Source organism: Mustela nigripes, chromosome 5, assembly GCF_022355385.1.
Source record: "Mustela nigripes isolate SB6536 chromosome 5, MUSNIG.SB6536, whole genome shotgun sequence".
NCBI classification, from domain to species: domain Eukaryota; kingdom Metazoa; phylum Chordata; class Mammalia; order Carnivora; family Mustelidae; genus Mustela; species Mustela nigripes.
The window spans coordinates 56,191,903-56,263,991 of NC_081561.1; the positions used below are offsets into that span (position 1 = coordinate 56,191,903).

At 38.4% G+C, this 72,089-nt stretch overlaps 1 protein-coding gene and 1 non-coding gene across 2 annotated transcripts; one reads left to right on the top strand and one right to left on the bottom strand.

Moving 5' to 3' along the window:
- Positions 1-10,157: 10,157 nt before the first annotated feature.
- OPN5 (opsin 5) lies at positions 10,158-36,620 on the bottom strand. The gene is made up of 6 exons (XM_059399061.1): positions 36,491-36,620; positions 32,478-32,597; positions 28,653-28,823; positions 24,737-25,071; positions 13,435-13,676; positions 10,158-10,221 (listed from the first exon to the last, which is right to left on the bottom strand). The coding sequence occupies exons 1-6, from the start codon at positions 36,618-36,620 to the stop codon at positions 10,158-10,160; spliced, it is 1,062 nt and encodes a 353-aa protein (XP_059255044.1).
- LOC132018825 (U6 spliceosomal RNA) lies at positions 14,787-14,893 on the top strand. Its single transcript, XR_009404607.1, has one exon. It is a non-coding gene; the product is annotated as a U6 spliceosomal RNA (small nuclear RNA).
- Positions 36,621-72,089: the final 35,469 nt, after the last annotated feature.

The following is a 72,089-nucleotide window of genomic DNA, read 5'->3' on the forward strand; positions in this document are numbered from 1 at the left end:
GCAGAAGGAGGTGCAAATTTAGGTGGGAGAAAAATATTCTCTGTCTCATTTTAATTACTTAAGTCAGAATTTTTTAATCAGGAAGGACATTTCCTTTGCCTTTGCCACCTATTATCCACATCCAATTTATTAGCAACACTTGCTATTTTTCAATTTCAAAATACTTCTAAAATCCATCTGTTTCTTTGCAACCCAGGTACAACTACTCAGACCCTCTTCAGCCCTCAACTAGATTAATTTTCCCCCTACTCCCCTTAAAACCACCCTTCAATACTTCTCAAACTGTGGAGTGTATAACATTCACCAGGGGGTGAATTTATTTAAATTTGCATTTAAATAAACACCACTCCATCTAAACATCGCACAGTTTTAAATAGGTACCATCCCATAGAGATTCTGGTGTGGGAGGTATGGAGTAGGGCCAGGTGATTTACATTTTAAACAAGCATCCAAGGCAACTCTGATATAGGTACTCCAACTGCTGGGTTTTGATGAGAACAAAGACCACATTGACCTCAAAGTACATGGTCCAAAATGGAACTCTGAAAACAACCTTCATGTACCAAAAACACAAGTTTCCCACAGTCAACTGGAAAAAAAAAGAAGCTATTGTCCTTGATGTCATGACTTTACAACCCCTTCCCTATCTCTACCCAATTTCTTAGAGCCTCTGCAATATATCACACCTTTACATAGAGTGTATTTTTCCTCACAAAGTTCTGTGAAGTTTTGGCAGAATCCAGCAATTTCTTCTGACCAACTCCTGTCAGAATTTTCCCCTTCCAGTACAGGTCTCATCCCTTCCCACACTAATCTGAATTAGGAGAGCCCTCCTATGCTCATACAGCTCACTCTGCTGCCTCTCTCACTGTACTCCCTACAAGGCAATCATCCTTTACTCATCTGTTTTTCCCACAGACCATGACCTCTTTTCATAAAAGAGCATGCATTCTTTTTTGCATAGCTTCCTAGGTAGTAAATGCTCATCAAATAATGTTTCCTTGAGCTTATCCTCACCTGTTATCACCTTAACGCACCCACATACCACTGATTTCCTTATAATATAAACACAGTCATGACTTGCACTTGTTCTGGGACATCCTGACTCTATAAAAAGGAATGGAATGGAAAAGGAATGAGAATTGGTTGAGGGAATGGAATGGAAATTGTTTTTTAATTCTCCATTACTTTTGTAAATTGAGCAAGGAAGTAAAATTATTATAAAAAAACCTAGAGTAGGATTTTAAAGCAAGCAAGACGGAAAGAAAAATTTTAAATACAGAACAAATCTCTGTCAGCCCCTATAGTAGTAAAAGAAACAATTCTGGAGGCAGCCTGAGAGAGCTGGAATCCCATCTCTTCCACTGACTATGTGATTTTGAGCAGGTTGCTAAAATTCTCTATACATCAGTTTCCTCATAGGGAACAAAGAACATTCCCTGGAGTTTTTAAGACATGTAGAAGAGTAAAGCAGATTTAGGTAGATTTTTTTTTGTGAAGTAGATTTTTTCATATCATAGGCTCTTCAAGACGATCTCTCAACACCCCAAAATGGGAAGCAACTATAAACAATATGTAAACAAATGAGTGGTTGTGTTCCAATAAAACTTTATTTACAAAAATAGGCAGTGGGCCAGATTTGACATGAGGGCTGTAGTTTGCTGACCTTTGCACTAGAGCAATGCTTGTGACATGTTAAACTTAATGATATTTTGGCTGTTATTATTTCCTTTGGAGAAATTTGCTTCCCGGTAAATAACTTGAATTTTAACATTTTATATGACCCTTAATTGTGTAGCTCCCACTATAATGAATACACATTTCATCTATTTGTATTAATTGGAATCAACACAAAATGTATGCCACCTGAGACTCACAAGCCTCGATGATTTCCCACCACTGCTCATTTGCATTGGTCAACAAGAAAAAAAAGAACCAGAAGAGTATTTTCTGGGAGAATATAGCTGCCCCTGCAATTTCAACCATCCTGAAACACAGAACTTAATTTGAAAAAAACTCATAAGACACTATAACAGGAAACATGCAGCAATAGTAGCAGCCTGACAGATTTGAATGATTTTGCTCATTTGGAAGTCACTTATATTGAGTGATAAACTATTTTAATTAATAGTTGCACTAAATTAAATCAAGACAACATTGAATATGGAAAATATAACTCCCTTTCTGCACTCCAGTATCACATTTATACTTATAGTGCCAAAAATATACATGTCCCTAAGCTTCAGATTTATTCAATTATTTCCAAATAGCAAGCCATGGCATTGATGCCACTACCTAGAGAATGTAGAGTACCCAAGGGGTGAGGCCAACAGGAGATGTTCTAGTTGGAGGCTTGTGTAACTAAATTGTGAATACAGTGATTAATCAGTGATTTAACACATCTGATATTTTCTTTAGGAGCTAAAAAGAAAAAAAGAAAAAATAATAATGAATTTATAGGGGCGCCTGGGTGGCTCAGTGGGTTAAAGCCTCTGCCTTCAGCTCAGGTCATGATCTCAGGGTCCTGGAATTAAGCCCTGCATTGGGCTCTCTGCTGGGTAGGGAGCATGCTTCCCCCCGCCACCTCTCTGCCTACCTCTCTGCCTACTTGTGATCTCTCTCTGTCAAATAAATAAAATAAAATAAAATAAATAAAATATTTTTTTAAAAAATGAATTTATGAATTTAAAGAAGCCACATCTGCCTCTTTTCTATATCAACTTTTGTGAGAAAATGTTTTACAGAGTTTGCCTAGAAGCTGTTGCTCTGTGCCCACATAGTCATCAGCTAATTAGATCTTCTAAGAGGTTGTGTCCACCTACAACCTACAAGTCCTGAGATAGGAAATTCCCCTTCTGATCCACTCTCTCAGTGTACCTCCACTCTCTCCCTCTCATTTCTGCCTTTCCCACTCAACCCATCACACTTCAGGGGCTTTGAGTCTTGCCACAAACAACTTTGAGCCAGTTACTTCTTACTGAGGTGCCTACCAAGTCTTCTGGCTCCCAGGCTAACCTGACTACTGACTTCCAGAACTGTCATGCTACCAGCCCACCCACTTCCACTGCAGGCTCTTCATTGATGCATGCCCAGCTACCTCAGCTAAAAATAGCAATAAAAGGCTCAAAGAGGTGGCTGGTGTCTTTTCTCTTACACTGAACCATCTTCTCCTTCCGAGAGGTATCATCTTTGGAGAATGCCTGGTTTCATCCCCATCCTGAGTCAAGGAATTCACATATGCCCCCACATTCAGACTCAACTGCAAAATTGGATTATCTTTTGGATGGTTGCCCTGCAAGTTCCCCTCTGGCAGAAAGTTCCTGCAAAACACTAGTTTGGATGCACTTGTATAATCTCCAGGCCTGGTCCTATATTTAGAGAAGGGTGCCAGTTTCTCCACTCGCTGGGAGTATTTAGAGTGACTTGCTGCTTTAATACTATTATTCCTCACTTTCAATGCTTTAAAGCTTTTTGTCAGTCTGGGCTCATGCATGGCTTTGCTTCTACATGGATGGAGTGTCAAAATTTGTAGATTCAAATATAATTCTAGGCAGTTTGGATAAATCCCACATGCTTGCTGCCAAACTTGGCTCATTTTTCAAGTGGATCAGATGCTTTTCTTTTCCTCTAACAAAATTAGATTTTGTTCATTTGGGTGTGTGTGTATGTGGGAAGGGTGGGTGTTACAAGTGGATGACTCTTTTAAAATAGATAATACCAAAGTATAACTCCTGGTATTAAGAAAAAAATACCCTTCTCTGTGAACAAGTTAGCTCTGGGTAGCTAATCCCTACTAATACTGCTGTATGTGAGGAATATGCTGACTCACACAACAGCCTCTTATTCTTCTCCCCTAGTTTCTTGGGGAGAAGAATGGGAGCCTTGTACTCAGCATTTCACAGAGGGCTGTTGTCTTAGATTTCTTCCTCCAAGACACCTGGTGCTATAGTATATCCTTATTCTGAGAATAGAACACAGATTAGAGCATGTCCTTCTCACAGAAGATTCCTAACCCCAGTGTCCAGTGATACTTTCAAGATCCCAGTTCCCTGCTCTCACACCAGCAGCCCATTGGCCTTCAAGTTCTGATTGTTACCATGTACAGTGGGGAAATACTCATAACCACATTGTTAGTCTTAACCTTAACACTGACTTCAACTTTAATGGACATGCAAATCACCTTGTTAAATTGCAGATTCTAACTCCATAGATTAGAGTTTAGGCCTAAGTTTTGTGTATCTAACCAGCCCCCCCAAAATACTCAGGCTCTGGTCTGCAAACTACACTCTGGGCAACAAGGATTTAGACCACACTATAAACAAATCATACATAGATATTAGTAGGTTAAAAATCCCAAGTAAGCTTTCAAATACACTCTCTAGCTAGAAACCAAGGGTCTGGTAACTATTTGAGAATTTCTATAACTAGCTCAAACCCCAGAATTTCTGACCCTGACTCTTTCCCACAAAGAAACACAGTGGAAAATTATAGTGTTCTCACCTCAGTGAAGTATCTACAAAAGGCTAGTCATCTTGTCCATCAGAGGTACTCTGGCTCCCTTATTCCAAGATGACTCCCATTGGAATAGAGCAAACCTCTACTCTCTTGGTCTAAACCACTACCTGCTGCCCCCAACCATGGCTCAGATAGGCCAGCATCTTTCCAAGATGACAATTCTTAACATTAGCAGCTCCCCGTACCAGAGATACCAGGGGCCCCTCCCACAGAATCTTGGTGTCATGTTTTTCACTTTCTCAAATAGCCTGAACATCTTCCACATCTACAGTGATCAGACATGTCGAAGAACACATTTGTATTACCTTTAGAAAAGAGTTTACGGCTATCACTACAGAACTCGCTAGGAATTCTTATATGGTTCTTCTATTGGTGCTGATAATAATAGTTTCCATCAATGGGTCAAAACTATCCTAAGAATCTTACAGACTTTATTCAAATTACTCACAACAAATCCTAATTAGGGTAAGACTATCCTTATTTTACAGCTTGGGCGATTGAAGACACTGAGAGATCAAGGGATTTGCCCATGTCCACACAGCAGGTAAATGACAGACCCTGAGTTTGAGATCAGGCCTAGCTAACTCTGTGACTGTATTGTACTTCTACATAATGTGCTCTCTCTGATGTTCTAGTCTTTGAGAGCAAATGTACAATTCTCTGTGTACCAAATCACCCGGCCAGCCCAATTTTGTTGTATTCTGGAAAGAAAATAGATGTGTGAACTTTCCCTTTGCTCAAACCAATCATTCAAACTCCTAGAGATTACAGGAGATCCTTGACCCAGCAATGAATGAATTTGTCTCTGGAGGACTTGGCAGAAACTCCATATTTCTCTCCTCAACTGGGGCACAGAGGCATATATACAAATCAGTTCCCAGGATTTGTCCTGACATTTTATAGTTTCTCAAAGTATCCCATCAAAATAAAGCCTATTGGTGTCTATGGATTCCCATCTATATTTATTCCTCCACAAATGTAGTACAGTTGTTGGTCTAAATTGTGTTGCAGAAGACAACCCAAACTAGCTTAAGCAAAAACTGAAATTTAGTTGCTTTAGTAAGTGAGATTTTCATGGCAAAGCTGGATCTGGGATTAAAATGATACAGTGAAAAAATAAATAAAAATAAAAATTATTACTGTTAAAATCATTTGCGATATAAAGAGAAGTCAAGACTTTGTCAAACCTCCAAATTCTTAAAGAACACATCCTCCCCTTCTTTTGTATCTCAAAACATTCAAGACTGTGTCTATTGCAGACATTTAATAAAAGCTTCCAGAATTCAAAGCTGAATAAGTAAATACAGTATTTAGGGCAAAAGCAATAATAATGCAAATATATAATTTAGAATAATTTTTGCTCTCAAATATGTTTCATGTAATGTATATAATGTGTGTTTGCCTTTTCTAGAGCCTTTTGTACATGTGAGAGTATATGTACATGTGTGTGCACATGTGCATATATATATATAGATAGATAGATAGATAGTCAGTCTATGACCAAATTGGAAAGGGCCCTATATACAATGACTATAGTGTCTCCACTCTCTGGCATGGTTAAGAAAACCAGGTTCAAAGCAATCAAGAAAAGTACTTTAAAAGCCAATGCTTATTCTGATTTAAATCTCTTGGATAAAATTATTTCAAGTATATCTTCCTGAGAGTTCCACAACCTAATGAATATCGAAAGTTGTAAAATCTTTGAAAAATCATTCAAGGTCACAGTGGTGACTGGTGGCTTTGCTGTGTGGGCTTATGGCTTGACACTGGGCCTCCTGCCAATGTTTTCTTACCAAATCCCTTACAGCCCATATATTTCTTGCCATTTGCTCCTTTTCACAAATGGAGTGCAGAAAAGTCAATCCTTTGGCCTTCTGGGCAACAGGCCTGCTTCGCTTTCTACAAAATTAGTTATTATCAAAAGCTCATGCTACCTTCACTAACCTTTTTTCGATAATGGCATATATCCTCACCCTGGATAAATCATCCTCTGACATTTCAGCAGAATTTAAGACATTTTATTCTGCAAGCATCAGCAATCTCTTCAATATCCCACCCACTCTCCACCTCTTCCTCTCTCCCTCCCCCTGCTTGTTCCTCCCTCATTTGCACTAACTTAAATGGAGAAGCACTCCCATTGGCCGATTTGGGGATCATATTACTAAAAATCATTGAAGATGATACTGTGTTTTTCCAGGATAGCATAAATGAGACAAAAATTCTAGTTACCATTTCAGTTCTAAAGAAGGATAAGGCTTGATTATTGAAACAACTGCATTTCTTGAGAGTTAAATAATTGGGTTTGATGTATAATATATTCCTATCCCCTCACTCTACTTGGAAAAAGAATCAAAATATTTTTGGATTAAGTTATGATTCTTGAAATCCAACCTTTGAAGGTAATAGGGCATTTCTATTCTTAATCCTCATTTCACAATCATTTATTCATTTATTAATGAGTCATTAATAATTCCAATTCTAAGCTAAAAAAGCAAGTGAATTTAAAATAAAGCATAAATTAAGGATCTAGAATTTTACACTCTAGATAAGGTACTCTATTCCATACTCCCACATCTCTCCCGATTCAAACCTGAGAGCTACTCTTTTGACTTGATTTCCACCATTCAGTTTCCCAGGGCTCTTCCCATGACAGGCACAGACCTAAAGGAGACAAGGCATTGTGTCTGCTCCAGGTTTCAGAGTTTCTTACATACAGCCTCGCCAGCACAAAATGTAATATGTCTTTTTTCTAAGCTAAAGTAAGCTTAAATTGAATTTGTAGAAGTGTTTGGGGACTACATAGAGCTTTCTCAAATCATTGGAATCCCCAGGGGAAGGGGCAATTATCCACCAACAGCCTGGTGTATTCAAGCCAACCCTCAAGAGCTCATTCTTTTTCTTCTCCATTCTACCCTGAGGACTACCTTTCTCCTTCCCTATCAATACTGGTAACAACTCTGGTGTCTCCCAGCTCCCCAAGTGTCATTCAAAAGATGAAGAACCAGTGCGTGTAGAATCACTTTTTAAATCATATTTTTCAAATGGAAGCAGAAGTCAATTTTCAGATCTTCCCCCCAAGCTCCTAGTGTTTACACTCTTCCCTCTGCCCCCCATGACTATACTAATCCTTTCTTGTCCGTCCTTTCCCCAGCTGTGTAAAAGACCACACCCTAGTTAAACAGTCAATGAATGACAAGAGGTGTTCTACTTTCAGGAACCTCTGTACAATGTCAGTGTCAAATTCTACTTCCTAGCTACTAATCCAAATGTTCTGTTCTACCTCCATCCATCATTCACTTCCATAATTATTCCTTCAAAAACAGAACAAAAAAATCTTCATTTTCTTGAGGTTTTAGAAAGCAGCAATTTATCCCTTAATGTTCATTCTTCTCCTACCTGCTTAACTTGCAAATTCTAATCCCCACACATCAGGTACAATTTTAGATTATGTTTACCTATTATTTTGAATTTCTTCATCTGTCTTGTGGACAAATAATACAAATAGGATTTGTCATCTGCCCCCATCCCTCTCCCCTCCCGCACACTGCCCCTTTGCAGACACCACTAACCTCACTGTTTCCTAAGCAGATGTCTCCCTGTCATCCTTGGTTCTTCCACCTCCCATCCAATCAACTGTCAAGATCTCCCACTTAAAATATTTTAAACCTGTATTCTCATCTCCATGTCTGTTACCAGTCCTTACTTAATTCAGGCCCTCATAAACTGCCATTTCTTTATAAAAGCTGCCTGATTGGTCTCCCAACCTCTACTCTTGAACCTTGTCCCCTTGTAAAACGATCCACCTTCCACACTTCCCTCAAACTAGTCACTTCTTTTTCCTGCCTAAAATCCCACAGGGTTCCTATCCCCTTTGAGCTGAGATTCACATTAGTGTCAACATAAGGTCCCGGCCTGACCATAAATTTGTGCCTCAATTCTGACCACCACCATGCATGTTCATAATAATTATAGGAATTGCTCTTAGGTAAGGCTACTTCCTCCATTGCAGTCATGGTGCTAACTGATTTACATGCATATTTTCTCATCTAAGCCTCACAGGGACCCTCTGAGCAACATGTTGTTACTATCCCTGTTTTACAGGTTTGCTGAAGGGTGGTGAGCTGCAGACACAGGCAGTCTGACTGTGCTCTGAACCTGCGACTCCCTCTACCTGAGATAGCACACTTTTTCTCTGTATTTTACTCATTTACCTATAAGTCCCTTGCTGTCCCTATTCTAATGGTAACCCTACCTCTTTTGTCCCCACTTGAGTAACCAGTTCCAAGCCCCAGGCAGAGTCATCACTTCTTTTGCTTTAATCAGAAACTGTTTTATACACACATCTATTGAGCCCTTATCATACACCAGGGATGCACATCAACTCCCTCTTCACTCCAACTCTGGAGAAAACTAACAGGCAAAAACCCAAGACCATATACCAAGGGCTGAGCCTTGGAGGAGATTCTGATCTCCATACAAGCTCAGAAGGAAGGAGTGGAGAAATTATCAAGGGCATGGGAGGGACCTCTCCCTTCCTTTTCCCTCTTCTCTCACCAGCTGTTATTAGAAAGATAGGATCAGGATTTAGGGTCATAGCAGAAGGAGGAGATGAATGGAGCAGGGAGCATGGGGGACATCTGCCTAGAACTGGAATGAAAAGAACTGCAAGGGAGATGGCCGTATTCCTTGTATTAAGAAAGATCAGATAGACCTGTCTTGAAGGCCAATTTGGACCTAATATTTACATGCCTGCCCCTTTTATTAGTTCTTAAGGGGCAGACATCTGCCTTTTGAAATCATTCTATCCCATCCTTATCTGCATTTCTTCACCTGTACACCTCACACGGTGTTTGTTGAAAACAACCGATGAACAAAAGCAAGAACAATGGTAACAAAGAATAAACAAATAAAAAAATACTTATATATAACTATTTTCACTACATTTGTTTCTTGAGTAGTTATAGCTAGTAATGCCCTATTACATCCACTATGTTAGTAGGTATAACTTAAAGGGAAAAATTCATGTAGGTAAAATTATCATTAGTGGGAATTGTTTTTGCTCTCAAATTCTGAGATAACAAGTTTTCCATTAGGGATTTAAGGAAAAATTGATTTCCCTAGAGGACTGCTTTTTGGAATTACTACCAGTAGAGTGTGACCCTCTGTTAGCACGAGAGAGGAATGGCTGCAAGAATCAGAAGATCCACCAGTCAAAGAACCACCCAAAAATCACCCATCCATTTGAATGGACCCCAAAACTGCCATCCTGGCCCTACATTAAAAAATAATAATTATGATATAATGAAATTAAGTAACATCTTAATAAATAAAATTTTGAAATATTTTTCTTAGTATCTTGGACTTAATACTTTGGGTCATGACAATTAGGTCTTAAAATATAATAAAAGAAAAATTCCAAGAAGACTTATCATAGTAATATTTCTTAAATAGTATCCTATAATATAATTTCCATTTGGCCACTGGAATTTCCCAGCAAATCCTGGCTGAAGGGAAAAGAGGGAAATTGTACAAAATATAAAAATATAATATAAAGAGAAAAGTGTAGTCACAATCAAACATCAACAGCAGTGAAGAGGCAAACAAGTGAATAATTGTGTCCATGAGTGATGCTGTGTCCATCTTCATACCTCTTGATGGATTTCCAACACAGCAGAAGACTTCCTGACTGTGGTTACAGTGTGCAGCCTAGACACAGGAGAAGGAAAATGTAATAACATATATATACACACACACACACGCACACATACACATACTGTGTATGTATATCATAGCAGGCACATCTACCAAGAAGATTATATACACAAGACTTGAATTAGGAAAGAAAATAATAATAATTCACTTTAAAATATTCAAAATCAAGAAATCCCTTGAGTGGAGCTTTCCAAAAACAAGTCACTTGTTCATGGCACATTTCCTATGCCCCAGTGAGTTTCCCATCCTTAGAACAAAATTCATTGCCTCCCTATTGACCTGCCAGTCAGTTGGCCCTGTAAGTTACCTACAAAGATTGTTCTTTGTAAAGATAGCATTCAAACTAAGGTAGTTAAGAGAGGTTTATTAGAATGGCAACGCCAGAATTTAGGGCTTTGTTTTCTGTTCCATATCGTTACTAAAATACCAGGAGAGTAAAATGTCTTGGTCCTTCCCTATGTACCCCCATAGGGTACACGTATATTGCATCTAAGATTGGTCCAGCACCTGAAGTCTGGTTCCCTTGTCACTCAGTGGTCTCTGTGTAGGTTGGGGGAGAGGCCTCTGACTAGAGCAGCCCTCCCAATGTTTTTCTTTCCCAGGTTCTGGTTCACTGGTTTTCAACAATGGCTAGGTATCAGAACCACCTGGGAGAATTAACCAGTGAAACAAACAAATGAAACTTGGGCCAGTCCAGACCAGCTGAAGCAAAATCCCTGCAAGTGGGGTCAAGGCAGCAGTTTTTCAAGGTTCCCTACTTGATTCTAACCCATAGTCAGGGTGGAGAAGCACTGTTTATGAAAATACTGGAGACTATATCTGGATACCCAAATGGGATGAATAATAGCATTTCAAGATGGGCTCTTGGCCATATTTTTTGCTGCAGCTCATCAGCTTTTACTAAAATCTCAGGGGACCCAATTTAGGGGGGGGAAATATGAGTTAACTTTTAATGAACTATAAAAATTACTCAAAATATATTTCCACAATCTCATATTCAACACATTAGCTTTTTTTATCTGAATTCAGAATACTTCCCAAGGGGGTCTCCCATTATAAGCAAATTCATTTCAGAGCTCAGAAGAGGAAAAAACAAGGATATCAATTAAAATAGGTTAATTTGATTGAATTGTTCTGATAGTGCCTTAACAACTCTGGACTGGCTTCAGACCACATTGCTTCATTCTATCCGCTCAATACTACCCACTTTTTTAGCTCCTTAATAACTGCAAAGATAAACAACACCAACAAAAAAAAAAAAAAAAAAAAAAAAAAAAATTTTTTTTTTTTTTTTTTTTTTTTGCTTCTTCGGAAAGTTCTTCCCTGAAAAAGATCCTTCTAAAAATCAGCAACTCATCACACCTCTTCAATATTCCAGATTTGAAAATCCAAGGGCTCCTTCCTGTTTAAGTCCTACCAACTGCCTGCTTTCTACACTGAAAGCTTCAAGACTCTGGAGTAAGGAAACAGCACTTGTCTTCCTCCAGCAAAGTAATTGTTGTAGTTCACAGAAATGGCTAAGGGGAGCAGGTGAATTGAACCGATTCTTGCCTGGCTGGCTTCTCCAAAGGTCCGCGGCCCCAAGTCACCGACTTCCTCATAAATTTCTCCTTTTCATTATTGAGCGTTGAATATTTATGTGCTGCTCACACTTGAGAGTTAATGTACAGAACACAGAATCAGTCCACGGCAAAATTATGAGGTAGGGAGAATTTGCCGTCAGCCATTCCAGTCAAATTCCCATCACCTCTTTCAGAGGAAGGGATACCCATTATCTTCTCCCACAACTGCTCTATGAAAAATACTCTCTCGAACCTGTGTTCATAATAAAGTATTAATAGTTGATAAGGGCAAAGTGTTATTACTGCCAAAATAGATGCATTTTAGAATTTGAACTTATTCAATTCAACAGAAAAGGCATTAACCACCAACAATGTTTAAGAAAAAAAAACAAACCAGTAACATTTGTTAGCTAGCCCTTTCTAAACACGCAGGTGGTGTAATTCTTACAGTTTCAAAAGATGGGTGTTGCAATCAGTTCTTCTCGATTCTAGGCTCTTAGTAGTTCATTTTCCCAAAGATATGGAAAAATAAACCAAACACTGGTCTTGTACCTCTAAATTGTATATTTCTTCCCCTGTACCACAACAACAATGATATTTTTCTTTATGCCTTTTTATTTTTTTTTCATTTGATCCTGTACCCTAGATGGTGAGGAACCTAAAGGTCAAAATATTTGTCAATATTTGTCAAAATATTTTCCCTACGCTCAAGCATAGGGAAAAAATATCTTCCTCAGCTAGTTCTACCTTTTGTTCTCTTCTGTTTCCTGCTTAATGAAGAAAAATAGTATGGAAAAATAACTACATATCTATTGAGTAAGAATTAATAGAAATCAGAGAATCCGGACCTTTTCCACACCCCTCACCTCAGACCACGCACCCAGGTGTCTGATCCACACTCCACCACTAAGACTGGCTCTGCATGGACACAAAGCCCACACATCATTCTCAACACTTTACTCACCCTCGCCTATAGGAAAAATTGTGGCTCTCCAAACTCTCTTTTTCATTTTATAGCAGAAAGAGTGTAGATTGTTTCAAAACCCAATAGACCTGTTTAAATCTCTGTCCTGCTACTTCCTGGTCGTGTAAGCACAAACAGCTCACTTAACCTCACTTGCACCTCCATTTCCTTATCTGACAAAGAGAAGGTACAATAGGGGTCCCTGTGAAAATAACATAAAGAACCTGACAGAGAGTAAAAATGTCACCTCCTTTCTCTCCTTCCTTTGCCTGCCCAAATCCTATACTCATAGCTAATTGTAGAAACATCCCAAACAGGAGAATCTTTTCTGTTGTGAGAACTTAATTTTGAATCAATGCCATGTGGAACCATGCTCTTGGAGTAAAATGGATTTGGTCCCAGATAAGAAAGAGTGAGAAATAGTGACCTCTCAAATGGACATAGCTTCCTATCTTAGTTACTCCACAGTTAAAAATGGAATTAATTTTCTCATTATCTACCCATGACTCCCAACCCAACATATCTGATGACTTGATTTCAGGAATTTTGATGAACAGAAAATTCTCTTTAGGCTACTCCTAAGTGATGAGCTCTAACCCTAAAAAGATAGTATATCAGAATGGCTTGAACCCCACAGGATTCTGAAACAATATTATTCATTTCTGGCTTCTGAAATTTTACCTGAAGTCTTCCAAAGATTTCTTCTTAGTTGCTTTGAGACCACCAGTTTGGCAACAGGCAAATTTGTAATCAATGACCTGGTAAATGATTGGGTTGTACATTGCTGCTGATTTTGCAAGGAGGGTTGGCACCACAGAGAGTTGTATGGGGATGGAGTCTGGCCTTCCAAAAGCTGACCACACAGAGACCACGGCGTAAGGAATCCAGGCTATCAGGAAGCCAGCGCAAATCAGCATTGCTACCTGGTGAGGGAAATCAATAGAACAGAGTCAAGATGCCTGGTGGAAATGATGGGTGGGAGGAGGAGCAGTAGCCCATTTACAACCAAGAAAGTCTATTATTTGTCCATTTATCTTGCCAGTAGGAGACATTTTCTATGTGGACTTCAGAGATGTTTAGCCAGAAGAAGTTATTACAATGACTTATCTGATTTACCACATCCTATCCATTCTTCACTCCAGAAGTTGAATGTACCAAAAGACCCAAAGTTTAACCCTAAAAAAACTGTCAGATTTTACATTGGGTAGGAAAAGACGCTAAGGAGACATCTGTGCTCCTGAAATTTCTAGACTTCCCCACCCATGTTGTTGGAAAATATATTCCATTGTATTTGGTACTAGATAGAAAACATGTTCACCATGAAGAAATTTTAAAACACTCATTTGCCTCAGAAAACAGAAGCTCTGCCCTTGTTGGAAATTTTAATATGAATTTTCTTCAGAGATTTCTATTAAGTGTACTTCTTCTGGCTCATTTTCTCAAGTGTGAGGCTTGGATAGTGGAAAGTTATTAGATATAAAGTAAAATAGAATCACCAAGATTTAACTATAGTGACACAGTGGCATAAAGCAAGACTTTTTCCAGAAAACGCTTTTCTCTCTCACAAAATTATAATTACCTTAGGACCCTCTTAACTTTCAAATCAAAGAATAATTAGAAAGAGGATTTTTAAACACCCTCACTGGTTTCTCACCATCTGCAAACCAGTCCCTCTACTAATGTTGCCCTAATTAGTGCCCTGTAACTACATACCTGCCCTATAGATTATCTCATTTGAATTCAACAATCCCTTTTTACCAAGTGCTTGGTGCCAGACACAATGCCAAGTACTGTTGGGGACACCAAGACACCTTGAGGCTGTAGCCTCCCGGAATACAAACAACTACAGTAAAAGGAAGAATTTAAGTAACAGCAGAGGAGGACCAAATTCCCTGGTACAGGGCAAATTCAGAACAGTTTCATGAGGGACATGGCATACAATCTGCATGTTACAAGTTGAAATAATGGAATAGTAGCAAGATCAGCATGAGCAAAGGCACAGGTATGTGTGAGGTTGGTATAGAAACTAGCAAGTGCTTGCTCCAGTAGCACATATGCGATAATTGGAACAATACAGAGAAGATTAGCATGGCCCCCGTGCAAGGATGCCATGCTAATTTGTGAAGTGCTCCATATTTTTGAGAAAAAGAAAAGAAATTAGCAAGCAATTTACTTTGGCACACGTGATAAGGCTAGAAAGAAAGATCATATCCATGTATTATGGGTTTTGTATAACTTGTGATCGGACTTGTACTTAATTTCTTATGTTTTGAGGCACTAATAGGTTTGCGAGCAGGAGACTTAATGAGAGCTGTGTTTAGGAAGATTTACCTGTAAATTGGAGGTAGAAAAATCACTATTCATTCATTCAATCAACAAGCATTACAAAGCATCTCCTATGCGTTTTGTGTCAAGGATGAAGCAATGAACAAAGCAGACACAGGTTGTTTAGGTTTGTTGAGGCAGCAGGCTAAACAAGAAATGAAAGGGTTCTTTCTTTGACTACTGACACTGGCAAATGAAGTCTAAGCTTTGGTGTTTATTTTAAACATGAGCTCTTTCAGATCTTTGTTAAGAAAGAGTGTACTAACTTTGAAGTATCTTTATACCATTATCTATTATTTTTCTGTAAGATAATGAAATGACATTCAGATTAGCACTCCATGTAGTGGACATCTGCTCTTGCAAATCCACCGTATGTCTTTCATTTCCTCGTAAACTTTAGCATCCACAGCAACCCTTCTACTCCGAGCTGCTGTGTGGAGCCAGCATCACGTGACCCAAGCCTGACCAGAGGACAGCATGCCTCGAGCTACAAGAACAAGAACAGGGATGGGCATTTGACTAGAAAGAGCATCAGACTCATCTTTGTGATTTTATAAGGGATTTGTAGGAAAGGGGGAGTTTCCTTCTATCTCTGAGTTCCCCAAAATCCAGGAAAGATGAAAAGATGAAGCTATCTGAGACAGGCACCACTTCTTCTTCCCTTATCCTCTTATTTAAGAAAGAAAAGAACAGTCTTCCCAACGTAAGGGTCATGACTCACTGGTGTAGAGGATCAAGGATAAGGAATGTTTTATTAGTAATAAAACATTATTTATTACTTTAAAACATTATTTATTATTTTATTAGTAATAAAACATTATTACATTATTACTCAGCCACTTAGAAATCCAAGTGGCTGAGTTCTCTTATAACAAAGTCGTTTCTGTGCACGTGCATTCCAATTTGCTTCCATGAAAGCAGAGCTATTGCACGCAGGGAATGGTCCATAGCCCTATTTGACCTGCAGAACAGCCTATCAGGAGGGTGTTTACCCTGAGAACCCCACATGTGTGGCCTGTGTCAAGAAAGAAGCTTGGAAAATCCACCATGTGTCTTGGGTTATGAAATTCCACCGAAGAAGTTCAAGGCTCATCTCTAAAAATTAACTGCAGCTGAGACACACCTCAATTATACCCATTTCACTCCATTTTCCAAATAGAGTCTAAACCTCAAACAGATGAATGAAGTGAGCCCAGATCTCCTTCTAGTCTTGATGCCCTGTGTCAGGCTCCTGCAGCCCTGCTTTACAGTCCTGAGCCAAAAGTCTTACCTGTGCGTAGTAGCTATCAACCAGACCCAGACCACATGCATTACTCCCATTCGCTTGCTTGCTTTTCCGCCTCTCTGCAGAGGGTTATGCAGGAGAAACTGTATTTCATTTAGTCTGTGTGACTTTTGTTTGTAAATGGAATGGATGCCTCAAGGCTCAAAATGAGGGTCTTTTTTCTAAGTCCCCAAATAAACAATAACTGTATAAATAAAAGTCGCTTTAACAGATGTCTGGGATCTTAACATAGCACCATCCTTTCTCTTTGGTGACTCATGTGATGATTTCATGTATCTCAAAAGCTGTTTTCTGTGTTGCTGTCAAAGTCATTGACAAAAAATAGATTAGAACTTAGTCCATAATATTTTCTAACATTCTACATATTTTCTACTTTTATGAGAGTGTGCAATGGGGAGAGGAAGGCCTTCCATTTGTGTTACATTATCCTTTTTAAAAGGACATCAGAGGAATGCCTGGGTAGCTCAGTGGGTTAAGCCTCTGCCTTCAGCTCAGCTCATGATCCCAGGGTCCTGGGATCGAGCCCACATTGGGCTCCCTGCTCAGCGGGGAGCCTGCTTCTCCCTCTGCCTGCTGTTCCCTCTGCTTGTGCTTTCTCTCTGATAATAAATAAAATCTTTAAAATATTTTTTAAATAAAAGGACATCAGAGAATTAACCATGCTATGGTTTTTAAACACATGGCAAATGAATAATCGTGGTTTTTCTGAGTAGGATAAAACTAAATGCCTTAAACTGAATGATTAGAAATCAAGTTTAGCGCAGAGAGATAAAAGCTTAGATCTAAAAGCACTGCAGAATATTACTTATGTATTTGAAGTGAATACAAAGTTAACATGAGATTCATTTATTTTTTACAATCTTCTCCTATTAAAATATACTCCCCAAAACACTAGAATATTAAATATTAAAGGCATTTTAAAATAAACTCCATAGAAGTTACAAAACTTACATGTTACACTCATTTTCCCAGTGCTTTCTAGTCAAAGTAGAGCGTGTTTAATCTTTCAGCAGTCTGTTCTTTCTTCATTTCTGAGTGTGTCCTCATTTTCATTTTCCAAAATTTCTATTCCAGATATCTTTAAACCAGTTCTAGCACAGACACCTGTACCTGTCAACTTTTTTTAAGTTGTTTATTTTTTAATCGCTTCACTTGTACCACTGCCTTTTGGTTTACTGGAAAAGCAGGAAAACTTCAATTCTTAAATTAGGCAATTTTTGTGGGAGGAAATTCACAGAATGTGTGCTTTGCTTCTACAAAAGAATCACACATCTGCAACCCAGTTAACTTTAAATATATCTTGCAGCAGAGCACTAAGGGATATCTGTAAGTTCCAGCTACAGTTCAAGCTGGCACTAATTTAAGCGTCGCATAGGCAATATTGCTCATAACTGATCAATTCTAGTGAATTAATCATTTAAAGCCATAATAGAACAATGGGACTGAAAGTAAATTCTCCAAATTACGTAAGGCTCTGTCTTTGGTCCCAATTCATCTGAACCATTCCAGCAGATACGGTTTCCGAGAAACAAAGTCCTTCCCTCTCTCTGTGCTGAGATAACATGGATAACATCATGAGTAGAGTTACTTGGGTTTGGATCCCAACTATGGTTCAACTCCACCGACCAGTGTGAGTGAGACAGAACCCCTGGTTCTCTAAGAGCTGGACTTTCAGTTCCTTGCATCAGGCTCCTTTGCTCAGATATGAGTAGGTCTTCAGCCGGTGTTCGGAGCTGTGCACTACCTTGGATAATGAAGTGGATGAGAAAAGGACATGGAATTGATGTAGAAGCGAAGCTTACAAGGAGAGCCAACAAGATGGATTAAATTCCCCACCAGTAACAAGAGTCACCAAATCAGTAGCTAGACCACTGAAAACAAGGGTATTGCAGTGGCTGGGATGAGACAAAGTCACAGGAAGCAAAATCACTCCATGTGTGCATGGAGAAAATGGCAAGGGACCCACAATGGACCAGAACATAGGGATAAGGAGAACTGGTTTTCCTATCTTGAGTCTAGCTAGCAAGCATACAGATTTGCTCCCAATGAATAAAATTAAAAAAAAAAAAAAGAAGGAAAGAAAAAGATATGAAAAGATGATAATGCAAGAGTAAAGGCCAGTCATGAGGCCACTACCCCCACATGCGGGCAGCCTGCCGCTGACTGACATTACCAATGGCGAGGAGGAAGGGGGTGACTTAGCAACAGTGACCTACCTTCGTTGGCCCTCAGTTCCTGATATGTATAAAAATAAGAGTGATATTTAGCCTTCACACCACCTTTGAAGAAATAAAGTAATGTGACAACTCAAAGCAAGTCTAATTTGAGTTTCTTCCTTCCTTCTGTTTTATCAATAGAATGACCACTAAGGCCAACTGTCCCAGACCCCTCATCATGCACTTAGAAAGAAAACAATTCTGAGAGCTTTGTTGTGTCTATACTATCGTGTGAGCCCTGGGGGTGATCCAAGTAGAAAATATTAATTTGTATTTGGAAAAAAAGAGAGACCTGGAAGAAGGAGGGTTCTGCACTTCCCCGCTGAAATTTTCTCGAATCTTAAAATACCACTCTTCTATAAACAAGCAAAAGCTGTGATTGAAAGGAGAAGATGTGAATTAGGTCGTGTCACTCTGTACATCTGTGTTGCAGGGTTTGGGTCTAAAACGGAACACAGCATTCCCCAGTGAGGCAGTGGCTGGCTTAAAGAACAGGAGATACAAATCTGTAAGTATCTGGCTCAAAAAATGAGGGAGACTTGGTTCATTATAACTGAACCAAGCCCTTAAAGTGAGGAAATTGCCACTCAGTGGGGAAATGTAGTCAGGTAGAGAGACCAGGAGGTTTTAGCAGTAAGAGCTATTGCCACCAACCCTCAAACGATCCAACCAATCTAGCCATTTTTATACAACCTGAGAGTTTTAGAAGATAACTTAGACAGCATTTAGTTCCCTTCCCGCACCTCCTCTCACAGGTGAGAAAACCAAGACCCAGCAAGATAAAGTGGTTCACCCAAGGTGAATATTCGGAGTTGCAAGCAACAGAAACTGACTTCAGCCAAGTAAGACAGAAAAGGAATAGGTTGGTTAGGACAGAGAATCCTTGGGAACATTGGACTCAGGATTGAGACCAAGCAGACAGAAATGATGCCCAATGTGATGTCCCAAAGCAGCTCTGATGCAGAAACCACTGTGCTGCAGCCATGCCCCGGGGAGACATCTCCCTGCCCCTTTGCTGAGATCACTATCTTTGAGACCCACAGGCTGGAGCCTGGGGTCACAGCCATATGCCACCTACATGGGAATCTTGGAAAGTCAATGACTGGTCCTTCTGTATCTTTTAAATTAGGAGTCAGCCTTTGCTCAGACATATTGCCCCTCCGCTCCACTTCCCCAAACTCAAAATGTTGGAAATTCCTCAACACAGAAATTCCAAATGGAAAGGGGTTCAGCCACTGGCAGCCAAAATAAATAACAAATGTCAGCTAGGTGAGACTTTCAGTGGGTTCATGGCAAAAGTGGTATTTACCCCAATTTGAAATTCTTTTCTTCAACAAATATAGATGTAATATATATATTTATTTTATAGACTTTTTATATTTAATTTATGTTAACATAATTAATTATATAGTATATGATTTATTTAATATTATAATGTTTAATGTATCATTTTTTAAACTGTGCTATGTCCTAGGGACACAAAATGATTGAAATGATATGGTTGTCACTCCACAGGCCTTACTAACCAACGCTAAAGCCAGACACTGGGCAAATAATCACAAAAGTAAGTGTGTAATTATAAATTAATTATAAATTATGGCCAGTTCTAAGAAGAAATTATAAAGACAGCATTGCCCCATGATGATAGGAAGCTCTGAATTCAATTTGGGGAATGCTTTTCTGGGAAGTGGCATTTAAGCTAAGAACACTTATGAAGAACCAGAAGAAATGAATTAATTGGTTTAAAAAATAAAAAAGCAATGCAGCTCAGCTTTCTCACAAACTGCCCTTAGAGTCCTCCCAGGGGGTTCTCTGAAGATGAACCTCCAAGGATAAATTGACTGGATGGCAGTCAAAGAGAGGAATCACAGGAGGAAAGCAGAGATTTACATTTATAGTTTTTAAAAAGGCTTCACCACCAATGTGAAAGAACAAAGCAAAACAAAATGCCTGCCAGTTATAAAAGGGACAGAGGAACTCAAGCCAGGGGTCAAGGGACCACTTAACACTCATCAAGGTAATTAGATTAAATTAATCTACCCAATTATATATTCATTATAGCAATCTTGATTAAGCTTCTAGTAGGCACCAAGCAGTGAGGCTCAGAAGCAAACAGGACGTGTAACACTTGAGTTCACCTACCTACTACTTGCAAAGAAGGACAAGGGCGTGGCTCAATACAGTGAACCTGTCAAGTGCTCTGATGGCCTGTTGCAGAGGGACTTAAACTAGCCAGAGGCAATCATGAAGGCTTTTTGGTGGAAATACAGGAAATTAAGAGAAATCCAGATGCCCAAAGGATCTAGACACTGCTTGTAGACATGGAACCCATAGATAATCTATTTGTGCTAAATGAGTAAGTATTGGGTACTAGTCCATACAACATCATAATATTTGGAAAAATTAGTCTACGCGTCTGGTATTTTCTTCCTGTGACTCCACTGCCCTCCTCATCAAAGCAGAAGGAATTGTGTTCACTGCATTGTGTGAAGATTTTTTCAAGGGGAAATACCCCAAAATATAAAACATTTATTTCTCAGCCTTGTGAGTTTTAAAATAGAAATCTGAAACTTACAGGATGGAGAATATTTGAGAGAAAGGTGTTTTGAGTATACAAAAAATGACATTGAGTACCCACAGCCAGAAACATGAAGTGGACCGTTTAATTAATCTTACTCAATGGGAACAATTTTAGAGGGATGCACACGATTACAGGTTTCCCACCCTAGATAGGTAAAAGGGTCTACAGCTCAAAGGTGAGGGAGGACCTCAGAGGAGCTGGTAACTGACCTTAAGAAACTGTCTTGTTGCTACTCCATGGAGCAGAACACAGGGAGCCAGGGATGATGCTGAGGGAGCAAAAGACCCAAATGCATTTGGGGATCTCAGAGCAAAAACTTATGCCTTGCTTCACAGGGTCCCAGCCAAGCTCCCAACATACTGATGATGAGTTGCAGTCAAAGGACAGGGAAGTAGCTGGAATTGCTGATGAACCTGAAGAGGGTTTCTGGTTGGAACAAAAAGGATGCAAAGTGACCCATAATAACTGGTGACTGAGACTGGGAAGAAATTTAAATATCTCAGGAATATCAGGGGCAAGACATGACAGCAATCAAACCAGGAACCCCCATCCACTGGCATCCTGGGATTATAAAAGCCCCCCTAGAATTTATACATAGCCCTGGGAGGACAAGGAAGACCCCAATTCAACCGAATTTATCCTGATTGTGTAATATTAAGTTTGTTTTACAAAGTTAAATGCAGGAAATGAAAATGAGATGATACTGAGTCATAGAAACATAAAGAGAATTTTTCTTTGCGTGTTGGTCTTTATTTCTTGGGCTTTTTTTTTTTTTTTTTTTTTTTTGCATACCTCTGTTGGCAATCTGTGAAGTTTCAGCCTGGTACAAAAGTTTACAAAACTGTCATTCTTAAAAAATTAATTCAAGGGAAACTTCAAAGTAGAGAGCTATATGTAGGTGGGATGTCAGTTTTCGGGTGGATAAGACCAGACTAGCAAAATATAGGCCAGATAATAACCCAGCTGGAAATCATTAGCGTACCCAGAAATGATTTTGACCCCAGAATCCAAGGAGGTAACCTTTAAGTAATAAGCTTTTAGACCAGACAATTCTAAAAGATCAGAAGCACCAAGTGAATAAGCAGACTGTCAATCCTGAGAGGTAACTGAATGGAGAAAAAACTCCCTAAGACTATGAAAAGGTCCAGTGTGAGGTTGTTTTTACTTATTTTTACTCAGTAGGAAAAAAATCAAGACCAAAATTAAATGGTAATTGAAAACATTTTAAATTTAGCAGAGAAGATGCCGAAATAGAAAGCTGTGTTTATCAATGTGTGTTGAATTTTGATTTATGTTTTTTGCATAAGTGTTAATAATTAGAAGCATTTTATATTCAGGTTATTTTAATATAAGTTTTATATATACAAGTGAGATACAGACATATTGTATGATATATAACGTATAATATGCCATATAGACATTAATATAATACAATGTCATTTAGTATATGTCAGAAGAAGACGTGTATAAAATAAAATCATACATATAAATACCTATAACTTTTCATTTAACATCTCTTTTGTTAATCTGGACTGGGTGAGCCTTGCTACTTGACCTATACAGTCCAGCCTGTGTCAAGGAGACTGATAACCACAAAGCAAGTTAAATGGTGTGTGCCAAGTTTCACCTTGTATGCATAATGAGCTTTAGAATCACGCAGTAAACAAATTACCCACTGTCCAGAATACACAAAGAACCAGCGGCTAAGGTATTTATAAAAGCTAGCTGTGGGTTGAGTTAGGCAATTCAACTAACGGGAGCACAGATGATGAATAACACGCTCAGAGAAACTGGAGAAGGCCTCATGGAAATAAGGATCTGAACTCATTGAGCAAGACCATCAAAATGTCTTGAGGCTAACACCATTGGAGGGCAGCAAGGGAAAGGAAGTCATATGACATCTCAGCAGCTTCCTGGTATGCCAAACTGTAGGATGACAAGGTAAATTCAAATCCACCTAGCAGTGTGACGGACATCACATCCTTTGCCTGGACACACTTCCATAAAGTATTGAGAAGGAATATTTTTATTATTTTTGCATTCACCCTGTTCCTAGAGCAGTATCTGGTTCTGAGTAAGGTTTGGTTTAAATGTAATCCAAATTTAACTTGGACTGATTTATTTGGATTAATATTTTTTTTTTAAGTCACAGATAAGAGCTAAAAGGAGAGCTAGAAATGAGCTTAATTCATGACCTTGGATTTTATGGAATGTTTTTTCTTGGGTCTTTGTCCAGGTAGAACTGCTCTATTATTAGATTATGAGCATAGATTTAGAATACTGAAGACTTCCTTGGAGCTTTCTTTTACTCAGCATAAGGTCAGCTGGAACCATGAAGACTCTGCAGCTCACCCTGTACAACCAAGAGATCCTTGTACCGTCTCGAAGCATCTGCACTGTGCAGAGAGGAATATTACTAGAACGAAGGCCCTGACTTACTAGAAGTGATCTCAGGTCTGAAGGGAACGGTTACTAGATAGGTCCTGAGACAAGGGGTCTTCAAAGTAGGAAGTAGCGTGAAGGTGCAATATCAATGGTATGATTGATTTAGATACCAGAAGGAATGGTTAGAACTTTGATCTACATTTATTTATTTATTTATTTTATCTTTAAAAGTAAAGTAGAAGTTAGGGCATGTGAATGTTAATATTAGGGAACAGTTGGATGGTATTAGCTGCATGTCATTTATGTTGAGGTATATCCTGGAAAAAAATTTTTTTTCAATGTAAGGGTAAGACAAGATGATGATGGAAAGACCACTGTCTTACACTTTCCCAGAATTTCTAGAAGTTACGAGAGAATGAAGGAACTACAGTTTATTTAACACCTTCCATGCACCAAATGATAGAATAACATATTTTATCTCATCGAATCTCCACCACAATCCAAGGAGACAGATGTTACTATTCTTGTTGCACAAGTGAGAAAATAGAGATTCAAAGAAGTTCCGTATCTAGGTCTGGATCACAAACTGGCAAGTGTTGGTGATGGAATGAGAACCCTAGTCTATTCTCAAATTGTGTGTTCCTTTCCTCACATAACAGTCTCTAAGGAGGTGTAAATTCTGAAACTAGCATTGACCAAGGGACTCAACCATGCAGAAACTTCTCTTGTATTAAGACAAGTTTCCCATAGGATAGTAGATGTGGTAAGCTCTTACTCTGTAACGTGAGCTGACAGAATGTTCCTAACCACATCCACCAAAGTCCATACAAAACAGTACAAATACTGGGAGGCATTTTATGATGCATAAAAGTTACTATTTTTATGACTTAAATAATTTTTGAGAACCAAGAATATCTTATTCAATAGAGAAAATAAGCTTCCAGTAGATCCACCATACATACAAATTCAGTAGATATTAAAAGTGTGTGTGTGTGTGTGTGTGTGTGTAAATGAGAGAGAGAAACAGTGAAAAGAAATATTACAAAGGTTTAGATAAATAATAGCAAAGCGCAGAAATACATATAGAATAGAGATTCTAAGTTCACCCAGTCCCCAATATTCCCTATCCTCTTTGCCCTATGAGGTTTTAATTGATTAGAAAACCCCTCGGTAAATTATTACTGTAATTACCTTGGTCAGTTTCATTTCCAGCACATGGCTGCTATGTATCCGACTGTCGAAATGAGCTACTTCTTTAGAGGAAGACTTAACCTTAGCAATGATCTTCACATAGGAGAACACAATCACAGCCGTTGGGAGTAAGAGGCAGAAGAAGAGGATGTTCAGGATGAAAATCTGGCCACCCACGGAGGCCTGGGCCAGCCACCAGTCCAGTGTGCATGAGGTTCCGAAGGGCTCAGGTGCGTAGTCCCCCAGACCTACCAAGGGCATGGTGGTCCAGAAGGAAGCATAGGCCCAGATGACTGCCAGGCAGATGTAGGCGTGCTTTCTTTTCAGCCAAACCCCTGGAGGTAGAAGAAAAGCATTACCGGGATGTAATCTGCCCTACACCCAAATACCTCCCCTCGATATGTCAAATTCCACATCCAAAGAGTTATTCCATTGGATTCTGGGAGAAGTGGTCAGACAACTGAATTCTGAGGGAGAGTGGAGTGAAGGGAGAAAAGTTCCAGAGCATGGGCCTTTTTCCAAGCGAATAAAATCAGAAGTGCTTTCACAGGGAAGGTTTCCATAGGCACGCAGGAGCCTTGGGAAGGGTAAGTGATAAAAGCTGAGGAAAGGGGACAGTAGAAAGAAGGATGCCAAAGACAATGAAGGAAGGATCTTAAGAAAGCATCCAGTATGACCTTTGAGATCCTATCCAATACAAGGCCAATTGGTAGAACAGAACGACCAAGCCCCCAAAAGCATGTATTATTGGTTCATCCAAGGTGGACTCCTTCAGGGAAGGTGAGAACTGGTGACACATTGCTTGCACCTTTCAATACCCTTCTCCCTAAAAGCTTTCTCATCTCATCTCATTCATCTTCCTAAACGCTTGTCAGTGGGGGTCAGTGGGCCACAACCATGACTGAGTGCTGAGATATTAAAGTGACTGATCCTGCTTCGTGGGAGCAGGTTTTGAATCTTCAAACATGACAAACACAACAGTCAAGCTCACACAGCCATACCAAGAGAGGTAGAGAATCTAGGTAGGTTGCATCATGTTCTGCAAAAGTAATACTGTGAAAATACTTTCAGGAAAAAAAAAAAAAAATGAGCTCTAGGTTTTTCAGAACTAATTTCCATCAACCAAAAGAGAATTCCAAGAAGAACTGGTGTAGTCATATAAAAAAAGCTATAGAACACTAGTGATCACTTTCCAAAGTTTACCATAACCACCCAAGACAGGGAAGCCTGATCTAATGCTGCAGCCTGCTTGTGGAATTACCTCCATACTCCACTTATCATCTCAAAGAGAAAGGGCCAGAGAAGCAAATCCTTACTGCCTTGGTTTTAGAGTAGCAGACAAGAAATATCAGGACACAGTCAACAAAAGCGAAATGGACTCTTCAACACAGACACAAGGCGCGCTTCCGCTCAGAGCCATATGCAGTTTAGGAAGTCAGTAGGGTCTACTTCTTCTTGTTTCTAGTGTTTGACCTTCTTCATGTACCCTTTCTAGATGCCCACATTCTTAGCAGTAAAATGGAGGAAATAAGAATACATTGCTTACAGGTTTTGATAAGGGTTCAAAGAAATAATGCAAGGCCTGATTTGCAAACTACAAAGGACTACATTAACACAGATTTTTACTCCTATGTTTGTCTCAGCACTAACAAGAAATATAGATTGTATCTATGCTCTATGGTCTCTCTTTTTTTTTTTTTTTCCAAATACATGGCATTTTGTATCAGAAAATTCAAATTTCTCAAGCCCAACCAGAGAGAGGTAACAATCATGTAGCCACAATATTTATCAGCTCCTGATTATCCATTATAATGGATAAAACACTGGCACGGATAATCACATATATTTAGGGGAATGTGCATACGCATACGTATAAGCATTTATGGTTAGGGTTACTTGGCGAGGTGTTGTATACTTACATTCGAGTATGGTGAAATGCTGTCAAGTACAGGAGGGAGTAGATTAGTAGATTGGTTCTGTGTTGCTCCAGAAGTCAGAACTAGGACCAATGGGTGGAGGTTACTGGGAGGCAGTTTTGTCTCAATATAAGGAATAACATTGTAACAATGAGAGCAGACCAATCAGAGAATGGGCTGCCTTGTACAGTAGTAAGCTCCCCGTCACTGGTCACTGGAATTATTCAAGAAGAGGCCAAATGGCTGTCTGTCAGGGATGCCTTAAAACAATTTATCACATTAATGGGAGAAAGGTCTCCATGTTCCCAAGCGGTCTTCTAATTCCAACATTTTAAGACACTGTAGATGGTTGAATCATGAGTCAAATCAAATGGTGAAACCATTCTACTGAGGTTCAATCTTAAAAGAAGATGGAAATATATATACAGTTCCCATATAGAGTGATGCCCTACAATGATTCTGGGGGTGGACAGTACCACCTCTTTAATGGACACCAAGCCTAAATTCAAGGCAATATTTAAAAAGCAGTGACATCAAGGAATTCCTCAAATATCCCCAGGAAGCTGAAATTCTGCCTTCTCCTCTATAAAATCTACATTTATGATCTACTTGATGTGACCAAAAATAAGTTGGTAGTAAGTATAGGACTCTGAAGTCATCCAGGATATACATAACTGAATATTTTTTTATATTTTTGGAAATTCTGATTTCAGTTATTTCCATTGGAAGTGTTAAGCTGTTTAGAAAAAGAGATGGAAATTTATAAAGAAAAAACTGAGTGCTAGTTTGCGAAGATGATAGTCCATGACCTTACCCTCCCCTGCATGGTTTCCTTGGAGTCTGGGACTATAAACTTCTAAATATAAAGGAAAAGGGATGTCTGAATGTCTCCATCAGTTAAGCATCTGCCTTCAGCTCAGGTCATGGTCCTGGGGTCCTGGGGTCCTGGGATTGAGCCCACATCAGACTCCCTGCTCAGTGGAGGGTCTGCTTCTCCCTCTCTCTCTCTCCCTCCCCCTGCTGGTACTCTCTTGCTCTCTCACTCAAATAAATAAATGGAATCTTGAAAAAAAAAAAAAAAAAAAGCTTTAAAATAAAAAGGAAAATTCCACCACATTGAGAGTATGAAGTTGACTTGATGCTTCCCACCTCAGGCTCCAGGCCATCCTCCATCTCCACGGTCACAACTGTTCTGATTGACAGATTAACAAACAGAGCAGCGTTTTCCAGAGGGAGCAGATACTATTCCCTGGGCGCACCTGGTTCTCAGTATGAAAGAGAGGGACCCAAAGTCTTCTCTTTGGGATTCAGTAAGTTCCCAAAAGCCCAAGAAACAAATGTAATCAAAGTTTATTTTTAACATGTTGTTACTATAAAACAAAACAAAACAAAAAAACCCTTGAGCCTGAAAACTTTTTTATAGCTTGGCTCTCCCCTTATCAACGCTTCTAGTTACTCATCTTCCTACCTACAAAACCACAATAAGTGTGTTGACTGATATTTCTGCATGTGTCCTTTCTTGTCAGCACCTGCACGGCTCTCTAGCTTGGAGCTGGAATCTTTGGAATTCCTCATCTCTGAAATCACAGGGAGCCTGAGGCCTAACGGAGGATCAGAAACATTTTTCTTATAATTTCACTTACCATGTAGGGGACAAGCTAAAATATCTTGGGCCTGACATCCTTTCAGTGCATCTTATTTCTTGGTTTGCATGGCAAAACATGGTAGAGGCTTACACAGATTATACAAGGAAATGATGCTTGCCAAAATCATTGTAGCCAAACACCAGACATTCCTATAAAAGTAGTATTAAAAGAAACCTACATCGACACAGGTTCAGATTTTTTAAACTTAAGTTAGAACAAAATAGGCTCTAAGTAGAAATACTCTTGGTCTCTTAGGTTATTAGCAATCTTTGTTCATTACCTATCGGTACAATATTTACAGTCTGACAATCCACTAGTTTTGACTATCGGGGAATGAGAAACCTTCATACTTACCATACGATAAATAGCAGATTTTCAGATACCGATCCAGGCTGACAGCAGTCATGGTGATGAGACTTCCACAGCCAAAGAAAAATCCAGCCCATCCGTACCAACGGCAGCCAATCCAGCCAAACACCCAGCGGTGACAGAAGCAAGAGATGATCGTGAACGGTTTGCCTACAACTAGAGCGCCAAGCAATTTGTCAAGGGAAATTCCCTCTAGTTAAAATTACCCACCTGCCTCAACTCACTGTTGAGTCATATTCTATTCAGACAAGAGATAGCTATTTTAGTTAATGTTAGGTTTAATCTGATTGCAACCAGACCCAGATTTCTGGGATTTAAACTATTCCTCAAAACAATAAAACAAGCCAAAGTCAGACAGGGAGACAAACCCTAAGAGACTATTCATCATAAGAAATAAACTGAGGGTTCCTGGAGGGGAAGGGAGATTGGAGATGGGGGATGGGATAATGCAGTGATGGGCATTAAGGAGGGCACGTGATGTGATGAGCCCTGGGTGTTCTATAAGACTGACGAATCCCTGGCCTCTACCTCTGAAACCAATAATACAGTAGATGTTAATTAATTGAATTTAAATTTAAAAATACTGAATTGGAAATAAATAAATGAATAATGAATAATAAAAAAAAAACTATGCCTCAGCTTCTGTTAGTGTTTTTGTGTTTTGTACTTTCTAAAAAAAAACATTCTTCTACTCTAATTCAAGCCCTGCACTCTTCATATTCAGCTATTATATTTAATCTTCACCCTCCTGGAAGGGAACATGCTGAGGAAGCTCTTCATGAGCTCTGTGTGATTGATCTATCTATCTATCTATCTATCTTTCTATCTATCATAAGGCTCCTTAAATTTATTTCCTTAGGAAAACCAAGGAACTCATACTCAGAGGTGCCAGCCCTGCCCCATCCCTCCCAGGTGTGTCTCTTCTTCAACAAACAGAGGTACAAGTTATAAGTTCCTATTAGTGCAGTCAGGTAACATGTATTTCTCAAGTGCCTTCTGTAAGCCAGACACACATCTCCCCTAGTTTGTTTTGTTGTCTAGATAGCGCGTTTCACACTCCATCTTTCTGGACTGTGCACCCCCCTATTAGGGCTCCCTAATCCCAGTGGCCTAGCCCGATTGTCAGTGAGGAAACTGAGTATAAAAGGACTATTTCTTATTCAGCAAATAATTATTCAGTGCCTCTTATGTAACAACCACAGAGCAAGGTGATAGAGGACAAAGTGGAGGTCGAGACTGACAAATGTATTTTATAGTAGAGGGTAGATAAGAGAAATATATAATTGATAATATAAAATATGATACTATGGCATGATAGTCATTAGTCCTGAGAGGAAAAATGAATTGGAAGGAGATAGACAGTAATTGTTGTTTTATATAAGGGGATCAGGGAAGACCTCTCTGAGAATGTGACATTTAGGGAGATGTCTAAATCACCGGTAGAGATCGCAAACAAATGTCTAGAGGGGAAATATTCTAGGCAGAGGAGACACAAACTCAAAGCTTGAGCTAAGTGTCAGCTGTGTGGGTGCTAAAAGCAGCAAGAGACAAGTGAAAGTGACTGGGATGGAGTGAAATTAGTGTCTGTTGTGCCTGGGACTATTTTAAGCTTCCTTCTGGAATGGAACCTTTGGTAAACCTTTGGAATGTCATTTAGAATGCCTCTCCCTTCTTCACTTAATAGGATGGTTCTGAACCCGGCTGCACACCAAAATCACTGGAAGAGTTGTTTTGTTCTTTGTTTTTATTTTACTTTAAATATCAATTTCCAGGACTCTAACCTCCAGAAAGTCTGATATAATTTATCTGGAACGAGCTCAGGCATCAATATATTGCAATATACTTTTTCTTTTTTTTTTTTTTTTTAAAGCTCCCCAGGTGATTCTAATACACAATTGCAAGCCACTGGTATATAAACAACAAATATTAGTAATATAGATGAAATACACCTGGTCTCTACCATGTACTTCAAGGTGCTTAAAATGGAATATAGTTGACCAAGAAAAAAAAACAAAATAGATGAAAATGTTTAAGGTTTATTGTACTGGAAAATGTATTAGAGATACTCATAGTTGAGAAATGATCTGGGTTCATCAGCAAAAGCTATCACATGGCAGAAAATGCCTTCTTACTGAATTACTCTGAAGACATAGGCAGAGTAAGGAGGTGGTTTGTGCAATTCTAGAGCAGGTTTGCTTGGTGGAAAGCATTTTCAGTGTATCAGACCAACTAAAGACATCTTTATTCAAGCATAGACTAATTCAGCCTTAAACATGAATCTAGTAGTATTCGCTGGTGAAGGATGTGGATGGAAATGGCAGGTTTCAGTCGAGCACTTTACGTTCAGTACCAGGGAGAGAGCCGATCGGGGTTCGCCGGGAGAGGGGGAACCCGGAAAGCAATCATTCATGTTGCGACACCGCCATCGTGTGGCCCTTTCTAAAATGGCAGTCATTGTGCCGCCTTGCAAATTGCCTGCGGTTCCTTTCAGCTGTTTTCATCCCAGGAGGCCTGACACAATATGCTTCTCTTAATGTCAGTGTGCATTTCCGATAAGAGCTCTTGATATCTAAACCTGTCCATACTGAGTAAAGCCCCCCAAGCAACGAAGACCACGCAGACCCTCAAGGGCAACACATCTGATGGTGAGAAACAGTGATTCGATAGGTAGAGGCTTCTTTATTGAGCCTTGTTTTTGGAGACTGGCATTGGCAGAAAAATCCACTTATAAAGGGAGAAACAAATGTCAAGAAACATTTTAAAAGAGACGTTTTAGATGGGAAACTGCTAAAAAGTTTCCAGTGGAAAGAGGAATTGCTGTGCACTGTTTACACTCAGTTTCCCCAATTCTAGTAACTTAAGACCATACTCCAAACAACAGGATTTGGGATTCAAAGGCAAGTTTGAGTGTATTTAGACAACCTTGGGACTTTATAGATGAAAGCAAAGGGAGGCTACTTATCCAAAATCATTTATATTTATAAAAATGAATTACAAGTAAAGAGAAATTTTATTCCAATTCCCCCTTGGCAGGATTATCAGAGAAGCCAAAGAAGCAAGAAATAAGCCAGTGGTTTCCAATTTTGCCTGCACATTAACTTACCTGATAATACCAACTTTAAATATCCTGAGGCCCACATAATAGTCTCAACCAATTCAATAAAAATTTCTGGGTATAAAACCCAGCCATGAAGTTTTTTGCTTTTCTGTTGCTGTTTTGTTTTGTGTTTAAGTTCCCCAAGTGGCTTTTTTGTGCATCCAATTCCAAGAAAGACTGACCTGGAGGCTTCCTATGCTTGCAATTAGTCCTGAAGCCACACTTCAATGAACCAGCAGGTCATTGAAAGATGGGAAATTGAAAGACGGAAAAATCCCATCTTCCTAAACTCACCTCTCAGACTGTCTCTGCCCATCATTTAAGCTTCAAGACCTAGCCCCTTGGCGTTTATTTTAACGGAGTCCCCTGTGTGTGGCGGGGGTGTAAAGGAACCCAACACTGTGATCTGTAAGTTTCTGTCTTCTCAATCATTTAGCCGGTACACTTTGAGGCTCAGCATTAAAAGGTATCATTCATCATTCCAAATTGTCTCCTTGGTATCTAACACGCTCAGCACACAGAAAAGACTCAACGAATGGTAAATGGATGAGCTCTTTAACCCGATGACACTCCGTTGACTTACCACAACCTCAGTAAAGATGACTGGTGAAGGAAGGAGTGACAGGAGGCGGGGGAGGGGTGATCTCTGAGCCAGGGGGGACTTGAGAACGGAGCACAGCTCAAACCCCCCAAAGAAGAAATGGCTGCATTACCTGAAATGCCCAGATCACAGATTGCTAAATTGATAGTCATTATTTCCGCAGGTCTCAGCTTCTTCTTTCGTCTAGAAGACATATAAAGGACATACCCGTTTCCAAATGTGGACAGAATCCCTACAAGGAAAAATATAAATTCCCTTCGTCAGCACTAGGATTTGGAGTTCACTCAGATATGAAACACTTCTCAATTTCAAAAATGGACACCATAGATTTAGAGGGTAGTGAGAGGACTCTAAATAAAAAATCTAAATTAAGAAGATGAAGTAAAAAGCATGAGTTGCGAGTGACAGGTGAGGGATGGGTTGCCTCCAAAGGGATAGGAGTCAGGGATTATAAGACTGAACTTACCCAGAAAAAGGAACTGCTAACTTCCCAGTGAAGCTCAGGAGGGGTGGGAATCCCCATGGTCAGTTCTTGTACTGGCCCCCAGGATGGAGTATTTCCTCCGCCATTTTTACCGAATATCGGCTCTCTAGAACTCCCTCCCTCTAAGAAGCAGGGTTAACCCCTTGGCTCTTGGTACACGCTGAAGCTGAAGTGACCCCAACCAGACAAGGTGCTTTCACTATCACTGTGGACTGCTGAGGGAGCACCAGCATTCAGGAGAGGTAGAGGCCAGACTGGGCTGGCATAACCTCCTGAGAGGAAAGGGTCATCTCCTGGAGACACATCTCAGGACATTTTGCCTCCTGAGGACACATGGACGCTGGGTGTCTGCAGCTACTACTGGACTAGGTATTAAGGGGAAGTAGGTGACAGTGGATAATATGGGCTCTCCCCTCCCACCAAAGGGAGAGCAAGTGACCCTCAACCCACCAACCTACCAATAGTGGTATAAATGTGTTCCCACTTTTTTATATCCTTTTATTAATGACTGATTGGCTTTGGCATTACAATGATACTGTTCAAAAGTTCTTACAAACCCAGTTTAAATCCAAAAAGACCCAATCCCTACTGACTTTAAGAAAAGAATACACCTACTTCCATAGCTTAACATGTAGAGTAGATTTCTTCAGGAATTCTTGCTTCATAGTGTAGCTGTGTATAAATGAGAATCTGGTACAGCTGCCTTTAGTAGTAAGGAATAAGGAGAGTATTAACAGGAGAAACCCAGATTTTTCTATTTTAATTTCTACTTCTCCACCACAATTCATTTTGGGGGCAAGGAAAGAAATGTGTGTTTCGCCTGACGGTATGAAACCACCAGGAATGAACTGCATTGTGCTTTTAGGAAATTATGAATCCCTGGGGTCAGTGCTGCCTAGTGGTCTGTTAAAACCTCTTTCGATTTCTTAAGACAGAAGAGGAAAAATAGAAGAGATTACGGAGTTCTAGAGCAAACCAACTAACATGAAACCTATGTCTCAGTAAAGGAAAACAGCTAGCAAGGCACACTGGGAAATTCATGTGAAAACATGGCTTAAGGAATTTGAAACAAATGCCTTCTACTTTGTATTCAAGAAGTTTGAGAACAATAAGCATACATATGTAATTGATACACAAAGCTCCTTTAAATACCCTGTGTCTTCCTACTTCTCTTTTGAGAATATTGATTTTCTTACTCTTCCTTTCTTAAATTATCTTTATTATGTTTCATAAGGCTTTACCCAGTGCCCAAAGCATTATCAAAAAATAGTCAACTCTCTGTGAGCTGCCGGCAGATGATTCCCAGAGACAGTTGTAGGGGATTATCAAGAGAATGCAAACATTCTTGAAGATAGTTAAAGGAAAGCAAGATTAAGAAGCTAAAGGCTAAAGGCAGGGGTGGGGGTGGGAAGGACATTTTTTGATTATCAAAATCCTGAATCTTTCTAGGAATACAAAACGAGGGAACCTCACTTATAAACTGTTAATCAACCAAGTATCTACAGTAAAAGAGTCGAAGGGTGGGTATGGGTCTCTAATGTACTTCTCCTCTATTCCAAACTCAGATGTATCTTTTCATCCTCCAGTTTTCCCAAAGACTTTCAGTATTTAACAAAACTCGCCAAGAATATCATTCCACTCTTTTCGCTTAAAAAGATATCTGCGCATATCCCCATACCTATCCTAGAAGGGGTAAAACCCAAACATAGCACCAAGTCCAAGACTGGGTCTAGATGAATCCAAATCCCTCCAAAGGACCTGGCCTCATCCTGAATGACCCTTCTGGAACATGGCTCCGCCCCATCTCCCTGAGTCACCTGATGTTCCCTTTGTTTGAGGACTCTTTGGGGACCTATTTTTCTAGCTTCACCTCAGCCATGCCCATTTGAATCTGACTCTGGATTTTCCATCCATCCCCACATGCAACAAGGGAGCAGTTTTCCTGATCCCGCTCCTCCCAGCCTCGTTGTCTCTCCTCCTGAGATCTCCCATGCCTGGGCGGGGAATGGAGGTGATCCCTCTCCCTCTTCTGTTTATCTGGAGTGCTCCTTTTTAACTCAATTCTTGCAACTGATTGAGACAAATTCAGTTTATAAGATGTCAATTTTTCCGCCTTTTCTGATCATTGGAAGTACTTCTGTTCATTGAAAATGCAATGTGGGTTTTACTACCAGAGAGTCCCTGTGCAGAAAGAGACTTTGCCCATTTTATTCACTGCTGTATTCCCAGAAACTTACAGTGGCAAAGAATGAGCACTCCATATACACTTGGGTTGGAAAGGACGCGAGAGTCCATTTATAAGAAATAGAATTTAAATCAGTGTCATAATTGCTGATCATAAAGCCAAGGACCCAGGGAATCCCCTTGCAGTGAAATTTCTGATTCAATCTCATCAATTCCTTTTGCCTCAAGCACTGACCATAGAGGTATCTCCAGACTTTTCTAATGATATTTGCTAATTTCAGGAGGTTAAATGAAATTCTTAGCCCGTAATAAAGAGATGAAAAGAGAAGGAGGGAGGAAGAGAGAAAAGGAGAAAGACAGGGAGAGAGGGAGAGAGAGAACTTGACCCAAATCTGAAAAGATTAAAGGCAGACACACCTAAAGAAATAACCCACCTGTGTACTGGTTACCCAAATTTAAAACAACAGCTTTAAATTTAAGAAGTTTTATGCTCAAACTCTAATCGCCTAGACTAATGTTGTCGAATAGAAATACAACGTAAACCAGAAATGTGAGCCATACATACTTCAAACTTTTTCCAGTAGCCACATTAAGCAAAGTAAACATAACACTGAATTCATTTTAGTAATATATCTAGCCTTATACAGGCAAAACGTTACAGGTTTGACGTGTAGTCAGCTTGTTTTACTTAGTCGTGAACTATCTCACAATATTTTTGCTAGGGCTAAGTCTTCAGTGTCTCACGTATACTCACACTATAGCACTTCTTTTGGACAAGTCACCGTTCAAGTGCTCTGCAGACACACGTGGCCATGGCATTGGAGAGCATAGTCTGGAAGCAGGTGCACCATGTTTTGGATGATGCACAAATTTTTGACCCTGGGCTGACTCCCATTTCATTACCAGTATGTTTTTTCAACTCTCACCAAACTCACTTAGTAATGCCAACATAGAGCAACTCTCCTTTAGGTGCAGTAAATTTCTTGTGTCCGTTGTGACCACAGCCTGGGGACAGTTTCCTCAGTTGTGACAGGAGGAGGCTGAACTAGGAGATTTCTAAGGTCTGTTCTGAGCCTATCATCTTGTGATTATATTAAAAGCATTTTTTTTTTATGTAAAAGCACTCTATTTAAATAAGATATCCTTATCATTAGTTTTGTGATTCAGAAGACAAACCTACTCTTAACACAACCAATATAGTCCCAGGATAAATGATTTTGCTGTAAAACTTCTTTGATTTTCGAGGGAATAGCCATCACTAATAATAAAGATCACCAAGTCATTTCTATAAAGCAGTCACTGAACCCTGCAATGTGGCCCCATCATCTACCTTCCTCCCACTCTCCACCCCCAGTCAAAACATCTATGTAAGGATGTGAATCCTTGTGCAAAATCAACATATTAGCCTCTGAATTTTCTAGCTGCAGCATTTGCACAGAAAAATTAAGGAAGCTTACCAATTATTGTTAAGTAAAAGCCAGCCACTAGATCCGCTTCCCAGGAAAGTTTGGAAGCAAAGGGATCCCCTTCTCGGAGGTAGTGTGGCAGGTGCTCATCCTGGGGCAGGGCAGTGTGGTTTAGTGCCATGCTGTGCTCAAGCGACCAGGAGTCTGGAAAGCAAATCAGTAGAGATGGCAACAGACCCGAATGAGCCAACTTGAACCAGCTCATAACCATGCCCCCCGCTTTTACAGTGAAAATGCAAGTTTCCAGGGCCATGCTTGGAAATTCCCTAATTTAAAAATGGTGGGTATCTTCATACTTTTCTTCAACGACCCAAATATTCAGTATTCAAATATTAGTATTCAACTATTCAGTGTGCAGATTGAGTATCCACGCCTACATTAAGTAATTTCTTTATCATGCTACTTACTCCGTTGTGTCACTTCACCCCTCCCTTGGGTGAATAAGACATTGAAGGCCACACCCCAACCATTTTACTGTTGCTTAGCAAGTTTTACAAAGGGTTGAGCTAAGAGAAGATATTTATAGGGAATATACATTGTATCTGTGTGTCTATCTAGATCTCCGTATCTATACAGCTGTATCTATATGTAAAGGGGAAGAGAGGGAAAACATTCCACCAATACTTAAAATATATCATAAATATATAAAATGTTTAATTTGCCAGAGTATGACATATTTTTAATTACCCAAATTGCCCAGAAGAGCACCTCTATTGGTTATATGTTCAGTGAGCATTAGAGGTTTTCCAAAAGAAGAGACAGAATCATTAGTTATTAGAGCACTGAATACAAAAGAACATAGATCTTCACTAAGTGAAATTAAGAACTAGGAGATTTTAAAGGATATATTGAAATTTTTAGAAAAGAATTCAATCTTGGCTGTGACTCACAAGGCTCATGCACAGGAAGGTTTGGGTTGCAAGTTTCCTAAAACAAAAAGCAATTTCATTATTTCCCACCACCACCCTTGCAAATCCATTCCCTAAATTCACAGCCCTGCTCCAGGATAAAATCCTGAGCGATGAGAAACTCCCAAAACATGCAGGACCTGGTAGTGTTTCTACTGAATTTGGATTTTAAAAGCCTTACAGAAGGCTTTGATGGGTCCCATAAGAAGAAACACACACACACACACACACACACACACACTATATATATATTTATATTTATATTTATATTTATATTTATATTTATATTTATATTTATATTTATATCTCACACCCTACCCCCAATACTAAAAGTTGACTGGTGTGTTATTCCCAAGATAAAGCATACTGCTGATGTCATAACTTCCTCTGGAATGATTGTTAATTTTTTGCTTTGCAAGCGGGTAGAAATACTAATCATGATCTATCACTTTTGAACTTGTTATTTCAAATTGAACCAATAGATGTCACTGTTCAGCCCTCTAGGAAGCCATTTGGGACAGAACCCATCAGCCTTCAGGTGGAACTTGTGTCCTATGCCCCACAGTTGGTGACCCACTGATAAGCCGAAGTATAAGGATGCCATTCAGCCTCTCCAAAAGACACAGATTTAACCTATTCCTAACTTCCAACTTACAGCTTAAACAGGACTTCTTAACCCACCCGTGACATTCCTAGTGTCTAGTGGCTAAGGCATGGTCACCTTCCACACACAGTTTGAGGACAGTCACGTGCTTATTGTCCGTTCAAAATCCTTCTTCCTGGGAGCTCTAAGAAGTGGAGCTGCCAGAAGGAGAAAGCTCTGGCTGCCCATCTCCCTTCCTCTACACCCGCCCCCCGCCATCTCAAGTGTTGCCCCAAGTCCAGATTTATCTTTAGAACTCCTAATTCCCTTTTGATTGTGCCTCCTTCTGGAAAATTCTCTCCCCACCACAGATTCCCCATTCCCACTGCCTGACCGGTCCTGTCCTCTACTTCAGCTTCAAAATCATAAGATGAGGGTTTGAGTCTGGCTGTAATACCTACCCTCTGATCTGGAGCAGATCATTTCAACTTTCCGGACACCGGTCATTTCATCTATAAAGTGAGTAATATCATTCTTACCCATCATTCATGCTTCTTGTAGAAATGATATGACATTGGATGTGAAACACATTGCAAATGGGGAGTACCATCCTGGGATACCTACTTTTCCCAAACTTGCCCATCCATGAGTATACAACTATTGAATGACAAATTTCCTCTGGGGTCCTATGCCAAATAAATGTGTGCTTGGGTAACAACTGAAGTAATTATTGAATATCTACTATTAACCCAGGATAAGGTAGAATAAGAAATATGTATCACAGACTTACCTAGACTTAATGAGCATAACTATCATTTTGGACAGGAAAAAAAAAAGATGCAATTAATGATCAGAAAATAATAAAACAAGAATATAAAACAACAGAATGCTGACATATTTGGTTTTAAAGCAAGAAGATAATTATGTGATTTGAGAAATTAACCAGATGGGGAGTTTTAATGGGCAGTGAGAACCGCGGAGTATGTTTTCAGTAGGGGAATGACATAAGCAAGGATCTGGAGGTAAAACTGAACACAACACACCAAACGGACAGGAGCGATCTGCTTCTCTGAAATAGAGCCCATGACAGTGAGAAGTGAGATCTACCTTGGCTTGGTGAAATGGGGTCTTGTCCTAGGGGGTCTAAAATGCTTGGCAGGGAAGCTACTTTTGATGTATCATATGTGGGCTTATTCTTTTCTGGATCCACTGAACAGAATCTGTAGTATTCAAGTCTGGCAATAAAACATTTGCAGGTAGGTGTTTCCAATTCTTTTTAACAGTACAGCTTAGGTAGTTCCCGGAGGCAGAATGAGACAAAGTAGAAAGTCCTAGAAAGCAGGAAGTAGAAAATCCTAAACCTACTGGTTATTCAGGGACTGTTCCTCATACACTGCAAGCTCATTTTCAGCTCTACACCTTGCACATGGGGTTCCCCCTACATGAAGCATTTGCTCCCTGTCTTCCTAGTCTTATTCAAATTCCACTTGACTGTCAGGTCCCTGTCCACCATCCACATCCTTCGGAAAGTCAATCTGGCTCCTTAAGTATCTGCTTGAGAAAGAGCCTCTCTTCTCTTCACTCAAAGTTCCTTGAGAAGTACTTCATCATGCTTAAATTACTTAATTCTTCATGCTTACCCACCTAGGTGTAAAATAACTTTCAGTCCTAAACGGAAAAGGTGGAGGCACCAATGCATAGAAACAGAACATCACGGGCAATGGGTTCATTCTCATTACCCTGCAGGGGTGTTGTTTCATCTCTGGAGTAGGATGAAAGCAGGATGCAGCAAAGGGACCGTCACAAGTGTTTCTGTAGAACAACACTAACCGTACTGCTTAAAATAATGAGCGCAGCCCACAGACCCGATTCTACTTGTCCAGAGATCCGCCTTAGGGAATTCCTTTTTAAGTACTGAGTGGGCCTGAGTGAGTTACTTCACTGTATAAATACGGTAAGGCTGTTTGGGTATATGCTTTCTGGTTTTAATCTCCTGTGCTGAAAAGAGTGCCTACGCCACATGGCTTCCCGTTCCATCATCCCGTGAGCTCAGAACCCCCACCGCGGAATCTCCCAGTCCCTGGGAGAGCATCTGTGATCAAAACCAACGGTTCTCAGCCAACTGCACATCCGAGTCATCTGCACGCTTTATACTTTTGCTTATTTTGTGTGTTTGCTGTTGGTTGGGTTCGAGCTGTTCTTTAAACACCATGGTGTTTAAAGTCTCTCCAGAGACTATGATAGCTACGGAAAGATCATTTCCAAGAGAGTCCAGTGTTACTCAGAGCCTACCAAATTCTGTAGAATTTGTGGAATTCTAAAAGAAAGTAGAAACTTTCTTTTGTGTCACAGTACCTCATGGGACTAGTGCTCGGAGAGACAGCATACCCAGAGAAATGCTGCGTTAGTAAGCTGCATTAAAGAGTCAAGAATTAAAATAACATATTTGTGACTGAAGATCCTAAAAGTATATGGCATATGAGAAAGTCAGCTTTCAGTTGATATACAGAAGCTTTTGGGATGCTATGGAAATATCGCATAGCACGGGAAGAACTAAATTAAGGCTCTAGTATTCAGGGAAGGTGCAAGAAAATTGCAAGAGAAGCATCGTGTCTAATGGTGGAGTAAAAAAAAAAAATAAATAAATGACCTCTCAAGATCACCACTGAATTTATGATTCTCTGCAAAGATATAGAGTAACCTCTTGGAGTAAATTATATGTGATTATTCACCTCATTCACATCAGCATAAGCCTTTAAGCAATAAAATATACTCTACTGCCCTCGCGTTTGCTAATTAATGGTCCTATTGACCATGAATTATGCTATTAAGACTGTTCTCCTAATAGCTTATTACAGAAATATCTGAAAACATCCTCACTCCTCATCACTCATAAAAATTTTAAATATTTTGTGTTACTAAAATTCACCTGAAAAAAAAGTCCTTTATGATTCCACAATAAAAACTGAAAGGCAACTAGAGACATAGCCAGACCCAAATCCTTATGACTAAACTGAACACACAAAACAGCTATTTAGCAGCTATGGGAGACAGAATGGCAAAGAAGCACCTCTGAAGAGGAAATAAACACAATAAATGAGTATTAAGGAGGTCAGGAAAATCCTGTTCACTTTGTTCAGTCTTAGAATTATCTTCAAAAGATGTTAGGCACTCAGTTTTCCCTTTGATCTGCTGAGTTGTCTCTGGTGTCAGGCAGGAGTTAGCAAAAGGCCTGGGCCTGAGGAGGACTACTTATGCAAAATGTTTGGGAGAGTTCTGCCCAAAGTGAGCCTCCCCACCTGCTTTTGGCCTCCTCTGGTCTCTGAGACTTTTGCTATTTTTTGCATTAAGGGATTATCACCCCAAGACATATTGCTAGATATGTACTACCTAAGAATAAAATATTTTAGTCTGTCATGCCCCATGAAAACTTTAACATGAGGGAGTTTATGAAATTAATTACTTGATACCTAGCAGCAGCCAACGGAGCTGAAATTAGGTGTGATTCAGCTTTTATCAATAATGGCACAGAGGAAGGAGCTGGGAACGGTGTAATCCATGGGTATCTCTGAAAGAGCGTGAGTGTGGTGAAATGTCCAGAAAGTTAACAAAGAAGCAACCAGGAACTAGGAAAAGGATATCAAAGAAAGATGAACAATGGGAATTGAAATATTCCAATTTTAGGGGTTAATTTTCTTAGTGTTAAGCCTGATAAAACGTAAGCAAGGCAACACAGGTTTTTAAAAATTATAGTCTTGGGGCACCTGGGTGGCTCAGTGGGTTAAAGCCCCGCCTTCAGCTCAGGTCATGATCTCAGGGTCCTGGGATCGAGCCCCACATCGGGTTCCCTGCTCAGCAGGGAGCCTGCTTCCCTCTCTCTCTCTCTCTCTGCCTGCCTTTCTGCCTACTTGTGATCTCTGTCAAATAAATAAATAAAATCTTAAAGAAAAATTATAAAGTCCTATGGATGGCTTCTATAGGCCTTTGTCAAGTGGGTTTCTGTCCATTTTTACTGCTGTCTTCAAGGATTACCCACAATAACCCCAAAAGAGAGAAGATCTGTGGTTAAATTCATTTTGATATCAGCTCCAGAAATTTGTGTCACTCATTAGGCTAGTGTTTTATGGTGAGGGGCCAACAATACAGAACCAAACTTTGCTCCTTAAGCCCAGTGGCCAGCCAGCATGAGTCAATCATGCTGCAGGAAGGAGATTACTACAGACCATGAAGTGAGTTTTCCTTGGCTTCTTTATTCTACTCTGTCCTCCTCACCCTCACACTCTGCCTCCCAGTGGAGCACAGGTGTCTCCTGCCATGGCCCCTTTCCTTTCCTGTCAAACTCTTCTCTGAAAAAAAAAAAAAAAAATAGATCTGATACATTTTATCGACATGGTAGGATGTTCACAAGATAGCTGGGGAAAAAACTAATTACTGAAGAGCTATGAAATATTTTAAGAGAAAGAAAAGTATAGAAAGAAATATTTAGAAAAATATATGTCGAGGGATTCAATCTTTATTATAAATACTGCTTACTTTTTATGAATAGCGTTTACTAGAAATGGATAGATCCATTTTCTAATTGTGTGACATTGCTGTTCTTTTCATCTTTATTGTCCGTATTTTTAATAAAGGACTTGCTACAGATTATTTATAACATAAATGAAAATTCTATACTCATCCACGCGTTCATTTGTATAAATACATAACAACCACAGATTACGCGGCAGGTCCCTACTGAGTCCATGAGTTACTTGTCCTGGGGCTTTGCTGTTAACAGGGCGCCTCGTGGGAGCTGAGTTAGAAGATTTTTCTGCAAAGGACTCTGCTCAGAGCTCTGAAATCCCAACAGCCCAGCAGCAGCTCAGATCCGGCTCCTGACTGTGATCCAGACCTCTGTTGGTCACCTGTCAGAGCCCCGGGTGACAACCTGGGGATTTTCTCCCCAGTAATTGTGTCTCTTCTTGCTCACTGAGTGTTCTGTAAAGTCATAAGCACAAGCTGTGCTCTTCATAATGATCTCTTCCTTCTGTGTCAGCAGCTACAGGTGCTCACTGTGCACCGAGCCCTAACAATACCCATACTAATGGGTTTCCGATCAAACCTATCACCCAAAGATTTGGATTCTTGGCCATATATAAGGATATTGTAATTTTCTCTTCATATATTAAAAGGAAAGCTGCAGCTGTTCAACAGGCAAAGAAGCAATTAAGAAATAAGATAAATAATGTGGGGGAATCAGAAACCCCCAATCCAGGTTCCCAGAGAGGGAACGTTTTATCTATTAGTTGGTGCTAATGAGATCCCTGCCTTCTCTACAGGGAACCGTTCACAACCACAGAGAAATGTTTTGATCGGCAGAGGCTGACCGTCACACAAAAATACACACAGTCTTCAGGTCTTTCTGCCTTGGTTAAATATGATGCTAGAGAAGAAAATAAAATAGTTCAAAATTTTTTCAACCCACTTCACTAGAAATGTGGCAGAAAACATGGGAAGGGAGGGAGCGAGCCAGAAAGGGAGGAAAGAAGAATATTTTTCTCTACAGAACCAAGCCAGCAAGAGGGCAATCAATTCAACTCAATAACGTCTAAGTCATGAAAAAGCAGGCAGAGTTGTCTGTTCAGAATAATAACCACCGGGTCAATTTATTCTTAAGCAGGTTCAGCTTGAAACCAATTGACAAGTCTCAGGTAATAGGAGAATTGTGAACCATGCATGGGAAAGCCTGCTTTAATAATATCTCAGATGGTTCCTATTAATTCTTTAATGTATCCATGGTCATGAAACCCCTATTTCAACCATCTCTCCTCTCCTGAATTTCTGAATAATAAGTTTTACATTAATTACCCCCGCAGTCTTTCCAACCCACTCGCTTCCCTTCAGGTGGAGGGAAATGAGGAAATGAGGCTTATAATTACTATTTGAACTGCAAAGCCTCAATACTTTCCACTCACAGAACAAGCGGCCCCTCCAACTCAAGTCCCAGGCAACATTGCCGGACTCTGGCCTGGGGCCCATTCTTCTCTTCCTCTCCCCAGGGACCCAGTGCACACAAGAGCTCTTCCTAAGGAAGCAATCCAAAAGCCCAAAAGTCTGCAGCTAATCAAGGTGGCACCTGACCTCCAGAGTTCCAGAGATGGAACTCAGGATTCCTGCCAGCATCGTTACAGAACACCAGACCTGCCCATCCTCGGATTAGGAACACTTTTGTCTGCACCCTCCCTAGGGACATTTTATTTCCCCCTCCAGCCCTCAAATTTTAGTGTAAAAAGACACTTGGACAAAATAAGCGAACATTTAAGAAAGGGTCAGAAATTCCCTTTTTGCTTCTCAAATTCAAAAACTCCAGCCCTGAGCTCATACATCTCTACAGAGCACATGAGCAGGGACTGATGGTAATGAAGTTGCCCTCGGTAATTATAATGGCCAACAGGAAGCACCTGCAGAATTTTAAGCAATTGAATTATTCATTCCTTCTCGAAAAGAAATCAACCCCACCCCACAAGGTTTAAAACAAAACAAAACAAAAAAACCGGGAGGAACAAACAGGCGAGAAGACACAGTTTTTGGCAAGAAACCCAGATACTTCAGGTGATCAGAAACTGCAGTGTAACCGTTTCTCATTGTTCTACTGCTCAGTGCCTGCCTTGCTTTATTCCTGCTCTGAAATCCTGTTTCTGAGATGTCTTCGAAGCATAAAGTTGATAAGCTTTAGTTGATAGATTTCGGCCTAAACTCAACAGGAAAAAGAAAGTCCAATTAACTTCATCAATGTACACAGTGGTATTCAGATTAAAGATGCAGACGGAAGGACTCTAACTTGCTCCCAGTTCTCAGGGCCACAGAGACAAAGGGGAGGGGAGGGGACCCCATTGTCTGTGTGCCCCATGAATCAGGCCTCGCCCATCCTCTTAATTCCCTCTGACTGACCTTTCCACGCCAAGTCCTATTTTCCAAATAGGAAATCTTAGAATCTGTTGTTTCTTAGTTATTTCATCCCCTGGTTAAAACTCACCAATTTAAAGGACTGCCAGAAAGAAGTTTCTCCTCCTGGGCTTCTCAGGCTGGGTTTGCTCCGATCCTGCGATGCCTTCTTACTGGTTCTTCCCCAAATCAACCTCTATCACCCTACCCTTGAGCTGCTTTTAAACATTATCAAGTGAAAGGTATTCATTTTCTAGACTTTCCTGCTCTCTCCACCCCTCTGCTGAAAGGACCAATCATATCTTTGGAAAAAATAATCTCATCTTATTGAATTATGAGGAGAGATGCAATTTTTGGAAGCTTAACTTTTTGGTGATTAAAAAACCAGCAGCAGCTACTTGGCCGCTATATTGATCAGAAACTAGAATAACACCATTTGCTGACTGTGCTTTAAAACACCATATCCTCGCTTTTTTTCTCTGCAGTTTTAAACATCTCAGATCAATCTTTCAATAATTAAGAATTAAATCCGAAAGCTTTTATTCATTGTTTGTCGTTTTAGGCCTTTTTTTTTTTTTTTAATCAAAACATACTCTTTTCAATTACCTCCTCTAATTGCTTGAGAAAGACCACTAAAATAGAAAATGAGAAGCTCACACATTATTTTTTAAAATCCTAAAATTTAACACTTTGTCCTGACCTGAATTACAGCCCCAAAATGTGTGTCAGCATGAAAAATGAGGCTTTGTGCTGTGCCATGAACCAGCCGCAGGATCCAATGTCCAGCCCTGAACGGGTTCGCTCCCTATAATTCAGATGGTGCTTAGCTTTACCCACACGTTGTTCCCTGCAAGACCACAGCAATGCTGTGAGGAAGATTTGGTTCTTGTCCCCCTTTTTTGTCAGTGGGAATACTGGGATGCAGAGAAATTCAGCACCTGTGCAAGGTTTACACTGCTCAGCTCCTGGGAGAATCTTGTTAAACGTTGGTTGACAAGGTCAGTGAAGCCCTTAACCCACACCTAACAGTGCTTCAAATAAGTTTTCATGGATGAAACTGGGAAATCCTATTTATTTTAGAGGGAAAAAAATATGTAAATAACGTGTCAATAAACACAGTCATTTTAGACAAGCCTTCTAAAAGATAAGATGATTTTAGACCAGGACCCAAAAAGAAATTTTCCTGGATTTTCAATGTAATTTGGTTTAAATATCCCATCCTATCAACACTGTGATTGTGCTTTTCCAATTATATGATCTCATTTTTTAAAATTTAGTTTTATTGAGATATAGCTGACATAAGAAATTCCAAGATATTTAAAGTGGACATCATGGTGATTTCATATACATAGTGAAAAGATTTTCCTCCACTGAGTTCATTAATACTCCCATTACCTCACATATTTTGTTTGTTTGTTTTATGAGACCACTGAAGTTCTATTCTCTTAGCAAATCTCAATTGTCTAGTACAGTGTTACCAACCCTAGTCACCATGTTTTAAGTTAGGTCCTCAGGCCTTACTCATCTTATAGCTGAAAGTTTGTACCCTTGGCCAACCTATTCCTAGTTCTCTCAACGCTCAGCCCTGGCAACCACTTTTTTACTCTTTCTCTGAGTTTGATTTTTTTTTTTTTCAAGATTCTACATATTAAGTGATAGCATCAGTATTTGTCTTTGCTTGGCTTATTTCACTTAGCATAATGCCCTCAAGGTCCATCCACGTTGTCACAAAAAGATTTCTTTCTTTCTCATGGCTGAATAATATTCCATATTATTCCATATTCCACATTCAGGAATATTCCATAATATCCCATTATATATATATATATATGATGTATATATACACACACACACACACACACATATCATCTTCTTTATCTATTCATCCCTTGATAGACTCTTAAGTTGCTTCCATATCTTGGCTATCCATATGATTACTTTTTTTTTTTTTTTTTTGAGAAAGAGAGAGAGAGAGAACATGAAAGGGGAGAGGCAGGCTCCCCACGGAGTAGGGAGCCCAATGTGGGACTCGATCCCAGGACTCCAGGATCATGACCGGAGCTGAAGGCAGTTGCTTAACAAACTGAGCCACCCAGGCACCCCCATGTGATTCCATTTTTTTAAATATTCTCATCATAAGTCATACCTTAATTCGTCTCCCACTCACCTGTAGATAAGCTAGTTTTTAAAAGCCTGGACTTAGAGAACAAATTTATCTTTCTTGGAGGTGTCTGATTTTTTTTTTAACTTAAAAGCTATTCTGTGTCTCTCCAAAGAATAATGCTGGAATGAGAATAATGAAAAGATGCTTAAATGGGTTGTGGGGGGAGGTACAGAATAATACAAAGAACATTGACTTCCTTGATTTGCCTGCAGATTCTCTACTAAGGTCAAACTATGCCTTATGTATAAATTCAGGCTTGTCACAAGATGAAATCTCTGACTGCAGCTTCAGCAGACCCAAGTTCTAGGGTTAGTTACCCTTACAGTCTATATGAAAAGATAACTAGCAGTTACAGAAAGAGTTAAGTGTCCAAGGAGAATTCCAAACACTGGAATTTCAAGGAGGAAGACACCAGTGGTTTGGAAGATGCAATATAATTGTGTTCATATGACAAAAGGGATAATATTCTCTATTTAAAAGAAAAGAATATGGGGCTCCTAGGTGGCTCAGTGGGTTAAGTCTCTGCCTTCGGCTCAGGTCATGATCCCAGGGTCCTGGGATCAAGCCCCACATCTGGCTCTCTGTTCAGCGGGGAGACTTCTTCCCTCTGTCTCTGCCTGCCTCTCTGCCTACTTGTGATCTCTGTCAAATAAATAAATAAAATCTTTTAAAAAATAAATAAATGAATAAAAATTAAAGAAAAGAATATCCATTTGTCCACTATAAGTTAGGAAATCTACTAGGTCTAAGGATATAACAGTAAAAAGACAAAGTTCATTCCTGCCTTCCATTTTAATGGGGGTTCAAGGTCACTACACAAAAGGGTTTTTTCTCCAAGTTTTTATTTAAATTCCAGTTAGTTAGCATACAGCAAAATATTAGTTTCAAGAGTAGAATTCAGTGATTCATCGCTTACATACAACACCCAGTGCTTATTATCACAAGTGCCCTCCTTAATCTCTACCTCCTATTTAAGCCATTCCCTGCTCACCTCCCCTACAGTAACCCTTTTTTCTCCATTGTTAAGAGTCTGTTCCCTGGTTTGCCTCTATTTGGTTTTTATTCCCCATGTTCATCTGTTTTGTTTCTTAAATTCCACAAATGAGTGAAATCATATGGCATTTGTCTTTGTCTGACTGATTTATTTTGCTTAGCATGATACTCCCTAGTTCCATCCATGTCACCGCAAATGGCAAACTTTCATCCTTTTTGATGACTGAGTAATATTCCTCTGTGTGTGTGTGTGTGTGTGTGTGTGTGTGTATGCACACACACATGCACACACACATTGCATCTTCATTATCCATTCATCTGTCAATGAACTTTTGGGCCCTTTCCATAACTGTGTTATTGTTGATAATGTTATAAACACTGGGGTGCATATATCCCTTCAAATAAGTATTTTTGTATCCTACAACACAAAATTTTTTAATTATAATTGGGATAAATACCTATCCAATAAGCATTAAGAGGAATTTAAAATGTCTCCAAAATCTTGTGGCAGCAAATCTCTATTTTAGAAACAAAAAAATATGCCAATGGAAATGAGAGAATATGCTTCATAAGGATACTGAAGTAGATAAAAGCATCAAACCCAGGACAAGGCCCCTTTTTCAGATCCAGCACCCAGGCACTGTTGGAACCCTTGGTATCCACCCAAGACAAGAAACTGTAAAGTGCCCACCTCACACACCTCAAGATCTTAGCCAAAAGTATCTCAGTGCCACCACCAGGATGAGAGTTTCCAGCCTCTAGTCCATTAAATTGTGATCCCCTGCTACATAGTCCCAAATAATGTTGAACTAGTCCTTTGTAAAACTGGCAACTACCTTTTCAACGTGTGTCTCTTGTGCCTGACAGAAAAATTCATGAGAACAGCGACTGTGTCTCTTGGTCACTGACAGTGTTCTCAGGGCCAAGCACAATATCAGAAACAGATTCAGTAGGCACTCGGTAAATATTTGTTGAATGAGTCAATCAGTGAAAAAGAGGAAGGAAAGGAGTTCCCCATTAGAAGCAGAGCAAGAGGCAAGGAACCAGGATGTTGTCGTAGAGATCCTATACAGTAAGTCTTGATAGTGTTGACTCATCCCCTTGTGAAAAAAGAGAATGCATATAGGAGTCTGAGTTGACTTTTATCTCTTCTCTCTTGCATCTAAATTCTTCAGATGACTAGCCATGGTTATAGTTTTTCTGATCCTTCAATACAGGTTTTTACTTATAAGCTTTTTACTAAGACTCAGGCTCCAGATTTTGATAAAGGAAGATTTTCTTGTTTACTCATTTTTCCTTAATCTCCTTTGTTTGTCATACACCAATAACACTCAAATAGATGGCTTCGAGTTAATGCTGCATCCCTGAAATTTAACATATAAACTTGGGCATCAAGAAAGAGACAAAATTGTTCCTCCATTTAGATGAGGAAAGCAATCATTGTAAAACTCCATCTCAGTGAATCTTCCTTTCCTACAGAAAGAAAAAAAAAAAACTATGCATCAACTAAACTGAAGTAATCCAACTTGTCCCTTGAGCTACAACAATTAATTTATCTAACAACATTTTATTTTCAGAACATTAGCCTGTACTCAGTTTCTGAGGCCTTGGTTACGAAGGATTGCTTTCTTCTTAGCTGGAAACCAACTTGAGTTTATCTAAATCATTTCACTGGATGCAATAATTATTTTAGTTACCCATGACCTATAACAAATGACTTGATAAATAAATTAGTACATTGAAGTTTATGAGAGCTAGCTACTTTTCCGTTCTCTTTTTTTCCTGCTCAGAGCCTAGCCCCTTTCTCCAGCTGGAAGATTCACACTGCAGACATCTTCAAGGATTTCCCTCTCACCTCCTATGAGACTATGGGACTCCTTTGTCACTCTGTCCTTCCCTGGCACCGCTTTCTGCCTTGAGAGAGTTTCGAGGTGTGACCCAAGGAGGAAGAATCCAGACTTCTCAAGTTGAAGAGATGGAGTTGGGAGGTAAAAAGAACAAAAAACAAAACAAAAACATACAAAACAACCAAGCAGAAAAATATCATCTCTAATGAGTGGGTAAATCAATCAATCAAAACTGACTCGGATTCGAGACAGATATTAGAATTTAGCAGAGTAGGACATTAAAACAGTTGTTATGACTATAGTCCATGTTTATATTTGAAAGTTACCTAGAGGCATGGAAAATATAAAACACAAAGATGTCCCAAATCAAGCTTCTAAAATAAAAACTATTATGTCCAAGATAAAAAAAAAAAAAAAATTCTGGATGGGAATGACAATACATTAGCAAACTAGATCAGAAAAGACTGGTGAATTTGAAGAAAAATAGAAACCCAAAATAAAGCATATAGAAAAAAACAGAAATTTAATAAAATCAGAAGTGAATCAGGGGCACCTGGGGAGCTCAGTCAGTTTAACATCTGCTTCAGCTCAGGTCATAATCCTAGAGTCCTGGGATGGAGCCACATGTTGGGCTCCCTACTCAGCAGGGAGTCTGTTTCCCCCTCTCCTTCTACCCCTCCCCACTGCTTGTGTTCTCTCTCTTGAAAATAAATAAACTCTTTAAAAATAAATAAATAAAATTTAAAAATTAAAAGTGAATCAGTGAGCTGTAGGACATCTTTAAATGGCCTATATATATATGTAGTTGGAGTCACTTTAGCAGAAAAATGTTCCAAAAAATAATTGCATTTTTTCCAAATTTGAGTAAAATTCTAAACCCACAGATCCAAGTTCAATAAACTCCAAGTATAAGACACCCAAAGAAATACTACATCAAGTCACATCAAAACTGATTTGCTTAAAACCAGGGATTGTAAGAAAATTTTAGAAGCAACCAGAGAAAAAGGGCATATCACACACAGAGGAACAAAGATTTTCTCACTAGAAAGAATCTGAAAGAAAAAACAGTAGAACAGTGTTAAAAGTAGTAAGGAGTAAGGGGGCAGAGGCAGACATTTACCTAGAATTCTATAGCTAGAGAATATGCATTTCAAAAGCAAAGGCAAATAAAGACATTTTGAAACACAAAAGCTGAAAGAATTCAGCAGCTGCAAACCCACACTACACAAGAAAGGTTCCAAGAAGTCTTTAAAGATTTTATTTATTTATTTGACAGAGAGATATCACAAGCAGATGGAGAGGCAGGCAGAGAGGGAGATAGAGGTAAGAGGGAAGCAGGCTCCCTGCTGAGGGGAGAGCCCGATGCGGGACTCGATCCCAGGACCCCGAGATCATGACCTGAGCTGAAGGCAGCGGCTTAACCCACTGAGCCACCCAGGCGCCCGGTTCCAAGAAGTCTTTAAGGTAGAAGTAAAATGATGCCAGATGGAAATATGTGTCTACACAAAGAGTGAAGAGCAACAGAAATACAACTATGTGCATAAATATAATTATATACATATAATATTTTTTTATAGCTTGAACTCTTGGAAATTTCATTGTTTAAGCAAAAGTAATAAAAGTGTAATATAGGATGTATACCATATGTAAAAGTGAAGTGAATGACAATGTCGCAAAGAACAGGAATGAAGAAACAGAACTACAATATTGTATGGTTCTTATGCTATATGTGAGCGTCTATCACTAGAAGGTAGACTGTGTGATCAAAGATGTATATAATAATTCATAAAGTAACCACCAAAATAACAAAACAAAGAGTTGTAGCTAATAAACCAACAACAGAAATAAGATGGTATCCTAAAAGTAAAAGTAAGTTTCGACAAAATCCAAAGACAGGAGAAGATTGAGGTCCCAGCTTGAAGACACACAGTCTTCCTTCTGCGGGAGAACCTTTGTCATCTATTCAGGTTTTCGATTAACTGAACAGAGCCCAGTTAAGGAGGACAATCTGTTTTATTCAGTATACAGATTCAAATGTTAATCTTATCCAGAAATATCCTTGTAGACACACCCAGAATAACTTTTTTTTTTTTTTTTAAGATTTTACTTATCTATCTGACAGACAGAGATCACAAGTAGGCAGAGAGGCAGGCAGAGAGAGAGAGAGAGAGGGAAGCAGGCTTCCCGCGGAGCAGAGAGCCCGACGCGGGGCTCGATCCCAGGACCCTGAGACCATGACCTGAGCCGAAGGCAGCAGCCCAAACCACTGAGCCACCCAGGTGCCCCACCCAGAATAACTTTTAACCAAATATCCAGCACTCTGTGGCCCAGTCAAATTGACCCATAAAATTAACCATCACAGACAGGACAGGTAGAAAACAAACAGGATGAGAGAAATAAACTTCACTGTCAATAGCCACATTCAATGTAAATGGTCTAAACACCTAAATTAAAAGTCAGATATTATCTGATTGGGTAAGAAAGCAAAGCTAACTACATTTTGCCTACACGTAATGTACTTTAAATATAAAGATATAAATAGGTTAAAAAATTAAAGATGAAAAAGAGATAGACCATGCTAACGAAGAGGGAGCAAAAGAAAAGCTGAGGACAAAGCATAAGCTGATAACGCCCAGCCACCTCCCTCCCAGGTGAAACAGGTGTGACATTCCCCAGGCACTCTCAGCTGCCCTAAAGTTAAGGGAAGGAAAAACAAATAGTTAATGTACAGAGAGTACAGTCCTTCATGATATAAACTCCCTCAGTTTACAAACGTGTTAGTGATTTACAAGGAAAAAGCATCCTTATCAATAACCTAACTTTCAGAAGGAAATGTAGATAAAATTAATGTCCTTATAACCTGCTGCCTATTGACAAATACTTGAGGCGGGCTGAGTTTAATGTTCTTCCAGGAAGCTACCAACTGTCCTAATGCTAATGTTTTATCAGAGGGAAAAACAACCTTACTTTGACAATGGCAAGGCCTCCAGTATCTTGTAGGTCATCTTTAGCATATGAAAGTTCTTTTGAAAACTTCCCTTTTTCCTTACCCCCAACTCCCAAGTATATACTCAGCCGTCCCTCATAACTCCAGGGCAGCAGCTCTTTCTGCTCATAGATCCTATTCCTCTGCTTTAATAAAACCATCATGTTGTCCCAAAGACATCTCAAGAATTCCTTCTTGGCCATCGGCCCTGGACCTCACCTACATTCAAAAACTACATCACTAACACTGATCAAAAGAAAGCTGTTGTGGTTATATTAATATCAGAAAAAGTAAATTGCAGAGCAAAGAAGATTACAAGGAATAAAGTTCATTTCACAATAATAAAGGGTTGAATTCATCAAAAGTATGTAAACACATAATTTATAAAGAAGTTTCTCACGTATCAATGACTTAAGATTCCATCTTAAAAAACTAGAATGAAAAAAGAAACAGAAGAAAGGAAGTAATGAAGATGAAAATGAGAATCAATGAAATAGAAAATAGAAAAATGATTAAGAAAAATCAATAAAACCAGCAATGACCACTAAAATGTTTCTTGAAAGAAAGAACAGTCTGTGGAATTGAGTATCCAATGGCATTTGCCTCAGTGAAAGATTGAGCAGTGAAAGGATGCAATTATTCAGGTTTAGCTCAGTGATTTAAAACTTTAGAATCCCTTAGCAAGCTCGTTTAAGTGCCTGGGCCCCCTTTGGGGATTCTAATTCAGGTCTTATTATGCATATTTAAAACCCTCCTCATGATTCTTATGAACACACATCTCATAAAGTAATGAGATAACGTTCTCTAAGGCAAACAATTCCTCAGAAATAAATGTGTGTGAGCAGTAACATCAGGAGAGCAAGAAATGGGAAGAGCTTTGGACTCTTCACATCACAACATGCCCCAAGTCATAACGTAAGATACCATCCACAACATCCAATAGGGGCACCCAGTGTCCTCCAGGTACCTGCTCAAAACATGATAGAATATAAAACACAACAAAGTATGAAATCAGCTACATACATTATGAAATATTAGTCAGGACTATAGGTTCTAAAATAATGAGGACAGAACAAATTTCTCCAGAAAAAAACAAAGAAAAAAAGAAAGATCAAACAATATCTCTTAGTGAAATTTATCACAACTTCACCTAAAGAAAAAATGTTTTCACCTGATGACCATGACTAAGATGACAGTTAAAAAAAAAAAAAAAAAAACGGTGATGATTGTACTAATAATAATTCCTACTGATTTTCTGTAAGATTTTATTTTTAAGTACCCATCATGGGGCTTGAACTTACAACCCTGAGATAGAGTTGCATACTCTAGCAGCTGAGCCAGCCAGGTGCCCCAGTAATCCCTACTGTTTACTGAATCACTACTCTATGCCAAACCTATATTTGTCCAAGTATGTGCACAGGTATGTGCGAGGAAGAGAGACTATATTTGCTTAATAGTGGTATTTGTCTTATGAGTCCCAAAAGCTAACTGCACAGGAATTTTTCCTCCTAGATCAACAAGCTAATTATGCTTATCACAACCATATTTTAGGTTAGGAAATGTTATTATCCCTTGCTTGAACCACATAAACTTCCATGAACTATCTTAGGGTGGGGCTGTCCATGTGTTCCATCCAACACTCCCAACGAGGAGCTTCTAAAAGCTCTCAGAGAAGATGAGGTAAGTTGCCGGCACATCAGCCACCAGTCTTGAGTCTGCACAACTTCCCGCCCAAATGAAGCAGCAAGGAAGATGGAGTCCAAAGCAGCTTAAGTATTACTGGGCACACTCATGAATTCTAGCACAAGTCCCCAGAATGTGCGTAAATGCTGAATATTGTGGTTAAATGAAACATGGAGCCTCTCAGATTTAAAAACAAACAAACAAACAAAAAACTTGTAAAAAGAGTTGTATGGGTGTGTGTTTTGAAGGGAATTTATAGAAGTTCTCACGGAATTGGCTCTCTAGAGATTCACAGGGAGCAAAGTGCAGAAAGACTTTCCTTCACAGAGACTTTCAAAGAGGAAAAAGTGAGTGAAGTGAAGTAGATGATATTTTAAGACACAGTTATTTTCATACAAACTAAAATTTCCATTCCGGCATAATTGGAGGATCCTTCAGGTGACACTTCCACTCAACAATAAAATGCTATAGCATAATGACAGATTTTTTTAAATCTATCAACCCTCAAAATTTATTTTAGCAAAATTTTCCTAACCTTTCTCATGTCAGTCAGGGACATAAATGTGACAGCTAGTCTGCTAATAACAGTATGGATTGTGGATCTCGACACAATGATTTCTAAACAACAGATTTTATTTACAAATTTTATATAAATTATCACTGCTGTTCATTACATATTGCCAACACAAAATGAAATGCAAACATTTTTTCCCTATTCCTGTTTTCTAGTTATATTCTGTATATTGACTATAATTGTGTGATGATGTATATCATGAATAATAAAATATAAAACAAGAATGAGCAAGAAAAGTCTCTACATTTATACATGTCAATGTGGATGTGTCATCACAGAACCTCTTTGATCAAATCTGTGGAGCTTTTTACTTTTGCTTTAGACACACTTCTAACAAGCTTCGTTATTTGGCTTCCCTGATAGCCGGGTGTTGGAAAGAGATTAAAAGTACAAAGGTGGGGCACCTGGGTGGCTCAGTGGGTTAAGCCTCTGCCTTCAGCTCAGGTCATGATCTCAGGGTCCTGGGATCGAGTCCCGTATCAGGCTTTCTGCTTAGCAGGGAGCCTGCTTCCCTCTATCTCTCTCTCTGCCTGCCTCCCTGTCTACTTGTGATCTCTCTCTGTCAAATAAATAAATAAAATCTTTTAATAAATAAATAAATAAATAAAAATAAAAGTACAGAGGTATCCTAGTGTCCTCACAGCTTGTCTATGTTGTAACCTATGACAGAATTTCCTTCCTTTTTTAAGGCTGAATAATATCCCATTGTATGTAAATACCACATTCTCTCATTCATTCATCAGTTGATTGACCGTTAGGTTGTTCCCAACTCTTGGCATTTGAATGATGCTGCTATACATGATGAAGTGTCAATATGATTTTGAGATCCTGCTTTCAATTCTTTTGGATAAATGCTCAGAAGCGAGATTGCTGGATCCTGTGGTAGTTAAGGGCAAGTACTGCCCAATAGCTTATATGAGGATCTAAAGCAGTCCATTCATAAAAGCTGAAAGTACAATGGGAGTGGCCAGGGACTGCTGGGAGGTGAAAATGAGTTGCTGTTCCATGGGTATAGACTTTAAGTCATGCAAGATAAAAAAAAATTTCTAGAGATTTGCTGTAGGATAATGTGCATATAGTTAATGATAGTATTTTTCTATACTTAAAAATTTAAGAGGATAGGGTTGCCTGGGTGGCACAGTTGGTTAAGCACCCAACCCTTGATTAAGGCTTAGGTCATAATCTCAGGGTTGTGAAATTGAGCCCCACATGGGGCTCCATGCTCAGTGCAGAGTTTGCTTGGGATTCTCTCTCCCTCTCCCTTGGCCCCTCCCACTTGTGTCTGTGTGCTTGCGCTCTCTCTCTAAAATAAATAAATCTTTAAAAAAAATTAAGAGGGTAATTTCACGTTATGTGTTTTTACCACAATAAAAAAAAGTACAGAGGAAAAATAGAGATCCCCAAAACAGAAGTGATTGCAACAGCCCCTTTGAAAGACAAGTTAAAAAACTGAACATATTCTTACTATATGATCCAGCAATCACACCCCTTGATATTTACTCAAGTGAGTTAAAACTTATGCCCACACAAAAACCTGCACACAGATGTTTATAGCAGCTTTATTCATAATTGCCCAAACTTGGAAGCACACAAGATAAGCCTCGTTAGGTAAATGGGTAAAAAAAAAAAGTGCCACACAAATGTGGTACATCCAGACAATGGACTATTATACAGTGCTAGAAGGAAATGGGCTATCAAGCCATGAAAAGACATGGAGGAAATTTAAGTGCATGCTACAAAGTGAAACCAATCAATCAAAAAACAAAAACAAAAACAAGAGCAGCTGGCTGGTTCAGTAGGTTGAGCATGCAACTCTTGATCTCAGGGTCATGAGTTCAAGCCCCACAGTGGTCATAGAGCTTACATTTAAAAACAAAAGGTGAAAAATAGATACATATAGTATGATTCTAACTGTATGATATTCTGGAAAAGGCAACTATAGGCACAGTAAAAAGATCGGTAGTTGTCAGTGGATAAAGGAGAGGAAGGGATGAACAGGCAGAGCACTGCAGATTGTCAGACCAGTAAGACTATTCTGTGGAATCCTAAAATCACAGATACGTGTGATTGCACATTTGTCAAAACCCATAGAATGTACAACACCAAGAGTAAACTCTAATGTAATCTATGGAGTTTAGATGATAATCAGGTGTTGATGTAAGATCATCATCTGTAACAAATGTCCCTCTCTGATGGGGATATTGATAGTTACGGAGACTGTCCGTGTCTGGAGGCAGGAGATATAGGAGTACTCTGTACTTTCCTGCTCAATTTTGGTATGAACATAAAACTGCTCTGAAGAAATTGAGTTTGTTAATCAAAAGAAGACATGATTACAGGTCACTGGCCAGCAAGAGAAAGATAAATATATATGCTTAGAAATATATATATATACACACACACATTATATATTTATAATTATATATAATGTATATATACATTTTATATACATGTATAAAATATACATGTATATATATACACATTATATATATGTATATATACATGTATATAAAATGTATATATACATTATATATATAATTATTATATACACATATATAACAAAATAATTTATAAGATTAAAAGATAGAGACAGGGTTCAGATGAATAGCTGTGCATATGTGATAACACTTTTTTCATCAATGTTTTATAGCACAATGCAATAATGAAGTGTTAATATCCATAATTATGACCTTAGCAACTACACAAAAATTTATTAAGCATTTTCCAAGTGATAAATATTAAAGGGAGAGTTGCAGCTTATGATGATGTCAGTCTTAGATGCTTACCTCTATGGGCTTTTAGTCTAGTAAAGGCAGAAGAATTAGGATGCACAGGGCACCTAACCACACAATGTAGGAACATGCTGGTGCCATAGTTCCAATGGCATAAGTTAGGTGCTTGGGAACTCTGCTTTACACAGTCTGAGACAGTTTAACAGGCAAGAGGAGCGCAAGTGTAGGAATTTGAAGGGTAACTAAGATTTAAAGAGGAAAATATTGTAGTGGTTATGAGCATAGCTTCTGGAGTCCTAATTTCTGGGTTCACACACCAGCTCTACTCACTACTTCCTAGTTGTTTGCTTGTGAGCAGGTTACTTGGGATTAAATAAGTTAATATAGTCAGTGTTTGGAAGAGTGCATAGAAAGGTCTGCTGTCAACACTTATACAGGAGAGGAATAAGGGTTAATGATTCTGAAGAATGTCTAAAAAAAGAACAATGTGATCCATGTAGTCAGGCAATGAAAAACAACCACTATATATGTATATCTGCCCACACAGGTGTATAGACTAGAAAGAAGTCTCATATGAGAGAAAAAGCTCACAAACTGAATGGTCACAAACAAAGAGCAGTTGAGAGAATGCTCTTACAGACAAATATATGAGTTCAAATACCAGGTCTGGCTGAGTGATTTTTTTTTTTAAGATGTTATTTATTTATTTGACAGACAGAGATCACAAGTAGGCAGAGAGGCAGGCAGGGGTGGTGGGGGAAGCAGGTTCCCTGTTAAGCAGAGAGCCTGATGCAGAGCTCGATCCTAGGACCCTGATATCATGACCTGAGCCAAAGGCAGAGGCTAAACCCACTGGCCCCAGATGCAGAATGGAGATAACAATGTCATGCCTATGTTACAGAGTTGCAAAGAATAAATGATATTTGGCCCATAATGCACACTGCTGAATGAAATTAAGAATAAATTTCTGGCTATTTAAAGGAAGAAAATGACTTAGATTACAACCACTTCATTAAGAAGATGTCTGAAATATATTTATCTACTTTCAAGACTTGATAGACCCCAGAAACCTCCTAGCCTGTTGTCTAGCTAGAATGTGACTTTCGTCAGATGATTTCTCTCTGCCTTCTCAAACGCTGCCACTGCTTTCTGGAATACTCGTCCTCTGTTCTCCACAATCTGCTCAATATCACCTGCATGTATCATTCCGTTCTTGTCATCACACTCCAAGAGAGAGTCACTAATTGCTCACTCATCTCAGTTCTTCCAGCTCTTGTACTAACCACTGTTACAGCACACAGCCCATTGTACCTCGGTTAATCCCCCATGCCCTTGCTGACCCCATTTTACTGTTCAATTCTTGAACGGAGACTGTGTTCTGCTCATCATCTTTGTATGCTTCACACCTTCACCTTGCCCACCTCCGAGGAAACATTCCAAAAAAGCATATGGAGTGAACAGTCATTATAATTTAAAACTTCATGCTATGCAATACACAAGGGTCCTCATTTCCATTCAGCCCTGTCTCTGAACCTTTTCACTGACATCTACTTATTGTATGTATACTATAAACTCATGGTCAGAGTTTAAGGACCTGAGGGGTTGGGTTTTATTATAGAATTTGACTCGAATTGCCTTTTGCTGATTCATCTACTGCACAAAATGGAAATTAGCATTGGTTGTCTAACAACTTCCTTAATTTAATACCCTGGACCCCGAGAGAACTGTTAGCATGATGTCATAGGGGAAGCATTCCTGGAAAGTAATGTTACTCATTCTCATCAACAATCTACATTTAGAAGTTGAAATCTCAAGCTCATCATTACATATCTCAAGGTGATTGCCTTAGGAAGTATTGACTTTGCCCTGTTCTCATTCATTATCTAGTAATTCTTTTTTCCTTAATAAGTGTTTCAGAGTTTAGAGGAACCTTTACTTACTTTTATTGTGGCACTATGTTTACATTAAAAACCTAAGATCACATTAGCTATTTGGTTTCTTTTGGTTCTGAGACAAATTCCAATGTGTGTGCAGGAGGGAGACATTCCCCCACATCACCAAGCAGTTCTCCAGACACCAGCAAGGTGACCTACAATTCAATTCTGTCATCATCTATCCAGAAACAGCATCAAATTTCACAGGTTAAGGGTCACTCCTACAAAATTCCTCCTCAACTTCAGATACCAGTTGAAAGCCAGGCTGTCTGACCAACCCCCTACAAACTAGAAGTTCCAACAAATGGTAGTTCCTCCTCAGGTTAGGTTAATTTGGTAGTGTGGCTCATAAAACCTATGAGAAACATTTTGCTTAACTAGATCACCATTTTATTGTAAAGGGAGATAACAGCCAGATGGAAGAGAGGCACCTATGACGAAAGGACACAGAGTTTCGGAACTCCCTCAGAGCCTACTCACCTTAAACCTATACATGTTCACCAAGTTTCATGGTTGGAAGCTCTCCAAATCCTGTCCTTTTCTGGGGGATTTGTAGAGTCTTCATGAGACAGGCACAGTTGATTAAACTAATGTTTAATCACATTAGTCATGTACGGGCCCCTCTCCTCTCTTGAGAGATCGATCGGGACAGGGGCTGAAGAGATGGGTAGGACTAAAGTTCCAACTCTCTAATTTCAAGGTTGGCTCCACTGGCCACACACCTTGAACCCTGGGTAGAGTCCTACTTAACAAAACAAAGACATTTTTACTTGCTCTTATCACTTAGGAAATTCCAAGGTTTTTAGAAACTCTGTGCCAGAAATGGGAATGATGATCAAGTATATATTACTTATTTTTAATCACAATCACAGGTCACAACTATCATTTCAATGAGAGCCCAATTAAATTATACACCCGGGTCCTTTTCATGTCAGTTCATCTGGTATCTTACTGGCACTTGTTATTCTTTTGAAACTAAAATACAAATCAATTTATTAAAAGACCCATACATTCCTATTTTAAATTTTCTTTCTTTCTAGTTATCATTCTAAACTGTAAAGATTTTTTTGATCACTGTGTTGCAAGCTCACTATCCTCCCAGTAAAAGGGGTAACCCATAAGTCTAGCAGGAAATATATGACTAAACTGTGGTGTACCAACATAATGGAATACTGAAGGCTATTAATTGGTATTTATGAAAACCGAATAAAGAGCATGAAGAAGTGGTTAGGATGTAATATTATACACATAAATTAAGTTTTCAAAGCCTAATAAATGGTCATATGTCACAAATATGTAAATGAAAATTTGTAGAAGAAAATGTAAAATGTTGATTCTGGGTAGTAAAATAATGGGTGATTTTTTTTTCTATTCTTGTTCTATCTTCCCAAATGTTCTAAACTCTCCTACTGAGTTTTAAATCAGAGAAAATACTTAAAGAAAAAAATAGGAATGGAAATTTTAGATTATTATTCTGAGAAATCAGAAGAAAGTAATTTTTCCCAAAATGATTCTGCTAATTCCCCGGTTCCTGCTGCCAATGCCATCTTCTGCTCCATGGCCTCAAATGTGCTTTCCAGCTAATTCTCCCCTCCTATTGAAAACCTATGGGGCAATCACCAGGTATCTCACTGCTTGCTAATTACTGACCTGCTTTTGTGCCTCTAAGCTTTAGTGCATGTTCTTTGGCCTAGAATTCTTTCCACCATTACTTTTATAATCCTTCATGAGGTTCAAGGTTCATTTCAAGAGCCACCTCCTTCATGATGGTCCCAATTTGATGATTAATAGGCTTATTCCAGGTGGAGGAAAATGGGTCAAAGTTACTTGGAACAAAATGAATAATACCAAAAACCCATATGATTTTCTTAGACTATATTGTTCACAAGGTGAAAATCCAGAGCCCAGACTATGAAGCAAGAGGAAGCTGGCCTGAGCCAGCTTCTCACCCCACCTCCCTCTGACTCTCAGGCTTCAAATCACAAACACATGTCATTCTGACCTGCCTCTGCTGCTGCCCCACCAGTGGTGCTCTTCACCTCCAGTTCTCTGATGACTCTCCAGTGTCTTTTCCATCACTGATCTGCTCTACTGACCATTTCCAATTCCTCTCCAGCACTTTCAGTCTCTGGCACTGATGACCACCTCATTTCTTAGCCCCTGACAGTCTCAATGCAGCAAAATTTTCCTCAGGTGATGCAGCTTTTTCAGCCAGTTTTAAATCATTAGACTCTAAGTTGTTTGTGCCCTCAAAAGGTAGCTCTTTACTTTGAACTTTATATCTGCTCCTTGAGGGACAGTTCTCAGGACCCACAGAACCTGAGTCTGGAAAGTTTCAGAATGGCATTTCGTAACTGACTTCTTCTAAGAACCCTGGCCCATCTCCCAAAGAAAAATATATCCCTTCAACCAGGCACCCATCCAGGAATTGGAATTAGACCACAAGTACTCTTCTTCTTATTTTTTTTTTTTTAGGTTTTATTTTTTCATCTGATGAAGAGAGAGAGATAGAGAGAGAGCAAGCAAAATAGAACAAGCAGGGGAAGGGGCAGAGGGAGAAGCAGACACCTGCCAAGGAGGAAGCCAAATGTGGGACTTGATCACAAAACCCCGGGATCATGACCCGAACCGAAGGCAGACATTTAACCGACTGAACCACCCAGGTGCCCTCACAAGTACTGTTCTTAATTCTCCTAGTTTCTAGGAACATGACCTTGAAGCCAAAATCTCCATTCTGTGTTTCCCTGTTCTTCTCCCAATCCCTTTGGGTTCCCAGGGAAAAATAAAATGCCCAAGGTCTTATGACTTTCTAATATTGCTTAAGTAGTAAAGTAAATGTTACTCCACAATTGTTCAAGGCAATCAGGAATATAGATATTAATTGGACTTCCAGAAGCTTGAGGTTCCTATGTATTGACAATATAATAAATTTAAAAGGCAAATATTTAGAGTGTAATAACAAAATCTTAACATTTCCTAAAGCTCCCTAACATGTAGGATTGTTTTCACTATCGAAATTGAGGACCAAATCATATTTTTTAAATCTTGCAGAAATGATGACATTGGATTCTAGGTACTCAGGGGTTCATTATAGCCTTGTCTCTAACTTTTCTATATATTTAAATTTTCTAGAATAAGAGGTTTATATATATGTATAATATATACATATATATACACATATACATATATAGACATAACTGTTTACTTATTTAAGCAAATTATATATCAAAGAATCTATCATCATGAAATATGAGAAATAGAAAAACTTTATGCATGTGTATGTTCATCATAGCATTACTTTAAATAATAAAAAGTCAGAAAAAATCTAATTGGAAATATTCATACTCTGCAGTTAGTAAAATATATAGTAGAAGAATATTGGATGAAACAAAAAAATCTTTGATAATTGTTCAGTTAAATAAATCAGATTATAAAAAGCATATATAGGATTCCATTTACTCAAAAACCAATGTATGTATATAGTAGAGGTAATGGCTGCATATATGTATATATGGTCAGCTCAGACTACCATAACAAAATATTACAGACTGGGTGGGTAGCTTAAACAATGGATATTTATTTCCCATAGTTCCATGAGGCTGAACATCTGACATCATGGTGTGTCAGCATGGTCAAGTTCTGGTGAGAATTCACTTCCTGGCTTACAGATAGCTGCCTTCTCATGGCTTCATCACGTGACCAGGAGAGAGACAAAAAGCTCTCTAGTGTCTCTCTTATAAGAACACTAATCCCCCCCAGACTAACCTGCCCTCATCACTTAATTTCCTCCCAAAAGCCTCTGTCCAAATACCATCACATTAGGGGTTAAAGAAGGAATCACCATATATGTTTTGGGTGGACACGAACTTTTAGTCCATAGCATATATGAATGTTAAAAGTAATTATCTGGAAGATTAATGACTTATTTTCATATTTTCTAGATATGTGTTCTTTATGTAATCAAGGGGGGAGATCTATAGATAGTTCTAGTTTCTATGGCTTAGAAAGAATTTTGCTTCCAGATATAAAAGTTTAACTTGGAGAAAACCAACTTTCCCACTGAGAATAACAAGGGAAATTTGTAAAAAAAAAAAAAAAAAAAAAAAAAATCTGAATGCAAGTACCAAAATACTACCCAGGGAGCAGGATTTTATAGGCAGAGATCAAAGAGGTGAGTCTAACCTTCTTCAATGCTTTTTCCTCCGAGGCATTTGCTGGTTCATAAGTAATACAGGCAAAGAGACAAAAGCCAAATAGAACTTGGATAATAGGAGAAAATTTGAGTAGACTTTCCAGTGGTTGGAAAGGCATATTTGTAGTTTAGGACTACCAATGCAATCAGGACCAAAATCCCATAGAGAGGAGAAGTTTGGGAAGTGAACTTGGCCTCTATGGTCAACAGATAGTATTTGCTAAGAGGCTGAAAATGTCAGCACAACTATTGGCAATCTCATTGTGTTGAGCAGAATAAAACTGGAGTTCACATGTGTGCTTATTTGGAAGGATAAACCATCCGAGCCTTCAGAAGTGTTGCATCCTAGAAATTAAGGTTAGGTGGAAATTGATCAGGTCTTTTAAACGACTGAAATAAAACTTAGAATCAGTTTAAGCACTGAGTAAAGTGAGATGATCTCCACTTCTCTGGAAGAAAATCATCATCCAGAACCTCTAAAACATTTCATATACAATAAAACATCACCAAGCACGTATATCCAGAGAAAAGACAAGACACAGGACAGAGGGAAAAAAAAATGCTGTGGATATTGTAATTAATAAACAGAACACTTCTTTCAAAAACTGTGATTACATGTTCAAAATTTAATAACAAGATAAAGAACCAGAGAACTAGAATTAACAAGAAGAGATATAAAATGGAAGTTCTAGAACTGAAAAATACAATAACAGAAATTAGAAATACAACAGATAAATTAAAGAGCAAATTAAATATTAACATAGCTTCAAATATATAAGGCTTACAGAATTAAAAGAAAAATATCTCCCAATCATAGTGAGCAATCTTAACATACTTTCTATTTCTGATTGAACAAATGCAAAAATACATATAACAACTTAGAACTGTGCTGTTCAATTTACAAACCATGAGCCTTTAGTTGTGGCTACAACTAAAGAATTAAATTTTTAATTTTATTTATCATTTTAAATAATTCAATTCAACTTTTATAACTGAAGGACTATAAAACATATTCTTGTTAAACACAATTGTTCTTTTGGTAAGTCTGCATTTCACTCTTAGCTATTGTAAGATACTGTTGCCATATGTAGCACATGTGTCAGGTGCTTATACCTGTTCCAGTGTAATAAATATATGAAGACATCAATCTAGTTGGTGTCAACAAATTGATTAATTTGGAATGACTTTGTTTCTATATACCAATGTAACATTTTAATGTGCTTATTTGAATATTTCGTGGAGACAGCAAGAATTAAAGACTATGTAGATTGCATTAGTAATTTATTAATTAATTACAGGATAATTAAATTATATTTTAATTTTAAAAATTAGTAGTTACAATTTTTTAACTTAAAATTAAGACACCCTACAGATGCAGACATGAGTATAGTTGCAGAAACCAATACTCTAACAGACACAGTGACTATAAAAAAAACTGGGAAAACAGATGTCACGAATTCACAATAAATGAAAATGTTAATTTTTTATGACAGAACAAAGAAAAAAAACTGTTTGTTGGGTTAAAAAAAGTTTAAAGATAAAGTGAAAATATTGAGATATTTTCAGCATTATATAGGAAGTTCACTTTGAACAGTCAAAAAAGAATTGGCAAAATTAGGCACTTGAAATCAGAATTCAATGTCCAATAAAAAGTGTTAAACAGCTTTTAAGAGGAGCTAGACTTGTATCTTTGTCCAGCTATAAAACAGCTTAATTTGTGCACAAAATAGAATTCATTTTTATATAAAGATATGAGAAAAGTATCATCTTAAATATGGAAATTTAGCCAGAAAGTCATAAGAAAAGCCCAAAATTAGATATTTTACACAAAGTAAAAGATTTTTGATTAAGTCAGTAACCATTGCCCATAAAATACAAGACCATAAAGTGCAAATACTTTTTTTAGCTTTAGAGGAGTTATATAACAGACTCTGCCCAGTTAATATTTTGGGCACATACTGTCTCAAGGGCTTCCCAACTTACAAAAAAGTTGGCAATTCACAGCCTAAAATTTTGTACTGATGGCATGGTTATTCTTAAGTCTTTTACAGCTGTCAAAGAAAATATTCGACTACATATTTAAAAATTAGTTTCTGACACAGCAGATACTACTCCAGTAATTTTAGATCAAAAATTCATATTTATTGGAATTTTAAACAAGAAATTTATGCTTTCCTCATTAATTCATTTCAATATGTCATACATATTGAAAATATTTGTGCTCACCTTTCTGAAACAGTCCCTTTGAAAGATCTCATGCATAGAAGTTACTGAAGTTGTTCAGTATATATATGCAAGTGGTAGGATTCATCACCAGTTTGTGGACCTACTGAAAGAAATAGAAGACAATAAATTTAATTATCTTGTGTTCTTTGCCAGTGTTCATTGTGGAAAATTTTACAAATATGTATTGTATTGTTAACTCCAATTCAAAATTTCCTTGAAACAAAGGATGCCTTTCAAATATCTAATAATCAAAAACAAAAATTTAGGAATGTGATTTATGTTTCCTCATTGATATCACACTGCATATGAATGAGCTAAATTTTCAGGTTTCAAGGAAAGAAACATCTTATTAAATCTAGCTAAATAGGTACAATAATCTACATTAACATCACAACTTTACATAATATAAGTCAGTAATACTTAGTTTTACACATTTTCCTAACATGAATCCTCATATAAAAGTTTTATCTATAATCAACACTATTGTATAAATTGGCCGCAAACACCACAAGATTTGAATGATGCTTTCTTGATGCTGATAAATGTAAATACTTTTCAACTTTAGCAATCTGCATTTGAATTGATTTTAATATTGAGTTGGCACAAAAGGCAGTTTACTAAACTTGAACAGTTACAGTTTTGAAAATTATATGTTTTTGCTTCAAAAGTTATATCGAATATTTTAAAACAGATAAACCAGTTTTGTTGACATTAATGTAAATATTAAAGGAGAATTATTTTTGTCACTTAACTGAAGTACTGAAGACCTTTAAGTTTGGATGGCACAATTTGGATATGTGGGTCTATATCCATTTTTCAAGCAGTAAATTTTGTGAAATCTAAGTAAGGGTCAAAATTTGGCACTTGCTTTGAAATGTGCTGTAAATATCAAATAGATATCAAATACTGAAGGATAAGTTAAAAATAAAAATAGGCTAGAGGTTTTCATGCTTAGTGAAATAAGTCAAGCGGAGAAAGACAACTATCATATGATCTCCCTGGTATGAGGAAGTGAAGATGCAACGGGGCGGGGTGGGGAGATTAATGGGGTAGGAGAAAAATAAATGAAACAAGATGAGATTGGGAGGGAGACAAACCATAAGTGACTCTCAATCTCACAAAACAAACTGAAGGTTGATGGGGGGAGGGGGGTTGAGGGAAGAGGGGTGGGGTTATGGACTTTGGGGAGGGTATGTGCTATGGTGAGTGCTGTGAAGTGTGTAAACCTGGTGATTCACATACCTGTACCCCGGGGGATAAAAATATATTATATGTTTATAAAAAATAAAAAATTATTTTAAATGGCTCATTAATTTTATACTAATTACACATAGAAATGATGTTTTGGGTATATTGCATTATGTAAAATATATAATTGAAATTAATTTCATCCATTCTTTTACTTAGTAAAATATATAATTAAAATTAATTTAATCCATTCTTTTACTTTGTAATATGCCTCTAGAAAGTTTAAAATAAGAGTTTTACATGTGGACAGCATTATATTTTTATTGGGCTGTGCTGACATAAACTATTTGAACAGCAAGAATGATCAACTTCACCTAATTAACACATATAAAACACTGCATTCACCTGCAGAATGCACAGATTTTCATTGTCACATGGAGCATTTGCTGAAATTGATCATACAGTGAGCCCTAAAGCTAGTCTCAGTAATTTTTAAAGAATTTAATTGCCAAAATTAAGTTATAAAGCTTATGGTATATTTGCTGTACATTTATAGTAGTGGAGGAAAAAACAAAACAACAACAAAAATACCCAATGCTAAAAAGAAAGAAAGAAAAACAAACAAGTAAGACAGAATAAATGCCCAATGCCAATATAACATTCAAGGAAACAAAAATATGCCCAGTGGACATGTATTATGTGATCATTAAAATGGAAAATATGAAGAACATAATACAAAGTTACATGTAAGAAACAAATGTTGCATAATAACAGAACTCAAAATAATAAATATATCCAAACATATGTAAAGAGTATGTATTTTTTAAATACTATACAAAAGAACCTTAGAGATATTTTAGATATTACTTTTAGTGAAATTGTTAAAGACTATATTTTAAACATTTTTTAAAAACATACATTTTATTAGCTTGGAAAAATGAGATCCTATCTAATGGTAGTCCTGAATCACAAAAACTGAAAGACCCTAGAGCATGATAAGCAGCTATAAATTGAATCTTCCAATTAGGCATTTTAAAAATACAACTTAATTTCTAATTCATACTGGTAGGACTTCTGAAGGTGATCATGCAGTATTAATCTACTAAAACCAGAATCTACTTACCACCAGAATATAATAATGGGCTTTGCTTGGTAATAAATGCATTAATAAAGTTAGCTATCATGGTTCATAAATAGATAAAATATATTTTCTTTAATTTCTGGGCCAATTGGTGGATAGTTGAATTTTCTTTTTTTTTTCTTTTTTAGTTCTTTTTTAGAAAATAAAATAGAAACTACTTTTAGAAAAAAAAATGAACCATTCAGGTTCATTTGGGTTCAATACATGCAGAAATAGGATAGGAAACAAGCCATTATAGAAACTGACACTTTCCTTTATATTTGCACGTTCAGTACTTGTTTCGCAAAGACCAAGAATGTGTGAATATTGTCCACCAGTTGGCTGATTTAGAAGAGCTGTGCTCTACAAAGTCACTAGTAGCCAAAACTTTTAATTGGACGCTAAAAAAATATCACTTGCAGTAATCAGAAAGTTCAATATTATAAGTAAAAAGGATAATAAGCAAGGAGCCATCAAAAAGCTATATTTATTTAAAGGGAAAAGATTAAATTGGCTTACTAGGGAGAGTAAAGTGAATTACAGTAAACTTCCCCAGAGACCAGGTTCCCATTAACGCATGGGAGGAGTCTTTGTAGCAAGAACCAAAGAACACTTTTCTTCTCTCCCTGTGACTTCAGGATGATGAAGATAGATTGCTCTATTTTCTAATTTTCCCTCCATCTGTCCTTGCTATAATATCGATAATTTTCTAGACTTATTTTCTTAACTTATATGTTTATTTTATTATCTTCTTTAGACTACCTCAAATCCTTTATGGAATAGTATGGTCAATTAATGAAGAAAAAATTCCCGATAAATAAGTTACAGAAATATTAAATTTGCCTATTTTCTCTACTGTCGAGATCCTGTAACATAACCTCTTAGTTCTGTTTCTCAATAAAGCATTCTTCACTTTGGGAGATGGAGAAGAGAAGTGAGTTGGGGGAAATTGGAGGGGAAGACAAACCATGAGAGACTGTGGACTCTGAGAAACAAAATGAGGGTTTTGGAGGGGGGGTGCCTGGTGGGGGGTATTATGGAGGGCATGTATTGCATGGAGCACTGGGTGTGGTGCATAAACAATGAATTTTGGAACAGAAAAAAATTAAATTTAATTAAATTTTTTAAAAGTTAAAAAAAAAAGCATTCTTCATTTTCTCTCTTCTTAACTTATAACTTGTATTACAAATTTACAAATACAGTAATCTTCACCACAATGGCTGGTGCCTCCTCTTGGATTCATTCATTCCATTTTTATCCACAAAGTTAAGCTGCTTAGTTTAAAGGTAGGATGCCATGGTTCTCTGTATGGGGAGTGTGCACAGCACTATGACCTACTGGCCCTAAGTGTCCCTTCATCTTCACCCCTCTTGGGGTCTAAACATTAGGTGAAGAAGCAAGAGTCAGACTGGGGTTCATTGAATAGACAGTCATCACAGGTAGACTTACTGAATAAGGTAGACTTATGTAGAAGAGGTGGCAAAGAATGGAATGAAGATAAACTCCTCAGCACATTACAAGATAAACAGAACCAGATCTCCAGTGAAATAGTGAAGAAAAAAAAAATCAAAGCAGAGGCAGGAACCATTGCTATTGACTTTGACTCAGAAGATAATTCCTGGAGATCGATATTCCAATAAAGAATGTGGGAATGTCCTATACCTGTCCTGAACACTTTTTGTATATTTTTAATTTGCATGGTATCATTAAGAAGGTGATAAATAGTAATACAGTTGCTATTTCTGAAACGACCTGATCAGTTGCTGTCTGGCATAATAGAAAGATCTACAGCAGCAACTCAGAATACCTCTCTGTTAGTGTCATGTACCCAGATCTGTTCATTGCTCTCGGCTCCTCAGCCAAGACCTTGTAGGCTTTCTTTCTCAGTGATTCCAGGCAGAGTATAGAAGGAAGAACATCTTTTTACAGTGTGTTATGCCTTTCTTTATGCCCTCAAAACTGACTAAAAAAACCTATCTTGTGACCTCTCTTCAACAGTCTTTGTGAGTCTACCTTTAGTACACTAATCCTGCACTCCTCAATCAGTCCATACCTGGGCTATTTTATCATAGGGTCAGTAATCTCATCCCTACCTTCTTGGATTTCCATAAAAATTGCTACAAATATAAATAAGTCAACATGGACTATTATCTGAAGAAAGCCAAGCAGCTAAAAGTATTGACAACTACAAGATTCCCCAACCCATGCTCATTCATTGAAAGGCACAAACCCTTCTCTTAAATCTTTGGTGATCATTGTGATGGTTAGTAACCTGGCTAAAAAAACTGTCCTTTGGAAGGAGAGCAGAAGTTGCTTTTTGGTGCTTCAGATATATAGATACTGAATACTCGCTAGATTTTTTCCAAAGTGATATCTTCATATCGTTTATGATGACAAGATTCATATTAGCAACGACAACTTAATGCAAAGAGACATAATTATGACAAATCATAGACACACAGAGTCAGATATAAAACTTAATAACTTCATCTGATCCAGAATCTTAAAGATTATTTTCCATGTGTTTTCTCTGAAACGTACCTACTAAAGCCATGGTCAACTATTAATTTTTGTCTTTAATACTTTAAAGTAATAAGAATGGGTCAGTTGACCTTATAAGACCCAGTACAGTTTTTTAAAATGGTATAGCTTACATACTTACAGGGACTTAAACTTCACAGAAGTAGCTAATGGAATGAAAATTATTTCTAAAACATACTCTTGTTCCTAACACAGGAATCCCACTGAAATCTGCTTTCCTATAATTAATATATTCTTACTGGAAATTTAAATGTATAAAAACCTTGAAAGATACATGATTTCTAATGATACACAGGCCAAAATATATACCGAGTCTGTCGGCCACCCACAGTGTCACTGAATCCCTACTACAGAGAAGTGCTGTGCCTAGACATGCTCTCAAAATTGTTTCTTGGCTAGACCAATATTACTAACATGAAAATAGGCTACTTTTATAGCAGTAATGATATTGTAGAATTAGCACTAACTTGCTGTGCCTTTGGGCGTTGATATCATCAGGGTTTTTTTCTTTTTGCCTTTATTGAGATATAAATTGATATATAATATTGTATGAGTTTAAGGCACACAACATGACGGCTTGGTGCACACATCATTAGTTTCTTAATTGAAGATAATAAGCAAAAACAAATAAACAACCAAAAATGGTAATGAATGAAGAAGTCAGACTACCTTCCAACCATTTGACTTATGAGCTGTTTCGTGACCTCACTAAATCTCAGATTCCTTATTAAAGACCCAATAAATACATTCCCTTCCACTTTATTTCTTCATCCATGCAAAAATCCTGATGAAAATTTTTCTGAGCTAGCTGGACATGAAGAACGGTATATTGGCTAGCAGTTCTGTAAACTACGTGTTAGAATAGAAAGACAAATCATGTTTTATCTTTTGTGGTAGACTGAGTTATAGCTTCCAAAGATGCCTGTGTCCTAATCCCAAGAACCTGTGAATACGTTACCTTACATGGCAAAAGAGACTTTGCAGATGTCGTCATG

Excerpts from the sequence above, each read along its gene's own strand:
- OPN5 (XM_059399061.1), bottom strand. The coding sequence starts at position 36,620 with ATGGCACTAAACCACACTGCCCTGCCCCAGGATGAGCACCTGCCACAC. Across the intron at positions 28,824-32,477 it reads CTGTGATCTGGGCATTTCAG|TTGTAGGCAAACCGTTCACG; the intron begins GTAATGCAGCCA and ends TTGGCGCTCTAG. Across the intron at positions 13,677-24,736 it reads TGGAAATGAAACTGACCAAG|GTAGCAATGCTGATTTGCGC; the intron begins GTAATTACAGTA and ends TTCCCTCACCAG.